At 36.3% G+C, this 72,089-nt stretch overlaps 1 protein-coding gene and 1 long non-coding RNA gene across 2 annotated transcripts; both read left to right on the top strand.

Moving 5' to 3' along the window:
• Positions 1 to 30,452: 30,452 nt before the first annotated feature.
• LOC145000218 (replication protein A 32 kDa subunit A-like) lies at positions 30,453 to 33,660 on the top strand. The gene is made up of 10 exons (XM_078959416.1): positions 30,453 to 30,588; positions 30,675 to 30,785; positions 31,015 to 31,112; positions 31,209 to 31,250; positions 31,337 to 31,414; positions 31,539 to 31,617; positions 31,690 to 31,794; positions 31,887 to 31,972; positions 32,409 to 32,477; positions 33,386 to 33,660. Exons 1-10 carry the CDS (start codon positions 30,517 to 30,519, stop codon positions 33,468 to 33,470), a joined length of 825 nt encoding a protein of 274 aa, XP_078815542.1. The 5' UTR covers positions 30,453 to 30,516; the 3' UTR covers positions 33,471 to 33,660.
• A 6,920-nt stretch (positions 33,661 to 40,580) lies between these two features.
• Positions 40,581 to 41,578, top strand: LOC145000212 (uncharacterized). Its single transcript, XR_013661158.1, has 4 exons — positions 40,581 to 40,665; positions 40,740 to 40,810; positions 40,893 to 41,005; positions 41,188 to 41,578. It is a non-coding gene; the product is annotated as an uncharacterized LOC145000212 (long non-coding RNA).
• The last annotated feature ends 30,511 nt before the right edge of the window (positions 41,579 to 72,089 follow it).

Below are 72,089 nucleotides of genomic sequence, written 5' to 3'. Positions count from 1 at the left end.
AACATGAGGCAACGAAGATGGGTTGAATTATTAAACGATTACGACTGTGAAATCAACTATCACCCAGGCAAGGCCAACGTGGTAGCTGACGCATTGAGCCGGAAGGAGTACTCTAATCGTCGTGCGAAAACCTTCTCAATAACCATCCAATCCCACTTAACCACTCAGATTGGGGTGGCCCAGTCGGAGGCCATGAGGACGGAAAACATAGCAAGCAAAGCACTACGCGGAATGGAGAAGAATCTAGAGGTAAAAGAAGATGGAGTATACTACTTCATGAACCATATTTGGGTCCCTAAACTCAGAGGATTTAGGGAGATAGTTATGAAGGAAGCCCACAAGACGCGATACTCCATCCATCCTGGTTCGGACAAGATGTATTTGGATGTTAAACAACACTATTGGTGGCCTAACATGAAGGCGGAGGTTGCCACCTATGTTAGTAAGTGCCTTAATTGTGCCAAGGTAAAGGTGGAGTACCAGAAGCCCTCAGGGTTATTGTAGCAACCGGTAATCCCTGAGTGCAAATGGGAAGGGATTTTTATGGATTTCGTGACCAAGCTACCCAAGACGTCGGATGGACTAGACACCATATGAGTAATAGTCGACCGACTGACGAAATCTACCCATTTCCTGCCAATAAAAGAATCCTACAAGATGGAGAGATTGACACGCTTATACATTCGAGAAATCGTGAGACTCCACGGAGTACCAGTGTCTATTATCTCGGATAGAGACAGTAGGTTCACTTCACGTTCTTGGCAATCACTCCAGAAAGCACTAGTAACTCACCTCGACATGAGCACTACTTATCATCCACAAACGGATGGTCAAAGTGAACGAACCATTCAAACGCTCGAAGACATGCTTCGCGCATGTGTGATAGACTTTGGGAAGTCTTGGGATACCCATTTACCTTTAGTCGAATTCTCGTATAACAACAGCTACCATTCGAGCATCAAGGTCACCCCTTTTGAAGCACTATACGGGCGTAAGTTTAGATCACCGTTATGTTGGGCTGAGGTGGGCGATACCCAGCTAGCAAAAACACTCACAACAGACAAGGCTCTAACAGAACCGGAGATCATTCATGAAACCATAGAAAAGATCATTCAAATCGGAGCTCGATTACAAGCATCGCGCGACCAACAAAAGAGCTATGCCGATAAACGACGAAAGCCCTTAGAATTTCAGGTCGGGGATCGAGTACTGTTAAAAGTCTCACCCTGGAAAGGAGTTATTCATTTTGGGAAGCGGGGAAAACTGAACCCACGATACATTGGACCTTTCGAAGTCGTCGCCCGAATAGGTCCAGTGGCATACAAACTGCAGCTACCCGCAGAGCTAAACAGTGTACACCCCGTGTTCCATGTCTCCAATTTAAAGAAGTGTTTGTCGGATGAAACACTCGTCATTCCCCTTAACGAGATCGAAATCAACGAAAATCTCCTGTTTGTTGAAGAACCGGTTGAAATCATGGACAGGGAGGTAAAGCTTACTAAGCAAAGTCGCATCTCGATCGTGAAAGTACGGTGGAACGCAAAGCGTGGGCCAGAATTCGCGTGGGAACGCGAAGACCAAATGAAGCAAAAGTACCGTCACCTATTCTAGCATTCTCAAATCTAGCTTTCAAACATAATTTCGGGACGGAATTCCCTCTAACGGGGGGATGATGTCACAACTAGAAATTTTGTGTCTTGTAATCACAACACTCAAGTAAAATGTTGAATCAAAAACTTAAGAGCATGTAAGATGCTTACTTCATGGCAACAAATTTTCAATCAAACACTTCATAAAAGCACTACAAATAGTCAACAAGCAATTGGAAACCCTAGAAGTTCTTGTTTAGGTCCATTTTGGACTAGGACTTCCTTATTGGGCCTAATGGACCAATAAACTTCCAATTTGACTATCATGGGCTTAGAACCTTTAAATGGGCTCTAATTGGACCCACTTTCATTTATTTCAACGTTTTGGGCCATATTGGGCCTAGAAGGAAATAAATTAAATATTATGAACTATTATGGACCATAATTAACCTAATCTAGCCTAATAAAGCATAAAAAAATCACACTTATATTTTATAGGGCTAAAAATCACCCAACCTAACTCTAATATGGGCTTAGGGGCATTAAAGCCCAATACTCTCCTTTTTCTTTCCAAATCTCGGCCCAAAGCCCAAATCCAAGAGTGAAGAGTTGACTTGAGAAGTGCCACCTCACTTATACCTCACATGCCTCCATGCATGGACCAACATGCATCTAGAATTGTCACCTCAACTCCCTCTCTCTTCTTCTCCTTGTTCTCGGCCGAGATTTCACCCACACACACACACTTCAATCACTTTTGTTTATCAAACTCTCTCAAGGAACACCCTCACCTCTCTTCACTAAATTTTCGAGACTTAAGAGCATTCCAAAGAGATTTTCCACAAGAATCATCATCTAAGGTAAGTTTATAAGTAAATCTATGATCTAAGTTCCTTGATTTATCAAACATCTCTTCTTAACTCATAAGAAATCATGATCTTGCACCTTAGAAGCTCCCAAACTCGTGATCTTCCAAGGAAACGTTGCTTACGCCGAAAATCATCTCATTTTCTTCCATCTCTTCTCCAAAACCGAAACCACTCCCAAAGGTGAGCTTCATACTCCCTACTTTTCGGTTTTACAAGTTTTATGGGGGGGAATACAAGCAAAATGTGTAGATCTATGTGTATATGTATGCTTTGTGTGATTTCTATGTTTATATTTGTGTTTTTATGTGATTGTGATGTTGGATCTAGTCAAAAAGCCCTTAAAACCGAGATTTGCATCAAGTTATATGATATTAGAATAAATTATACTAATACATATAAATCATTTCTAGAAAAATAACCAAGATGGTTAATATGAACTTCTTTGGGCCAAAAACCTATTTTTGGACTCAAAATGTCAAAAATATAAAATATGAGGGCCCAAAATGACAAACTAGCAATTCTGATGGTTGAAATATGCCAAAACAGTTTCAATAAGGTATTTTCTGGAAATATATTCTTTTGAGGGGTTAAAATGAAAAATATTAAGCATAATGGGCCAAAAATGGATTTTCGGCCCAATAAGGCCCAATATGCGAGATTTTCAAATTTGAGGGGCTGAAAATGTATTTTTTGTAAAACAAGGGACTACTAGTGCTCCAAGTCCATTTCAAGGGTTAAAAACACTTTTCATATTTAAAAAGGACCAAAGATGCAAAAAATTTCTATTTTAGGCCAAAAGTGTAAAAGTTGTGAAAAATGAGGATTTAACCGAGAAAACTTCATTTTAAGGGACTAAAACTGTTTTCAAAAAAATATGAGCTGAAAAATACCATTTTTAACAAGTTTTGATATTAAAATATTAAGAAAAATGGTCTAAGGACTAAATTGGAAATTCTTTTATTCAAAGGGTTAAAAGTGTAAACTCATAAAAGAAAGGGGATGCAAACAGAAAAACTCCAAATTTAAACAATAAATCCATTGAGATAAAACACTGATACCGCGACTACCGACAAAACCTAATACACCATCAACACCAAAAATCGTTACCGGACGAATTGATTTGGTCTCGAATCAATAACGAATCCGAAACTACTAACACGATGATATTCAATACATACGCAGAAATTTCGGGAAGTAAATACATGCGTGGGAATACACAGACGTCGGTACACCATCTTTGTGCCCAAAAGTGTCAAATCTTGCTTGTTGGGCCTAACTAGCCCAATGACCTGATCTTTAGGCCCAAAGACAACTTACTTACGTGATTGTTGGGCCTTACATGACCTAACTCTGTGTAAAAGGACTTTCAATGGCTTTTATGCTATTGGGCCCCAAGGGTCCTTTGGTACGGCTAGTAAAGTCGATAATTCACAAAAATGCGGGACGGGCCAAGGGCCCTTTGCATTCACTATAGCCCTGAACGACTTATGGAATTATTGAGGTCTTCGTGCCCTCTTTTCTCCTCGAGTGTGGGGCTACAAGAAGTCAGAGTGGTTGGATTAAGTGAATAGTACGGACGACGCCTAAGGGATCGTTAGTATGGTTGTAAACTAGTCGTTTCTATTAACGTGTGTTTATAACAATTCACAATGCACATTTAATTCAATGTCACCTGGAAACATTGACTTCACATGTCGCAACGAAACAACACCACACAAAAAGCGTAATTCAAAGAATTAGGAAAACATCGGGTTTCCTAGGGTTTTTCAATACATACAACTACGAGATGCATACCAAATACAACCAAAAAAAAATTTTATATATAGAAACAAACAAGCATACTTACGGATCTTCACACTTTTTATACGATACTCTTTTCAGAAAATATCGGATTTTCTGGTGGTTTTCAAAACAATACAAAACGTTTTATTTCAAACATTACTTATGAACTTACCAACATTTCATATGTTGACACTTTTCAAAACGCTTGTATTCTCAGGTAACAGGTAAACCAAGAGAAAAATGTACTCAGTGACGACTTGTTGTTTGTTTAACTATTATCGAACAATTTACTTTTGGGGATGTAATGTTTGAAACAATGTACTAAGTGTAAACTCTATCAGTTGTACTATCTCAATGCATGGTAATGATTGATGTTATGTTTCATGTATATTCAATGTAATGGTATTCAATTGAGTCACAACAGCCCTCGGACGTTTCCGCCGTCTGGTTCGGGGGTGTGACACATTGTGCTCTCATTCTTCTTTAATTTTAAATATCCATCGTTCAAGTTGATTTTGTAATTTAGAATCTGATTTAAATAATGATAGATTGTTCTTAATTTTCCATTTGTTCTTTGATACTTAATTGTTCTAAATTTTTCTTTGATGAAAAAGGTTAAGATGTCATTTTGTCAGAATTTGCATGAAAAGGGTTAAGTTGGAGATTTTTTTCATATTAGAATGCAAACACATGTTCATTCTATGAGAATATAAATATTACATAAACCATGTGTTGCTAATAATTCAAACAAAATACATTTATACATGTTTTAGAATGTTTATGCATATAGAAGAAAAGACTATGATTTAAATGCATTCTGTAATGTATTCTATTAGAATTTATTTATATAAATGCATTCTGTTAGAATTTATCGGAATTTATTGTTTTATTCTATTTAATGAACTAAAATTTTTAATATCTGAAAGTTGATTATGTTTTCTTTGTGGATTTAGGTTTTGAAGAGGTTGCCATTAAAGTGGAAAATGAAGGAAACATGGAGAACAATAGTGCATTCTAGCAGAATGTATTCTGTCAGAATTTATAAATTGTTTCTTGACAATAATATTCTTTCGGAATGGATTAGTGTTTTTGTTAGATTTTGAAGTTTTTTTTTTCTTTTTTAACCATTTTTAGTTTTAATATTTAAGAGTAAATGTAATCCTTAAACCATTGTTTGTCATAATTCTTTTAAAATGAATGTAATAATTGTTTTTAGTCTTATTCTTTATGGATAAATGTAAATAGTGATTCTAAAAAAATAAAATTTGTATTCATTGGAAAATGTTATTCTTGATAATATGTTGTATAATTTTTTAAGCATGTTTAATATAAAAAGTATCTTGAATGAAACCAGATTCTGCAAGAATAAAACCGCAAATATATTTACTAGTTTATTGTTGACTTTTTATCATTCTGACAGAATAAAATCGGTTATTATTAAAAATAATATTAAAATTTAATTAGAATTAATTTAAAAAATTCAGATTTTAAAAAATAAGGGAATTAATGATCCCTTAAAATCCGAAAATTTCCTTTTTTAAAATAGGTTAATTGACCAAATTACCTTTTTGCTAAAATGTTTGTGATTATATGATACATGCTACCGTATTGTAATATCATAGACCCTCAGATCATGATTGTTGATTCTTTTCATCCGGTGGTCTAGATCTGTGCATTCTGGCACACAATAGTTAGTAAAAACAAAATAACCTAAGCATATATATATATATATATATATATATATATATATATATATATATATATATATATATATATATATATATATATATATATATATATATGAGGGTAAAACCATCCCCCCTTATGCTCCAAACCATATCATCAACTACTCTATCCCCCTCCTTTATCCTCTTAGTGTCTTGCTTCTCAAGTAAGATTCGAAATCCTAGTTACTAGGGTTTGTGTTCAAGTGTGTTCATATGCAAGGATGATTTTGACAGCTGCAAGGATCTTCTTCTTAGGTGCGATCACAATAAAGGAGCTTTGATTTGGATTCTTTACATCCACATAACACATCAAATAAGGAAGAAACCAAAGGCTTCAAGGGTATGATTTCTTGTTTCCCTTTCTTATGTGATGTAACATCCCAAAAATTTCAACAAATTTTAACTTTTCAAAACAACTCATTCACTAAAGAGGTATTTACAAAAACCATTTTTTCTAAAACATTATTTAAAAATCGAAATCGTTTACAACATAGCTTTCAAAACATTTTCAGTATCAGAGTTTCCCATAAATAATAAGTTCCATAAACACGAGGATGTGTACAGTCACGCCTTCACCTTGCCACGGTCCACTGAAGTACCTGAAACCATAAACCAAAACTGTAAGCACGAAGCTTAATGAGTTTCCTCCAAAATACCAACAAAACAATAACACATACACAAACAACATACCATGGGTCCAATCATCCTCGAGATGGAATACCCCATACCCCTCAACCATCGGGTTAGAATACCAACATACTATGGATCTAATCAACCATCGGGTTGGAATACCCCATACCCCTCAACCATAGGGTTGGAATGCCAACATACTATGGGTCCAATCAACCATCGAGTTAGAATACCTTCAGGCCCAATCAACCATCAAGTTGGAATGCCCTGGCCTATTGGCTTACGCACATAGTAGATAAGCCTTAGCCACCAATCACGCATGTGCACATATAATAGATAATTATATAACAATCTACAGCCAGTCAAACATATCTTATAGATCATTGAGCATAGTAACATCATATCTACCAGGATACCGATCTAACATATCATAGCAGCATAGAAACATCCTATCTACCAGGATACCGATCTAACATATCATTACATCGTGACAACATCCTATCTACCATGATACCAATCTAACAGATCATAATAGCGTAATAGCATGCATAATGGGATATCAATCCAATAGGCCGAGATTGGTGCCTTCGACCAGCAAGTACGATGAGGAAAACTCACATCTCGATCTAATCCATAGTTGATGAGGTCCCGACTCTGAATCTCAGCTCCAACCAATACCTACATATCCAAATGACCAATAACCATCAAAATACCAAAATACCCCTCTAGGTCAAACTTGGTCAAAGTCAAATTCAATAGTCCATGTTGACTCTAACACGTCGTGTTGTCTTGTAAACATGTCGTGTTCCTCCCGCATCCAAACAGTCGTGAAAACCTTAGCCAACACATCGTGTTGACTTGCAAACACACCGTGTTTGCCACAGTTCCAGCAACTTAGTCCATTAAGCTGCTTCCTTCGATTCCCAAAGCTCCAAAGCTCAGATCTGGACCAAAATGATATGAAGGAGGATAAAGTTTCCAACTTTATCCTATTGGACTACTCCAAAGGGTCCAAAACCGATCTATTAGGCTAGAAGATGGAAGGACTTAACCAATAAGCACTCAATCCTTAAATTTGATGCCCATTACTTTCTATAAGAGGTTCTAGCACTAAAACGATCCCAAAGGTCGGTGCTGACATGGATGTCTTGAACTCATATTAGGTCAATAATTAGGATTACGAACTAATCTTAATGCATGACATCAAAACTCAACTATAAGCTGGATCCAATACTCTATAAGGTCACCTTGACCTGGGGATTCATGAAGTTGCAAACATTATGAGATCTAACCCTTCCAACTCTCAAGAAATAAGAAGCTAAAGGGACAAAACCCAAGATCTAGCAACATGGATAAAAAATTGGATCTTGGACACTTACAAAGGTCCAAAAGAGTGCCAGGCTGAAAGATGAGGGACTTGCTTGCTAGATGTTTCCTTCCTTCTTCCAATTTCTTCCTTCTTTTGCTCCAAAAACATCACACTAGCTCACAAATGGGAGGGAAAGATGATTAGGGTTTCCTTCAGGGCTTGAGGGCTGAGGGTGAACAAACCCTAGCCATCGCATTCCTTTAAATAGGGAGCAAAACCTGGAAGATTAGGGTTTCATTTCTAGAGACCAACACACCGTGTTTCAGGAGGCAACACGTCGTGTTGCTCTTAATGAGACACACGTATTTTCTTATCTCGACACGCCACGTTAGTGCCTCCAACACGCCGTGTCCAATCCTAAAAGGTGATTTATACCCAAAGTTGCTCCTCAAATTCCGGGTGTTACATGTGATTTAGTTTCAAACTAATTATAAATTTGTGATCCTCTTGTATGGATTATGTTTTTGGGCTTCAGCTGCCTTTCTGTTTTTTGTTTTTTTATACTGCACATATTCCATTGGTTATATTGTTTATTCAAGTAATAGTCTTAGTTGTAGCTTTTGGGTCAACTTTTAAGCAAAATACATAATTGAACCAACTATTGGTTGATTTAGCCCAAAATAAGAAATGGGTTGAATTGTTTTTTTTTATTCACACACTCATGCATGCACACATTTGGCAATTAACATCACTCGATTACAAATACCTAATTAATTACAGTCCCCTTCATTCATTCCTTCCAAGTTCAACTTCCCACTTCCAACGATTCTTTTTTATTTCCTCGATTATGGTTCGACTATGATTTTGTGACAAAAAAGAACTTAGTGAGGGATTTTGGTTCTTTAGTAGAGGTGCACAAACCGTTTTTTTATTGTAGATAGGATCAATTTTTAGAACTTGTTCGGTTTGAGTCAACATAGTCAAAATCAGTTCATGCTAAAATCAGATTGGATCAGACCTAAATCAGTTGAAACCAAAAATTAATCGAACCCTATAAAAACTGGATCATGCATAATTCAGAAAAATCGGTTTGAGAAAAAAACGGAATAAACAAAAAAAAAATAATGTTTATAGATTTTTTTTGTCTTCTTTGGTGTTGGAAAATACATAAAAACTAGAAAGAAGTGCATCTTGAAACGTAACATTTTTATTGAAGATATGCATCTTTGTAGTCTTCGTCGTTGTTGTAGGCTCTTATTTGTCAATTGGATTGGTGCGGAAAAATAATATCAAGAAGATAATCATGTATGAACATGATGAATATAACATGTGAGTAAACTGATAATGGATAGATATAGAGATATCAAATGTTACATGAATAACTCACATAGATAGCGAGAATTCCCCAACCACACACTCTCTCTGACTAAAGTGTACATGGTTACTAGTGGAGGTAATATTCTCTCATACAAAGGAATATTCTAACCTAATAAATCACTAATCATCATAGAGAATTTTCATGCTCCAAAAATCTTCCCCTGAATAATTGGAAATGATGAGGGTAATAAGCAGTGATAAAAGGCAAAACATCTGACGCGCATGTTTTGGTGTTGAAGTATCCCGGGAAATTTGAAGCTATCGTGATCTCAAAATTTAGCAATGGAATCTCTATTGTTAAAGAACATACATAGGAACCCAGCTCTAAATAAAAATATGAAATATCAATCTTCGAAACTTATCAGTCCCCAACAACCGATCATGTTCATAGTCTCCCCCTCACTTGTTGAACTAAAGAGCTCAATGTCGGATCACACAACGTCTTCAACATTCTGAACTCGAATCATAATGCACTAAATAATATAGGAAGAATAAGTTGCTGGAATATGAAGCATCCCAAAGTAAAACCTGAATGATAAATACTGTGAATCCGAATAAGGGTCTAGCAATGCCAAAAATTTGACCGGAGGATCAAAAATCAGTGCCATGACGCACCGCTAATATAATCTTCGTCTTTAAAATATCGCAAATCCAAATTAGAATAATAGAATAGTATATGGATGCTAACACAAATGAGATAGCCAAAAGATTCCTATAAAAAACCAGAGCAAAGAATACCAAATAAATCTAAACCTGGAATTGAATTCTTACCCAAGATTTCCACCAAGGATTTGTCAACTCATAAAGTGAAAATCAAATTTCAATCAACGCGACTACTACCGTATAGATAATAGGCTAAGACCAGTTAGATACCTCCAATACAACCGATCTCCTTTCCCATATGTCTTCAAGAATCTAAACTCTAAAAGTTACAACGAATGCTTAGATGCTCGTGATTCTCCCCCTATTTTTGATCGACCATGCAGTAAAGATCAAAAATAATCATGAAATTGGGCAAGGGAATACGTAAGATATGATGGAGCATCACGCTCTCCCCCTTGATGTCAGCATCTACTTAAGAAAATGATGATATTATTTTCTAGGTCATGGGTAGACTTGGTGATGTATTGCTGAACTTAAGTGATGTTGATAACCGAAATGCAAACTCGAACTCCTAAAGCATGACCAATGACTACACAATCAAAGTCGAAGTGAACTGGTCTGGACCCCTAATCCGAATATCTTTGGTCTGAATGATGATTCGAGACTTATGTAACGAGTCTGAAGGACGTAAAAATGCGAACCTAGGAAAGATCAAAATGTCGGAAAATATTGTTGACCAGACAAGTTTCAAAATGAAAATATGTGGATCCGAATCTCTGAAGCATATTGTCACACACCCAAACCGGAACGGCGGAAACGTTCGGGGGTGGTTGACGTCATGCTTAGTATCACAACAATTGTATCATAGCAAGCATAGTAAACACAACCAAACATTGAATACATATATGAAAAAGGTTTACATTGTTTAATACATAGTTTTGTTCATATCAAAAGTAAAATACTAAAGACGCGACATTAATGCTCTGACTTCTCCGAACTCCTGGAAGTACCTGTCTGCTAATTCCCTGAGAATACAAGCAGTTTTGAAGAATATCAGCATAAAGTTGGTGAGTTCAAAAGCGTTTAGTTTTTGGTGGAAAAATGTTCTTTGATCCTTTTGGAAAATGTTCCTCAAGAAAATCCTATATTTTCTTATGAAAAGCGTTTTTGAAAGCCCATTCCTTCCATGACTTCCAAATTCGTACAAGATATGTACAATCCAAGGAGTTGTGGAATGAATATGAATATCCATTGTTGTAAAACAATCCATTTTGAGTATTCGGTTTATCCCGGGAAAATCGTATATTTTCCCTAAAGGTTGATGGTTGATTATCCGTTTTAAACTGAGGTTTGCAAGTATCTACCATACTCGTGTTGATAAAAGCAGTTTTCTTTTAAAAACCCTGATTACACCCAGAGAGGTATATTAGCTTTAAAAAAACTAAGTAAAAGAAAACCGTGATGAACTAAGTCCTAAAGATATTATTATTAATACCCTCCAATAATTAAACCGATTATTACTTTGAGGTTAGTTCACTTGATTCATTATTACAAAAGTAAATCTATGCTACCTAGGTTTTGAGTTTCATGACCATAACTGACTGGATATAGCCCGAAACAGCCTGTATCCTTAATGACTTTGTCACCCGCAGACTTGCCGGTCCGACTGTAGCTAGCAGTGAGGTGCGGGATTGTCAGTCCCGTATAGATCTATACACAACAGTCACGCTCTCCCTACAAGAGAATCTGGTCACGGGTGCTATTCCTCCACTCTGTTTCTTGTGGTGAGTGTTACCAAGGACGTGTCTCAAACATAGCCTAAGAAATTTGCAAGTAATAATACCGAAAATCCTGTTTATGATTTGCATGAATTCTTTATAAAATACTACATTTTACTATATGATTCACAAGTTCATTGTTCTAGTTTTGAAAATTGTTTCTACGTGTTGATTTCTTAATCGGTTGGTAAAACTGTTTTCCGCGTTTAAAAGCATACTGAAAATTATAATTATCTTAAACAAAATAATATATTTGAGCACAAGTTTCCTTGTACTTTTGCTTGTATCCCCCCCCCCCCCCCCCGGAAAACATGAAAAACTTGGAAAAACGTAGGGGTATGAACTCACCTCGGGTGATTTGAATGAAGGATCGACACGAAACACTGGATGTTCAAGTGAAGCCTTGAACACGCTTTAATCCTAAATTACATGCAATGACACATAAAGGAGTCAAATGGAGGTATTTCACCACTAAATGTGATGGAGAACCACTCTAGGAACTTGGAACTACTTGTACTAAGTGTTAGAGCCCTAAAGGATTGCATGAGGTGGATGTATGGCCACCTTTAAGGTGTATGTGGCCATGGGTGTGCGGCCAGGATGTGTATGCGGTTGCACACAGGAGTGTGCGGCCGTACAGAGGGTGTGTGCGGCCGTACACCCCACACAAAGATGTCCAAAATGTCAAATCAAGGGTGTAGCAAGGCTAGGTTCATGTCCAACTCGAATATGGAAGTCCAACGCTCACTTTGGAGGGTCTTTTAGGAGTGTGCGGCCAACCTTATGAAGGTGTGCAGCCGCACTCCTTCAAGAGATGAAGAACATGATGAAATTTGATGAATCAAGGCTTAGATGAAGTGGGTCCTTCATGCATGATAAACTAGGTGATGGAAAACTCACGTTTTTGAGGCCTTGAGAGCATTCTTGTATGAAGTTTTTAGAGAGAGAAAGTAAAGAGGGAAAGTAGAGTGCAACCAAATGAAAGGAATGAGTGAATGGGTCACCCTATATAAATAGGGATGAGTGTGCGGTCGGAGGATGGGTGTGCGGCCACACACTTGTGTGTGGAGGCATACTCTTGGTTGTGCGGCCATACACTCGGGTGTGCGGCCATACACTCGGGTGTGCGGCCACACACTCATGTGTGTGGCAACACACTCCTTTTGATGGTGTGTTTGGCCTATTTGCAACCCTAAATCTTAAACTAACCCATATCTAATTCAAACTTTGGTTGTACAAGGCTTTAGATCATCAAAACAGGCTCAAAACAATGCTAAAAGATAGTTGAAACGAGTTTAACATTGATAGAATTTGACTAAGGTACAAGACAGAAGTTTCGGGTTGTCACATATATATATATATGAGGCTGCAAATGTAAGTTGCTCGATAGAAGGAAAAACATACAAATAATAATCTCTAAAACAATAGTGTCTTCACTCAAATCAGCAAAAAGAATGAAGTCTTAAACCATAGTTGAGACTAAACATTGGTGTTTAAAAATAATTGGTTTTTTAAAAAAAAGATTCAATTGTTATAATAAAAAAATGTTGAAAAACAAAATTGGTCTAATGATAAGCTCGGAAGGTCATCAAAGGGTAAGAGGTAATGACATGGGGTAAAAAGGGATATGTATCAACCATTTCTTGAATAAGGTTAGACAAGATTAAAGGAACTAAAACAAGGTTTTTTTTTGGAGCAAACCCTCAGCCACAACATGCGACATAGATGCCCATGGCGTGTTGTGAAATTTAATGGAACGTGTGTATTAGGGGGCCGCGACAATGTGACAATGGATGGCCACAACGTGGTAGCGCTAGCAACCTAAGCCCATGTATTTTTAGGGTTTCTCCCATATTTAAGTCCATTAACTCCCATTATAGGTCATTTCCTTCAGCCTCCATCTCCCTGTTCCGAAACCCTAGCCACGTTTCCTTAATTTTGGGCTTAGTGGCTCTATCTTGAGGTTGTTTGCTTCATTTGGTGAAACTTGGAGAAGAAGCTAGTTCATTTTGTTGCAAGGAAGTAAGAAGCAAGCTTAGACCCAAGATTTTCTTCACATTTTTTAGTAATTGGAGGTAAAAAGTTCATACATTGACCTTTGTTCTTCTTGTTTCAAGTATGAGCCCATCTTGGATGTTTTGGTTCCATTCTTGAGTGCTCTTGGACTTAAAATTTTGTTGAAAAGTTTTGTTGAGGAGTATGGACTTAAAATTTTATTTTAAATAAAAATCTTTTAATCAATAAGCTATTTCAAGTAGTTTTATGATCTTTTAACTTTTAGTTTTTATATAGTTTCATATTTTTAAAAGTTGTCAGTTACTTTGTTGAATATTCCTATACAGATAAAATTTATAACTTGATAGGCTATAATTTTTGGGCTAGGCATTCTCATGTATAGGTCTTGGTAGGATGTTAGAGTTTGTTGTGGTGGTCATAGTATGTTAGTGGGTGTATGCGGCCATACACGTGTGTGCGGCTGCACACGCTGTGTGCGGTCGTACACATGTGTGCGGCTGCACACTGGTGTGCTGCTTTATGTAGTATAAATAGGTTGTGTCTGTTTGTCAAAAAAAGTGACGTATGTGTGCATGTTTCTCAAGGTGTACCTGACACTTATACGTTATAGATGTGTGCATGCTTGGTTTTATTCTACTTCTACTCCTTCTACACTCTCCTTGATTGTTTGCAATTCATTGATTACTGATTTGGATCTATAGATCGAGACTTACAATTGGTATCATAGGCAATTTAGTGTCAATTTGAAGAATCATAGAGTGTGCGGTTGAAGATAGTTGTGGCTTTTGAGGTGCATTCGTACTTTTTGATTGAGAAACTGCTACTGATCATCGTTTTTACTAGTTTGGAATCAAAATTCAATCAAAAATCTAGTATTTTTGGGTGTGCGGTTGGAACTTTGAAGGTGTGCGGTTGGAACTTTAAAGGTGTGCGGTTGAAACTTTGAAGGTGTGAGGTTGAGACTTTGAAGGTGTGTGGTTAGATCTTTGAACGTGTGTGGTTAAATGTGCGGTTGACATGTGCGGTTGGAGTGTGCGGTTAAGTGTGCGGTTGATGTGTGCGGTTGGAGTGTGCGGTTGACGTGTGCGGTTAGAGTGTGTTGTTGACGTGTGCAGTTGGAGTGTGCGGCCGCACTCATATTAATTAACGAAATTTTTGTTGTTCAAAAATGGAATCTCAAAGCATGTCTGCTCATCATGAATTGGATGCTATTATGGGTACCATTTCTCGCATTCCCCATTTGTTGTCAGCATAAGGAGTTCCTGAATGGAAATATCGGATTGAGAAATACATCAAAATGAAGGATTTTAAAATTTGGAGAAGTATTCTGAGAGGTCCAATCCGTATCACAACAACATTGGAAGATGGCACTATAATTGATAAGCAAGTTGAGAACTACACCGATGATGATTTCGAGAGAGTCGAGGAACAAGAAAAAGCTCTTGCCACACTCACTATGGCATTATCCCCAGAAATTGCTCAAGGTTTCCGTGAGTACACTTTAGCAAAGACATTATGGGAAGCATTGATCGAAGTTTACGAAGGAAATGAAGACATGAAACAAAGTCGCCAAGACATGTTGCGACAGAACTTCAACATGTTTAACTATGTCTTGGGGGAGACTCTTAAGATTCAATTGCAAAGGTTTATCACACTCACAACTGAGATGAGTTCTGTTGGTGTTATGGTTACAAAATCTGAGATCAACAAGAAGCTTTTGAATTCTTTACCGAAATCTTGGGATATGAATGTCTCAGCAATAAAGAAGACCAAAGATTTGAACCATTTGAGTTTGGCTAAAACTGTGGCGATCATTAAGGCTTGCGATCTCGATGATAAGCAAAGAGAGCTTAATCATGTTAATTCATACTCTTCTGCAAATCTGGGAATCCAAACCACTAACAACACTGCTTTCCCAAACTTCTCTACTCCTCAAGTTTCACAAGTATCTCATGTTCCTCAAGTTCAACCCTATGTGACTCATCAGCCCACTTCATACGTTTTCCTATCAATGCAAAGCATTCAAGTTTCTCAACCTCAATCCTTGCTTCAACAAGTTGTTTCTATTGTTGGTTCATCCTCAAATGCACCCATTCAGGCTCATGGAAATAATCCTCAATCTTCATCTCTGAAAGAAAAAGAAGAAAATTTGGCCCTCACCACTGGTCTAGTGAACTGTTACAATACTTTTGTGGTCGGAGAACTTTCCCCACAATTATCATTTGTTGACCTAGATCAAATCCATCCAAAGGAGATGGACATCACATGACAAATGGCTATGGTTGTTTTTAGGCAAAACAATTCTCCAAGAAAACTTGGAAGAACAAATGGAGTGTGAACTCTGACAAGAAAGTAGGGTTCAACAAAGGAAAGTCGAGGTGTTATAATTGCCATGAACCTGGACCCTTTGCCCGACAATGTCCAAAACTAGACCAAAGAGAGAATTCTGCGAACTTGGCTATGGTGGCTTAATCCTTTGATTGGGAAAGCCAGATTCAGGCTCTGAGTATTTCAGGACCTGAAAATGCGCATCTTGACAAGCTCAAGGATGGTGTGGAAGAAGAAGCAGAGAAGGATCCTGAAGAGGAAATGATGAATCTTCACTTTGCATTCATGGGGCACACCACTCCAGAGCCTGCCAAACCCGAGGTCAGTGAAATTGGTTGATCTCAATCTTGTATGAAAACTGTTAAATTCTTATGTAACCAAATTGAACTAATCAAGAGAGAGAATGAGGACCTTAAGTATGAAGGCCATACTCTTAGGAAAAATCAAAAGCATTTGAAAACTCGATTAGAAAACAAAACAAAAGATTTTTACAAATTGCAAGAGGATTACAGCAACAAGTGTGAGAATTATGATCATCTCAAAAAGAAAACTTGTTGCTGTAACCGCTGAACTTGACGCATTGAAAAACTGATTTGAAAATGTTGAATTTAATTTTAAAAATTCGATGGGTCAAGTGAAGTAGTTGCAAAAATGATCGTGGAACAAATGCAGTGGAAGGACATTACTTGTGGTAGCCAGATAAAAGTAGGATCAGGATTTGAGAGTGTCCCTCATCCCTTCAATCATAATTACATTGCTATTCCTCTATCTCAAGAAGAAATTGACAGAGAACCTTTCATGGTTTATGGGAAATCAGCTTCTGAACAAGCAACACGGTCTAATGATAAAACTTTGAATACTAACATTTCTACCTCAAGTTCAGATATGCCAATAGTTCAGGGGGAGCAAGAAGCTGAAAAGTCTGAGTCGAATAATTATGTGTCTAAATTTGGAGTTGAATTTTGTGATGAATCTGTGTTAAATTCAAATACTAATGTTTTTGTTTCTGGTGGTGTGTTGTTTCAGACTGATAATTTTGAAAATAATGGTGTTGTTTCTGATAAAGTTGCTAAATCTGATTTGATTGTTTCTGTATCTTTTACGTTTGCTACACAATCTAGTACTTGTTCTAGCAAATTTGAAAGTGATAGAAATGATAATAAACGACAGAAATCTGACAAAAGTAGTACCAAGTCCAATGATAATAAACAATTTTGCTTCAATTATGGTACTGCTGGTCATATTGCTAAAAACTGTTTCAATCGAATGTTTGTGCATTACTTGTCACAAAGAGGGGAGAATGAGTCTCGAGGACGGTCATTAATTAGAAAGTCCTCAAGAACTCACTCTCGAGATGATGACTGGAAAGCAAATCAAAACAAGAAAATGGAAATTCTTCATAAGAACAAACAAGTTTTTAATAAAAATCCAAACAGTTTGCCAAAATCAATCAAAGCTAAGCCAAAGTCGATTTCGTCAAAATGCAGGTATGGGTTTTCAACTTCTTCTAGTAGAAAATCCACCTGCTCAAAGCAAACTGAAAAGAAATTTGTTTTAAGACCAAAATTTCAATGGATTCCAAACTTAAAGTCTAATCAGTCATCATCATGCTCTATATTTGCTGTAAATGAGAATTCAAATTTTGGAAAACCAAAAGATAAAGCTGTGAATGTTAAGGGTCAACCCAGGATTGTAATGACCTGGGTCCCCAAATCTAAATGATTACGCTCATCGTGTAGGGAAAGTTGCGGAGGAATGTCGTTAGACCCTGATATGTCGACAGCGGCTGCTCCCGGCACATGACATGAGACATCTCCCAATTGAGCAACATTCAATCTTTTAATAGGGGTTATGTTTCCTTTGCGGGCGGAGAAGGAGGAGAGATCACTAAGAAATGAACCATTTCCAATGGAGTGCTAAGTTTTGAGAACGTTAACTACGCTCCCGAGTTAAAGCATAGCTTATTGAGTGTTTCTCAAATCTGCGATAAGGGTTATTCGACACACTTCACCGATAAAGAATGTCTAATTTTAAAGCATGGCATTGTCATCCCAGAGGAGTGGCTTCTCGTCAAATCAAAGCGGGATGGGAATGCCTACATTATTGACATGAACAACAACATACCCGATAAAGTCACTTGTCTCTTTTCAAAGGTTTCAGAACAAAACGCTATGTTGTGGCATCGTCGACTTGGCCATGCAAATACAAAGAATCTGAACCGTCTTGCCAAAAACGAAATGGTCCGTGGTCTACCCGTCAGAGACTTCATCACTTTTGAAAAATGTGTGTCATGCGCTCAAGGTAAACATCATCGAAAGCCACATCTGCCAAAGCAGGTCAACTCCATCAGCCAGGTGCTCCATATATTGCACATGGATTTGTTTGGTCCGGTCAACGTCCCCAGCATCAACCGAAATTCATACTGTCTCGTTGTGATAGACGACTTCTCTCACTTCACGTGGGTTTTCTTTCTATCCAACAAAGTTGGGATCATTGACCTTATCAAGAAATTCATTGTAATGATCGAGAACCAAACCAACCACTGAGTGAAAGCGCTACGCACAGATAATGGAACATAATTCAAGAATGTTGTTCTTGATCATTTTTGTGCTGAGAAGGGTATTATGCGTCAGTATAGTTCTGTTCGGACACCACAACAAAACGGTGTTGTTGAGCGGAGGAATCAAACGTTACAAGACGCAGCAAGGATGATGCTATGTGATTCTAAACTTCCAGTTTTCTTTTGGGTAGAGGTGATCAACACTGCTTGCTACGTTCAAGATTGTGTCCTGATCAACAAAGCCCAGATGAAAACTCCATATGAGATTCTATATGGACACAAGCCATCTGTCAGCCATTTCATAGTATTTCACCCTACTTCACTTGGAGTCCAACCCAAAATTCAATGCAAAAGCTTATGACTGCTATTTCTTCGGGTACGCTGCTCGTACTGCTTACAGGGTATACAATAAGAAGACAAAGAAAATCTTGGAATCTTTTGATGTTCGATGGCTAGAAGAGAATGAAACGGATGATAGGGTGGGTCCTGGTTGGCTGTTTGACTACACATCACTATTCAAATCTTTTAGTGTGTCGTTTGATAACCAAGTGTGACAACCCAAAATTTTCATTCGGACAAACTCTAAATTCAATCACTTCAATTAAAAGTCAATTACATTTCTAATAATTATTAGCCAATTTAAAAGTCCGTTTGAGTGTTTTTAGTGTTTATTCTTTAAACGAAGGAAGGAAAGGAAGTACCGTCTCGGGTCTTGGAGTTACAAAACCACACATACCACCCTAATAAGGAGTTCACGGCCAAACTTTTACAGTTTGGGCCGTAAACTCCCTTGTAGCCATGAACTCATGCCTTAGGCATGAGTTTATTCCCCAAACTCTTCATTTCTAACTTCCATTCCCAAGAACACCCTCCATTCTCTCTCAACTATCATCCCGTTCTTCACCCGATCTTCTGAAAACATAAGTGTTTCTCAACTTGATTTGTTGTTATAACCTAACATCTAGTAGTTATACATCATTTCATCCCTTCATTATTGACTTATAGCTAAATCTTCAAGTGTTCTTCAAAACACCAAGAACACACACTAGTGTTCTTGGACCTTAAACACCAAATCAAGCTTCTATCTTGTAAGTACACTTGCCCTAGCTTCTTGTGTGCTTAATGTGAACTTGATAACACTTGAAAATCATCAAATAACATAAGAACAAAGGAGTTTACGGCCAAGGATGTTCTTGGGCCGTAAACCCCTCATAAGGTGGTAAAATGGACCTTAGTCCCTTCCTAAGCCTTGGATGCCAACCTTGATCCTTCCTAGAAGTGTTTAAGACCTTAAACAATAATCAAAACATGTCCCTAAGAGAGTTTACGGCCATGAACACAAAATGATATGGTCCTTTGGCTGTAAACTCCACAAAGGAGCCTTAATGTGCCCCTAATGCTTTCCTAAGGCTTGGACTTGATCATTGGATGTGCAATCATGACTTGTAAGACCTCAAAACACAATTTGGCACTTAGTACCATGAGTTTACGGCCATAAACTCATGGGGAAATGGTCATGGGTTGTAAACTCCATAAGGGGTTGGTTCATTGGCCATAAACTCCAATGCCATGTCATACAACCCTTAGATGCAACCTTGTGGTACCTATAGCACTTGAATCAAAGTGTTTCCATGACATAGGGTGTCTTAACATGATTAATTAGTTTTTTAATTGACTAATTAGATACATATATGTTTATTATATGATAAATAGGACCATTGTGTGTGTTCAAGTCCTCACTTGACACCTAGCACCTTGTCTGACACTTCCGAACAAACCACTCATTTTAGGTGAGTTCATACCCCTTAATTAACCTTTGAAATTTCTTTAAATTTTTTTAAATGCTTTTATGGGGGGAGGGGGGGAATACAAGTTGAACCATGTTAGTTATTATATCAATCACATGTGATTAATAACTAGCATACTAATGGATTTTCCATACTTTAATCTGTTTTACCAACAAATGACTTCAAACTGCTTATCAAACTATTTTACATGTCAAACTCTTTATCAAATTCACTTTTGTATACTAAACCTTTCTTTTACAGTTTTCATTCTTATATATTTCTAAAACCATGTCTACTACATATATAGTTATATAAATAAGGTTTGAACGACTTAGGAGAGATAACCCACTTTACTTCCTGTCCTTGTTTGGTTGTGGATTTGGAGAACCCGGTTGTTTGTCCGAGTGTCGTTGAATCCTTAGTTATATATTATGTATATATGTATAGATATAAAGAATTTTATCTCCGTTCAGTACATCCAGTCATACAAACAAGTCTACTAATGAACTATAATAGGTATAGTTTAGGGTTATACTACTTACTACTTCTAGTCCAATGAAGCATTCAAGATTCAGTTCATTCATGAGTCATTACTTACTACTATGAGAACATATACAACTATAATATGATGAGAACATATACAAATATACTATGATGAGAACATATACAACTATACTATGATGAGAACATATACAACTATACTATGATGAGAACATATACAACTATACTATGATGAGAACATATACAACTATACTATGATGAGAACATATACAACTATACTATGATGAGAACATATACAACGATACTATGATGAGAAACAATACATTCATTACACAAGTACATACATTACATATACAAGTATACTATAACATAAATGTGATCCATTGTATCGGAGTGTGCCTTCATTGTCATGGCCCGAGTTGTAACCAGAATCTCCTGGAGGGAGAGCGTGAGTTTGCGTATAGATCTATACTAGATTGACTATCCTACACCTTGTTGCTAGCTACAGCGGGACCTGCTGGTCTTCGGGTGCCAAATTTCATACCTTTTGACGACTTACATTGTCGTGTTCACAGTCGATAGCATGGTACAATTAATCACATAATAGCTTGATATAAATCCTGTTTAAGGTAGTTAGTACAGCAGTAGTTCCTATAATACAACACTATTGTACTACATTAATTTACCCTCTACATTTATTCGGTGATTATTTCACTTAAACATTAATGTACAAACTATATTTTGATAATGATAGTTACACTTGGGAAAATTTCGCACTTTTACAAGAAACAAACATACAAAACAATTATGCCTTGGAAGAAGGCTCCTTTTAGTAGAAAAAATAGGATTTTCTAGGAGTTACAAACTTTTGCAAACACTTACAATCATTCACATACTTTTACTATAAATGTTTACAAACTCGTACTTCAAACACTGTTTCAAACATTTTGATACAAACATAGACACTAAATACTTATGAACTCACCAGCTTTAGTGCTGATAAACTCTTTCAAAATAACTTGTATTCTCAGGTCATCAGTAGACAGGTACCGATGACAGCTTTTGAGAAGATGAAGTGCATACAAGACTCGTCTTATATTTTGATTCATGTTTTGGTGTCTTATATACTACATAACACACTTGTATTAAAATTATATATTTAATGCAATGGATGATGTTTTTTACTTGTTTACTATTATATCGTGTTGTGATACTTTACATGACGTCCTCTGCCCCAGAACGTTTCCGCCGTTCTTGGTTTTGGGGTGTGACACCAAGTTGGGTCTATCTTTGGCTCGAAGAATATCATTGAAAACGATGATGAAGTGGTTGTTTATGGACCGCCATTGGTTTCTACTATTGATCCCCCGATGGTGTCATTTGTTCCAATCGCTTCTCCAGAGTCCTCAACACATCAATCTACTCCAGATGCTGATGCTACTCCTCTAACTCCAGTTGAAAGAGAGTTCATGAACCAAGATGCTTCCGTTGTCACTCAAAATATGATGGAACTTCTCTTTCCATATCAAATCGCTGATAAGTTTGTAGCAAATCCAACAAACGAAATTGTTTCATCTACCGTGGACTCTTCAGTAAATGAAGGAGCTATTAATATTCATAATCTTCCTGTTTCACTAAATGACATCAGTCTAGATATATCCTCTCGCATACAGCGTGATCATCCGATCGAGAATGTCATTAGCTAGCTGGGCGACGGCGTTAGAACTAGAAGCCAGAGTGGAGACGTCAACACATGTCTCTATTCTTGCTTTATCTCTCAAATAGAGCCCACGAATGTATAAATGGCTTTGAATGAGCCCAGTTGGGTGGATGTAATGCATGAGGAGCTAAATTAGTTCAAAAAGATTGGGGTTTGGACGTTGGTGGAATTGCCTAAAGGCAATAAGTCTCTCGACACAACATGGGTATTTTGGAATAAGCAGGATGATTCGGGTGTAATTGTAAGAAATAAGGCGAGATTGGTTGTCTGTGGGTTCAGACAGGTAGAGGGTCTTGATTATACAGAAGTATATACTCCGGTGGCTCGCTTGGAGGCTATTCGTATCTTCCTAGCTTATGCCTCCTACATGAACTTCACTGTCTATCAAATGGACGTCAAGATGGCTTTCTTGTATGGCAAGGTGAAGGAAGAGATCTATGTTGATCAACCTCCTGGGTTTGTCAACTCGAAATTTCCCAACCATGTCTACAAGTTAGACAAGGCTCTGTATGGGTTGCATCAAGCTCCTAGAGCCTAGTATGCCACTCTCACAGAGCACTTGCTCAATCATGGCTACTCACGCGACACTATCGATAAGACCCTACTCATAAAGCATGTTGGTGCAAATCAGATTCTTATACAAATCTATGTAGACGACATCATTATCGGGTCAATGAGTCCACAATTATGCATGGAATTAGAGGCCGTTATGAAAAAGAGATTCGAGATGAGTTCGTTGGGCGAAATGACCATGTTTTTGGGGCTTCAGGTCCAACAACGTTCAACCGGAATCCTGCTCCATCAAGCCAAATATATGGAGGATATGCTTGAGAAGTTTGGGTTCAGAGACGCCAAACCTGCCTTAAAACCCATGGCGGAGAGACCCCTGCTGACCCCTGATATTGAAGGCGAATCCGTAGATCAAACATACTACAGATTGATGATCGGTTCACTGATGTATCTAACTGCAAGTCGCCCAAATATTATGTTTGCAGTCTGTCAATGCACGCATTATCAGGCTAATCCTAAACTTTCTCATCTTACTGCTGTCAAACAAAATTTCGGTACCTCAATGGCAGCTCAAAATTGGGTCTTTGGTATCCAAAAAATTCTGAATTTGATTTGTATGCTTTTGCTGACAACAATTATGGTGGTTGCAAGCTTGATAGGAAATCGACTTCAGGCGGATGTCAATTTCTAGGTGATTGGCTGGTGTCCTGGCAGTGCAAGAAACAAAACATCGTCTCAAACTCAATAGTAGAAGCGGAATACATGTCTGCATCTGCTTATTGTTCTCAAGTCATATGGATCCAACATCAGCTGTTGGATTACGGTTTGAATTTTCAAGAAACCCCTATATTCTGTGATAATGAGGCTGCGATCCAAATTGCGAAAAATCCGGTCCAGCACTCAAAACCAAGCATATTTTATCAGAGATTGTTATTAGCGCTTGCTCATTCGGCTAGAACAGGTTCCCACTACTAATAATGTGGCGGATTTGTTCACAAAGCCGTTTAACAAAGCTCGATTCGATGTGATGGTAAACTTTTTGAAAATGATTCGTTTTGAGGATTAATTTTTGTTTAGGTTAGTTTAAATTTGCACATTTTTATTTCATTCTCACCCATGCACAAATTTAGGGGGAGAAATAAACAAAAACCAAACAAAAATTAGAGAATCAGAAAACCAAACAAAAAAATTAGAAAAATCAGAAAAGACAAAAATATTTATGAGATATTTCTTTTGTATAAGAAATATATGGGAAGTGATATTAGCAAGTGATAACAGGCAATCTGAATCTGTGTAAGGTACCAAAGCTGAATTGTCTAGGCTCTGTGTTCGGTGCGCTGGTAGGCACGAAAAGTTTAATGGACTAGACTAGGTACAGATGAACTTAAGGAATCTAGAGACTTGATCAATCTTGACCTAGATAGTTCCGTTTAGCCTGACAATATGACGCTTTGGTAGGTTGAGTAGGGAGATATACATTAGAATCCTCCAGTCACATTAAAGAAACAAGTATCTAGAACTGTGGATTAACTTTTCCTCGGTGTACGGATTCTGTCCTTAATTCCGGTATTGATGGAGCGACTGAGGAATTCTGATAAAGTAGGTCTATAGAAAATTATTTTCTTTCTTTCTTACTCTTAGTCATATGTTGCTTCCTCTGTGTGATCGAAAGATCCGACCTGGACTGCAACATATGCAACTCTGTCTCTCTGCATCTTCTATCTATGCTATTCTTTTTGTATGTTAGCCATATGATGTCTCCTTTGCATGATTAATAATTCGACTTGGTACACATCATATGCAACCTTCAACTTCTCAATCACTCTAAAACTCTAGTTAGTCATATGTTTCACCCTCTACGTGATTAGAAGAGATTCGACCTGAGTGTACAGCATATGCATTCTAAATCAATTCTCTCTCCTAATAATTATCTGTTCACCTAAAGTAAGGAGTATCTCAGAAGTTCTTGATTATTAGGGTATATTAGGAAGCGGGAAACACATTCTAGTACAATTAAAATTGAACAATTATAGATTGTCTGTAGATCTCACTGCTTAACTTAGGTGGAGAACAATATCCTTGATCGCCGTCAGATGAATGGTCCTTAGGAAGTTTTATCTAGGAACAACGAATCAACTTGTCTTATCACTTATAACATGTTTAAAATTTGTTACAATTTTTTGTGCTTAAGTGGACCACAATACCGACGATCGACCAGATCTATTCATGAAAGGAGAGGTACTGAAAAATGGAGAATGATTGTCCAACAACTTTGATCCCACATCTCAAAAGGTTATTAATTTCATATAAAGGTGAAATTTAGGTGAAATTCAAATTTTAGTAACATTTTATTTTATTTTATTTTTAGTTTTAATTTTTAATTTTTAATTTTCATTTTAGGATTGGTAAATCTTAGAAAATATTTTATTTTAATTTTAGTTTTAATTTTAATTTTAATTTTATTTTGTATTTAATCCTCAAAAAGTTTTATTTTTAAAATATTTTTGGGTATTGGGCTTTTTTTAAGAGTGGTAAATGGCAGCCCTTTATTGGAAGGTATAAAAAGGGGTGTACGGTCAAAACCCTTCACTTTTTCCTCCTCTTAAGATCGATCGCACACTGCTCCCTCCTATCTCTCTCTCTAAAAACTTCAAGAAAACCCTCATTTTTCGTGAAATTGAATCCTCATAATCGTAAGATCCATGAAATCGACTCCCATAATGCAGTTTTTAAGCAAAAACGATCTTGAATTGATGGTCAGTTGAAGGTTCTGGTATCGACTGTGCGTGTGCGGCTGGACCCGTGTGAGGCTAGACCCGTGTACGGCCGCACACCCCCCGTGTGCGGCTAGCACTGTGCAGTTGGAACCTGTGTACAACTGTACACCGTGTGCGGTTGCACACATTGTGTGGGCTTGATCATGGTGTATGGTTGTACACCTAAAATTGACATAAATTTTTGTTTAATGGGAAATCTCTTAATTTTTCTAATGCTTTAATTTATGCTTGTGTTTTTCAGAACATCATGGGAGATCTTGAGTTTGCAAAAGTGCACAATTCAACCAGTTTTCTAGAAGATCCTCCGGTGGCCCACAACAATCTCAAATTCATTGTCGATGGTCTAAGGAAATGTTGCTTGGTCTCTGATTTCACCACTAGTCCAGTGATTTATCAAGGATTGATTAAATAATTTTGGAGAAGCGCATCTGTGGAAAGAAATGAAAAAGAAGAGAAATATCTTGAGGCCACTGTGCAAGGAAAGAAAGTACTGATTACCAAGCAAATCATTCGAGAATCGTTGCAGGTTAATGATAGGCCTAAATTTTCAATGGAGTTTGATCTGGAGCAAACCCAAGAAATACTGGATCATATGGGTTATGAAGGAACATTTCCTCATACTATCAAGAAGTTGTTACCTCCTTGCTGGAAGTATCTAGCTCATGTGTTTGTGAGCTGTATTTCCGGAAGGAGATAAGGACCTACTGAGATTTCCCTCTTCAACACTGGAGCCATTGCAACTTTAGCATCAAGAATTGAGTTCAACTTTTCGAAGTTCATTATGCATGAATTGATTCTAAACATTGAGGTAAACAAGCGGGACAAGTTCTTAACGTACCCTAGGTTCCTGCAAATCATCTTTAATGTCATGCACCCCGAGATTGAGAGAGGAAATGAAAATTTGGATCTCAAGTCTATCGATCCCAACGCATTCGATTTAATGAAACAAAATCGAACTGGAAAATTTGTCTTTGAAGGAAAATTTTCGTTGATAAAATTTGGGATCTTTGCTGATGCTAGTGACCAATCAGGATCTGAAAATCTCTCTAATCCCATAGAAACCGAGGATGTCGTAATCTCGGTTTCAGAGCCTGAGAATGAAGAAGGTCATGTTTCTCCAGTGGCAATTGTGGCTGAGGAACATGACTAGCTACATAATGTAGAGGTTGAGGGACATTTTGATCAAGAGGGAGGTGATGAGGATTCAATGGAAATGATGATTTCTTAAAAGATTTGGATTTTACTGGTATCAACAACGACGACATTCCTTCGAGTCTTGACCTTAATCTAGATGATGATGATTTTGGTCCATTACTGGGGTTCGATAAGAGGCACTTTAGAAAGGTCAATGAAGTTGCTTAACCATCAACTAAGACTGGGGATGACGTTAACACTTTCAAGATTTTGCTTTCTTCTTCAAAACCAATGGAAGATTCTTCAAGAATAAGAGATGTGGTTTCAGGGATTCCTCCCCTTGATGCTAATATCTCTACTTCTGTTCCATCTCTGAGTGAATCGACACAACCACAAACCTCCCTGTCTTCTCCAAAAGAAAGGCGATTGAATCAAAGGCAAGGAGTGTTCATTCAAAGCCAAGCACCATCAGTTTCATCTATTGTTACCACCACAACTGTCTCTACACCACCACTTCAAACTAAAAAAGGTCTAAGCACAGTGTATGAAGCAGACGAATTGCCTTCTATTCCGAAATATTCCCCCTCAAGGCCTTCGCTAGATGAAGCTTCTACCAGGCTAGCTAAGCACTTGTATCAGAACAATCTAGATTCTTCCTCCTGAGGAAAAGGCATATCTTTTGAGGAAGAACGTTCAGGGATGATAAGACCTTAGTGTCTAAACTTTGAGGAGAAATTGGAATTATGAGACAAGAAGTCATTGAAAAGAACATCTTGCTTGAGCAGCATGATTCCTATATCATTGAGATTCGAGCAAGAGATAAACTAAGGACGAAGCAAATTTCTGATTTGCAAACCGATCTTGGTTCTTTAACTGCATTTTATTTTGGGTTAAAGAACAAGTTGTTTGAAGCGTTTGATGATAAGTTCCAGTCTCTTTTTCAACAACCTCAATGGATTGAAGATCTTCCCACGGCTCCCACCCAGTCCTCAGAAAGCGACCTTCCTGTTAATCAACCTCCTCCAAGGACAACTACCATTGTTGATCGTTTCGACAAAGAGCATGATAATGTCAGATCTCGGATCACGATCAAGCATGGAAAAAGGACCGTCACTGCCAATAAAAGTGAAGGGTTACTTTTCATGAAGAACTCGAACGAAAATAGCAAAGCAAAGGATCCTGTATTGACAGTGACATATCTTAAAAAGAGAAAGTTTGGTGACGAGTATGGTGATCGCTCAGGGATCAAAATGTGGGCCTTTGATCATGAGGTAAACATGTGGGTTGTAAAGAGAAACTTTGGAATTCCTGAATACTACCAGAGCATCCATGACTTCAACTCATGTACGAAAGTTGATCTTGTCGAACTTTCAAGGGCCCCATTTCACAATCCTTCACATGATCCCAATGCGTCCAACTTCAAACGATTTCTAGACAAGCAGGTCAAAGAAAACTTCTCAAAGATGAAAACTGCAAAAGCCCTGTAGAGAAAAGATGCGGATGTTATTGATCCTGAATCTGGTAAACCAATGAAGATCATAATGTGGCTAGAAACAAAGCAACTGAAAGAAATTCCTATCCCTCAACACTTTCATGAAGGATTTCTTGACAACATGGAATTTTGGGCATATGATGATGAAACTGCTACTGCTACCATTAAGTTCAAGAATAGCGAAAAAGTACTAAGGCTTATTATTGCAAAAGAGCTTTTCAGATTCAAAGAAAGAGACATTGGTACCTTGGCTCGTCACCAAATCATTTGCAGAAAAGAGGTCATGGAGGCTGCTACCAAGGAATTCACTAGAATGGTCGCCACAATCATCAATGGAAAGCTATGGATGGGATCCATGGGAAAATCCGACCTGGGGCTGTTCGAAAATCTTGGAGAATGAAGACCAAGTCTATGCTAGCCACAAACCAAGGGAGAGATTGATAGACTATAATTTTGTGGTTTGGGCTAGGCATTCTCATGTATAGGTCTTGGTAGGATGTTAGAGTGTGTTGTGGTGGTCATAGTATGCTAGTGGGTGTATACGACCATACACGTGTGTGCGGTCGCACACGCTGTGTGCGGCTGCAAACTGCTTTGTGCGGCTGCAAACTGCTTTGTGTAGTATAAATAGGTTGTGTCTGTGTGTCAGAAAAAGTGATGTATGTGTGCGTGTTTCTCAAGGTGTACCTGACATTTATACGCTATAGATGTGTGCATGCTTGGTTTTATTCTACTTCTACTCCTTCTACACTCTGCTTGATTGTTTGCAATTCATTGATTACTGATTTGGATCTATAGATCGGGACTTACATAACTTTTAACTACCAACTAGCTTTACTAAACACCCCTAATAAAATTTATGACGTATTGCTTGTAAACTACATTAAAATTCTATAAAAAATGTCAACATTACCTGATTTAATATATATCAACATAACTTCGAGTTTGTTTGAATATAATATTTAATTTGTTGGAAAATTTATGGATGCATGTATATCAAACTCTCTTATTATCTTTGAAATATACCCTACTTAATGTGGAATACTTTTAAGAGATTCAACATAGTTGAATATGGAACACTTTTTTAACGACTCGATGATATATATATATATATATATATATATATATATATATATATATATATATATATATATATATATATATATATATATATATATATATATAACAACCATCAAAGACACTAGAGAAAGAAAAAATAGAAAACAAATTGATTGAATTATATCTAAAACTTAATGATGAAAACAAACACACGCAATCAGAAACAACATCAGATGATGACCGATAAATCTTATACTCCAAACGAAAATATGGGGGCCATAAGTGGGGATCAACACAACAAGTCGACAACCACAATAAGCTTGATGAAGAGAACAACATCTATTAACCGAATCGACAAGACACGAAGAGTTAGACAAGCAGGCCGACAACAAAATTTTACCACTTGGCAATATGCTTTTAAATATACTCCACTCCGAACTATGAACTTGAGATTGATTTGTTTATTTTGTTTAGGCGCCATAGGATATATGGAACATTTTTAGCTAGCATAAACCATTTGGTATTGTGTACATAAGTTTTGTTACTCTTAAATAGTTGAAAGGTCACGATTTGCTAAAAAAACAATTTAAATGAAAAGTTTGATGCTATAATTGATAAAAAGAAATAAACTAAAATATTGCTATTATTGATATAAACATTATATTTGGTTGCTAATTTCTACGATCATCCACTTCCTTAAATAGTGAAAAATACCCATTAATGGAGGGGCATAAAAAAGGTTATTGGACTAAATATGTAATTCCATAGATTATGGGGGACATCTTTTGTAGTTTACTCAAAAAACAACTGGGTCTTTGGCGGGAAATCAGTGGACAACTTGGCGGGAAAATCCGACCTAGATAATGATATTTTCATTCCACCATGGCTTCACAAACATATCAGAGATTCAAAGTTCCCCTGATCGTATTCAATCTCTATAACACATTCTTCACAAAAATCTTAAGATCATGATGTTCTCCGAGAGTCAGATGGATGGTGGATTTACTTCTACTCAGTTCACCAATTCTCCGGCCGCCGCCGTAATCAACCAGCCTCTACTCTTCAAATTTCATCGTTTTTGTTTGATATCGTCTCTATTAACGCTTTTGATCATTGTATATCGTAGAATCGAGACACAGCTGGGGTTGTGCCGCTTACGATAAAGCAGATCAGCGAAGCTTCTCACTCCGGTGACGATAAGTCCAATTTCGTTGTCTCCGGCGCAGATGTTGTTAATGTATGCCTTCGATTCCTTTTCATCTTTTCATGAATATATTTCCTACACGCAATATCAATTTTCTGACAAACGAAGTTCTGAATCTCAACTAGTCGTGATGAATTCATGATTTCCGCTTTAACTTCAAGATCTAATCACGCGCTTGTGAAAAAGAGCTTTTAATCATCAACATTTTTGCTTTCATTGATCAATTTTTTGAGTTTCTACATGATTTTTTTCTTCATTTTAGGTTACGGTGGTGGGGATGGTGTCCGACATAGTGGAAAGAAACACCGATGTTAACTTCACTGTAGATGACGGAACTGGAAAATTGAATTGCAAAAGATGGTAAATACCTCTAATCAAACCCCCAAATCAATTTCTACTTTTGATCTGAAAACATTCATCAATTTAATCGTTCAATCACCTTTTTTATTCTTCAAGGCTCAATGAACCTTTCGATAAATTGCAAATGGAGGATGTTAGGTGAGTTACTTCGTATTATACCTCTTCATTGACATTTCCAATTCCGTTTATGAAACTATTATTCATGTTATGAACATGAATTACAGAGAAGGAGTATATGTTCGTGTTGATGGACACTTGAGAAGTTTTAGAGGTGAAAGGCATGTTTCTGTCTTCTCTGTTAGGTATGTCTTCCATAATCATCTTAATGCAATTCTGATCTCATTAAAACTTCAGTTTGAATTCACATTCATGAGTTTTTTTTTTTTCCATAAAGTTTGATGAAAATGAATCTTGTGAACTTTTTAGGCCTGTGACAAACTTTGATGAGATCACCTTCCACTTCATTGCATGCATACACTACCATATGCGTGCCACCAAAGGCCAGGTATGCAATATTCAGTTAAACAAAATCAACTTTTTGACATTGAGTAAATGACCATTTTACCCTTTTGTTTAGAAAACACAAGGAGATGGAACAACTCTTTCTCAGAACATGAGTATAACTCCAAACACACCTACTCAGAATGGGACAAATGGTTTTAAGACAACTTCCTTAAGTCAGGTATTGTTACATGAATGTAATCTCATTACCAAATTACTAATTTGCCCTTACTTTTTATAACTAACATTATTATTATTTGTTTTATTTTTCAGCTCTCTGTGCCTTTCAGTGTTGATGGAGATGGACTAAAAGGCTTTGATCAAGTGGTTCTTGCTTATCTCCAGCTTCCTGCAAACTAGTAAGTTTTATTACATATTTGCCCTAACTGTTATGTTACATTTTTACAATTATACCCTTATGTTATATTTTTACAGTAACTTCATAACTAATCATATTGTACTACTTTAACCAAATCAAGTTACTAGTTCACATTTAAATTTCTTTTTTGAAATTTTGTAGTAGTAAAAAGTTGTCTACTAGAATTAAAAAAACTCAAAGCTAAGATGAGAAAGGAGAAGGGCATTTATGTCTTTTACACATAAAGTTTTTGTCCAATTGACATGTGTATAGGCTCCATTCATGTCATGTTATGTTATGTTATGTGTTTATCATGTATAATCATTCAAATTAGAATTTTAAATTCAATCTTCTAATTAAGAATAATAATTATCATCCTTTATTTTGTTATATTGACATTTAACATATAATTTGATGATTTTGAAATGGTTTTGTAGTGGAAATGAAAAGGGCATCCATACAAATGAACTTGCACAGAAGCTGAAACTTTCTCATGACAAAATCATGTAAGAATTTGTATTTATTTGTTTTGGATTAAATACAGTAAATAGCAAATTACTTCATTTATTTTATTTTATTTTATTATTATTATTTTTTCTATTACAACATTGTATTTTGAAACATTTACTCAATCGCAACAATGTCATCCAAATAAAAAAGGTATTTTTTTCTTGGGTTAAAATCTTAAAAAAGATCTTATATTTTGTGTTTTTTTCAGATTAAACTTCAAATTTATTTTTTGTCTGAAAAAGATCTTTTATTTTTTTCATTTTTTGGATTTGATCCTTTTAGACAGTTTTTTGCTAAAAAAGGAAATCTGATAAAGTCCTAATATTTTGGTTAGTTTGCGGTTTAGTCTTGATTTTTATTTTTTTAACAAAAATGTCCCGATTCTTTTATATTTTTTCCAAATTAAAGAAATAGTTTTTATTTTTTTCAACATAAAATGACAGATTCTTATATAAACTATAGATAATCAGGACCTTTTTGTTCAGAAAATAAATATTGAGATTAAACTGTAAAATGATCAAAAGTATTGAGATTTTTTGGAAGATTTTCCAAAAAAATTGTGAAATGTGAGTTTTTTTAGAAAAACAAAAAAAGTTGAGGGTTTATTTGGAAGTATTTAGAAGGTTGAGGGTTTTTTTTTTTGAAAAAAAAATACAAAGTTGAGGGATTTTTTAGAAAAAATGAAAAAAATACAAGGTCTTTTTTAGACTAATGTTAGGTTTAATACGAAAAACACAAAATATGAACTTTTTTTTTTTTTTTTTTTGAGATTAATTATTTTTTTATAATATAATGTTGTAATAAAAAAATGAAAGTACAATGGGTAGATTTTTAATGTACAATGTCTTTGATAAGAAAAAGATTAAAATACAAAATAAAGTAATATAAAGTACATTTATTTCAGGGAATCAATAAGAACACTCGAAGATGAAGGCATGATATACTCAACAATCGATGAATTCCACTACAAAGCAACAAGTAGTAGTTAATTGCCTTAATCTATTAATATCATTTTGTGAAGATGATTTAAGCTCTATATATTAAGGGTTTTGTTTGGTATGTAGGATTGTAATTCCATGGAGATTTAACATGTTTTGTTCTAAAACAATTTACCAAACTCTGTTTTTTTAAGCAATTAACCAAAATATAATAGTTTATTTATTTATTTATTTATTTTTATATATTTTGCCTAAAAAAATTTAGTTTCAACAAGGTTGTTAAAGAAACTTACAATAGTCTTTAAAAATAGTAAACTAACTCGATCATCCAAATTCCTTTGATGAAAACTCATAAGGTAGTGTCTGAATCAAATAAGTAATTAAAGAAAAAGCCGAAGTAGTATATGAAGTTATTGTCAGTTGTAAGAATTTGTCTTTTTTTTTTTTTTTTCATATTTTGTTAAAAATCTTTTAAATATGATGGGGAAAAAACAAATCCTTACAAGTGACAATAACTTCAAATAGCTGGAATAAGTATAAGTAGCTGTAATATGTGGAGGTATTTTGGTCATTCTCTTAGTTAGGTCGGTTAAGTGGTTGTCTGGGCTTTAGTTTCAAAATAAAAATCACTTTTTGTTAAAAATGATTATTAGCTTATTTGGTAAAATACTATAAGTTGATAAATACTGTGTAGTGTTTGATAAAAAAAATGTATGTGTAAAATGATCAAAATAATACACGTTTATATTTTATATATTTGTTTTTTGTTTGTTTTTATTTATTTATTTATTTTTTTGCTTATAGCCGTTTATCTTAATCATTTATAATGATTCTTTGAGTAAAATTACATGAATGGTTCTTATGGTTTGAGATAATTTATGTGTTTGGTCTTTAATTTATTTTTTATTTCGGAAGGTTAGTATTGTTTGTTTTTATTGCGTGCTTTGTTTCTGTTTTTGCTAAAAAACCTATTTTGCTGTTGTTTTTTTAATTTATTTAAATAAACACACTATAACTCCATTTTAGACTCACATTATCTTCTATAAAAAAACTATTTTAACTACTTAAATAAGGGCATAATAATCTTTTTAGGTAAGACAGGGACTAAGTGTGTAACAAAAACAAGCAATAGGGATCTTTTGAGTTAAAAGAATATTTAGGGATTAAAAACGCAAATTACTCCAAGGGACCATTCCATGTAAGTTACATTAATTATTTTGACAAAAAGTTACATAAAGAACATCAATTTTATAAATTGTCAAAAAAAGTATTAAATTTTTGAAAAAATTTAACTTTAATCCCCCAAAAAAATTTAAACATAAAACCCCCAATTATTTCATTTTGACTCAAATTTTAAAAAAGGATCTTTTTTTTTTCTTTTAACATCCTTTTTAATAATTTTTTAATTTTTTATTTTATTTTATTTTATTTTTTTTTTCATTTGTCACATTTTTATTTAATTTGTCAAATATCATTTTATGGTTATTTTGAATTAATTTTTTTCCACATGTCATTTTATGAGTTTTTCTATTTTATTAAATTTCACATAATATTTTAATATAACAATTGCAATAAATGTACTAATAAATGAATATTAATTTAATTAATAAACTTACTTTTCAATTTCAAAATTCATAAAATTAAAAACTAATTATTTTCTTTTCTTTATTTAAATTTAAAAGATAAAAAATAATTTCATTATAATAATTCACTATTGTTCTTATTTTTTATATAAAATCAAAGTTCTCAAATATTTTAATTTTTATATTTAACTTCTTTTTTTTTTTTTTTTTTTTTTTTTTTTTTTTTTTTTTTTAAATTAACCCATGTAATACATGGATCTCACAACTAGTGAAATAATATAGTATCGTGTAAAAATCAAATAATCCGTGAATGTTAATTTTTTTTTGGGAGACTAAAGTGAAACTTTTTCGAAAATTATGAGATCTTTCTAACAATTTCCCAATTTTATATTTTGTAATTCGAATAATTAATTATATAATATTTGACTCTAATTTATTCTTTGGTAATCCAGAGGCGATTATAAAATTAACTATAAGTGAAGAACTAATGCCAATCAAGAACACACAACCTAATGTCCAAGACGAACGCATAATATCAAAGACAAATAACTAACGTCAAACAAGAACACATACAACAACTAGTGTCAAACAAGAACAATATAACAATCAACACATAAAACAACAAATGTCAAACAAGAACACAAAAAACAAGTTATCATTCCTTCATAAATAACTTAAAGGAACAATTTAATAACATCAGAAAATCTAATTATCAACATTGTCAAGAAAAACTTGCTATCTTGACTTTTCATTCAATCATACAGCTAGTTATGATCCCAATGATGTCGCGTACTGTGGGTTCAAGAGTCGAGGATTTGGAATCGAGCACAAAATTAATGCAAACGGAAATCGACAACATTCAATCAGAAATCAGATCGATGAAAGAAGATATGAAGAAGATGATGAAGCAATTGGGACTATTCGTCCATAAATCGATCGAATCACCATGGAATTCGACAAATCCAATGATCGCGTTTCACAAAGAGAATCGTTTTAGTGAAATTAAAGGAAGAAAATTAGTGTTACCTTCTTTTGTCGGAAAACATCCGGATGATTGGATCCATACAGCAGAACGCTGTTTTGCTCTCAATCGTTTAACAAATGAAGAACGTCTCGAAGCAGCGGTGATTGCATTTGAAGGTGACGGAATCAGATGGTAATAGTAGGTGTATATATATATATATATATATATATATATATATATATATATATATATATATATATATATATATATATATATAGCAAGAATTTGACCAGTAAACTCTTCAGATTTTTGGCAACATGTGTGCCTTGAGTTATAATTTTGGCTTGGGAAAATGATTTGTAAGGGTAACGAAGTATTAGACTTGTACAAAAAATACCATTGAATTTTTTTTGTACACATATCACCAATCAACTATAGCTTTGTACACATATGACCATTAAATTGCACATTTGTTCAAAAAATACCATTATGTTACTGGTAATAGTAGGTCACCAACCACGTAACATGCCACGTGGCATGCCACATGGTTGCTGACGTGGATTTTATTGTATATTATGTACACATTATACCATTAAACTATTTTTTGTACACATTATACCATTAAACTTTTTTTTTTTGTACATTTTGCCATTAAAGTTTTTGTACATATTTTACCATTAATCTTATATAATTTATTCAAAAAATATCATTTCAAAAATATCATTTTTGTAAGGTTTGGGGGAAAGGGTTTGTTTTTGACAATGATACTAAGCACTTTCTTTTACAACTACAATGTGAATTTATGGTGGTCATATATTGATTGAAACCCACAAGATTTGAACTTGAGACTTCTATCTGGAGTGGTGAAAAAATACTCAATTGTTCATTATTTTAGCTAATGTCTAATAAACATATTATTATAAGTTATTTTCTTAGGAAACTACATTTGAGGCATACTTATAAACTCATGAAACATTTTGTACATGTTACCTTATTATAATCTCCCCTTTTCTTGATTATGGTTGATGATTAAAAAAATGTATTGAAATTATGTCGTTGTTTACCAATAGGAAAATGACTTATAATGATAATTTACTAAAATTTAGAAAATCAGTAAAATCCACATCAGGTGATGGGAAACCTACTTTTATGTAATAATTTGTATTTTTTGAAATGATAATTTTTCAATAAATTATATAACATTAATAGTAAAATGTGTACAAAAAAGTATAATGGTAAAATGTGTAAAAAAAAAAAGTTTAATGGTATAATGTGTACAAAAAGTAGTTTAATGGTATAATGTTTACATAATAAATAGTAAAATCTATATCAGCAGCCACATGGCATGCCACGTGGCTGATGATCTATTTTTACCGGTAATATAATTGTATTTTTTGAACAAATATAAAGTTTAATGGTCATATATATATAAAAGTTATAGTTGATTGGTGATGTATGTATAAAAAAAGTTTAATGGTATTTTTTATATAAATCTAATACTTTATTACTCTTACAAGTCATTTTTCCTTTTGGTTTTGATTTGATCTTTAGATTATAACTCCTTAGGGCATCTCCAACCCACCCCCATACTCCATTTCTTCCCCCATTTTTCTCCAACCCTATCCCATTTTCACCTCCATTTTTGGAGATATGAATAGTATTCCCCCATATATGGGGGAATACTATTCATATCTCCAAAAATGGAGGTGAAGTTTGGTTGTCAATTTTAGTCCCTCTCATTTTTATTTTATACATTTCTAGTTTATTTTATCTAATAATTATAATTTAAATGCAATATTTAATATTTATAATATCATGTTGTATACTAATTTATATTAATTAATCATAAATATAGAGTTTAATTAGTAGAGGGGTGTATTTGATAATATATATAAGTTATAAAAATGAAATATTCAAAAAATATACTTTTTTGGGGTAAAAAATGGAATAGAAAATAAAGTAGGATTGAAGATGAAACACTGTTTACTTCATTTTTTACTCCATTTATAGGAGAAAAAATGGAGATGAGTTGGAGATAGGTCTTGCAATAATTCTTTTGGTTTTGATTTGATCTTTAGATTATACCTTATGCGACGTGTCGTTCTTTTCGTCGTCCTTATCTCAAGTGTGCAATGTTTTAAAAACCGGTTTGAACCGGCCGGTTGAACCGGTTGGACCGAGAACCGGAAGAGGGAGCGGTTCAACTTTCACCGGTTTTATATTGATTTCTGAATCGGATTGAACCGGCCGGTTTTTAGAAAAACCCGGTTGAACCGGTCAAAATAAACCGGTTGAACCGGTTAATCCGAATAAAAACACATGAAAAATAATTATTTACATAATAAACTTTGATATTTTTTTTCAAATATATTTAGTTTTCTCTAAATAAAAACATATATTAAATGTTATAAAGTTTTTTGATGTGGTTGTATTCATCTAAAACTTTATTTCGTTTCGGTATTATATTTTATTTTCTTTTTAGCGTATATGGATTGATGTAAAACACTAAAACTTATGGTTATGCGTTATTTTAATGTATTTTGATTCATTTACAACTTATTTTTATGTGTATTTTTAATGTTTGAACTTGTAAACATTAAATTCATAATTTATATATGTATGTATATGTAGGAAAATAGAAAAAAACATGAAAAATATAGAAACCGGTTCACTCAGCGATCGAACCAGTTGAACCGGAACCGATCACCATACCAGTTCAACTAAAAAACAGATTTTTAAAACATTGCAAGTGTAGATAAGTCTTTGTTGACCGGTCTGTAGATGATATTTCCGTCTGTCCTCGTGTTGGTCATCGTAGCCTGTGTCTGAGTATTTGATGTTTATCTGTTTTGCTTTACGATCCTTCCATCACCTCCTAAATCGAGTTTCCTCTCTTTGCTCCCTCCACCGCCAACCACCACTGCCTCATCCTTTATGTTTGACAGTTGCATCACCGGCATTTGAAATCGGCGTTTGGGTTGTCGGGTAGGGCTTCTCTGTCATTCGTTGCCTGCTCCGTTCAGTCGTCCGCTTCCTTCAGACTCTCCTCTATTCTTCTACTCATCTCCACCGTGTTTCAGAATCGTCGGCCGCACCAACGACTCATCTCCACCGAAGGTATGGTTTTTTTCCGGTTGTTTTTGTTGATAACACAGATGAAGTAACCGATCATAGGGTTACTGTACCTCTATAGCGGCTTCACTGCTTACTTCCTACAAAGCGTTTTCAGAATCGTCACCTTGGTGGCGAGCATTCTCAAAGTTGCAGGCGCCGCCTTTTCACCGCCTTCGTCTTTCACAGCCATGATGGTCGGCGGTCAGTCCCATAATCTTACCTGTCAGTTTAGGGTTTAATGAAATTCAAATCTTATAATAAACAAAGTATTTTTTGCATTTTAAGTTTTTAACTAGAAAAAAGAGAGCTCACTGTGTTATCTTTGTTGCATGTTACAATGAGTGTTCTTCCAGATGTAGTTGTACACGTTTCAAGACATAGCACAATGTCTGTATGTCCTGATAATACATAGGAACATGACATGGAGGAAAGATCATACACTCTTACGTGAAAGTAAACAACATGATTACAACACATATTCATGAATCAAATCCAACATTTGTGATCAATGAAGGTATCTAGGTCAAAGAATAGTAATCTTACCTGCTATGTTGGCACAGGCCCTTGAAAAAAAACACACACAACACACACTACTCACGTATGTATTAGAAAGTAAACTTGCTGGAAGAAAGCTTCTACATTCAATGAAAAATAGAGGTACAAAACAAAAGAAATAAGACACCTATTTATACTAAAAAAAACAAACATGCACATGCTAATCTCGTATCTCCTATAAACTTGGTCAACTTGACCATTTTCTGTTGTGCACCTTCTAAAACATGGGTATAATCCCTTTATTTCAACATGACTCAATCAAACACTCCTGGATCATGAACTAGATCCGACCCATGACCCGTTGAACCAACCGATTAACCCAACATGCTCAACACTTGTAGCAACAAGAATCTGTTCTTCAAAAACCAAAAATTTCATGTCCGCTATCTCCTCATTGTATCCGACAAGTCTTTTGTTAAGATTTAAATGAAAAGTTCCTTCAGGGGTTTCAGTTGGTGAATAGAACATAAATTCTTGATCATTCTAATAATTTTGTAAGAGGGGAATCGAGCTATAGCAGAAAATCAATTTGCAGATTACATTTTTCCCGCTTTTGATTCACATCTAAATCTTTCAACATTTTGACTTTCGTCATTACTTTTCTTTCTTCTAGATTGTCAATGAAGCTGCTAAATCTAGATATCCAAGTGGTAACGAATTTAATTGTGGAGGTAACCAAAATTGTCCAAAAACTTTCATTTTTTCTCTTTCTTTTCGATTATCAAAATGATTATTTATGGCTTATTAGGTTAATTAATTTAATTGTGGAGGTAACCAAAATTCAGATATATCGAAGTGCATTTACAGGTGTTTTTTGATATTGCTCAGGTGATTCAAGGCTTGTCAAATATATAGCATTTCGTTACCTTACACTTTGCATATGAAGGAATGGAATTTGATGAAAATTCAATACCAAGGGTATCTTTGTCTTTTTTACACGACATCTTTTGTTTTCTACAGAATGCATGACAAAATAGTTGAGTTAAAAGAAAAGATAAAAATTGTTAATCGAGAAAGAAAATATCATCAGGTAACTTTATTTTTACTAAATATATAGCAACAAGATGACAAGTTGAAATTTGATATGAGAAGGACTTCATTTAGGACCCTAAAGCCAAGAACCCCGAGGGCTACAATCATATCCTAAAGGTCGTTTCAGATTCTGATTTGAAAAAGTAGGCGCCTTAATTTCGATTTCCGTAATTCATTTTCCATTTTCATTTTTTAGTTTTTAATTATAATGAGCTAAAATTGTAGTGAAAAGTTTGAGATAAGGAGTAAGATGGCGACTGGATGGTTGGTTATTAGTTTCTTCAATTTTGCAAGCTCCTCTTCCACTGGGGCAGAGGGGTAGTCGTGCAGACATTCAGGTAATATATTTGTTATGTATATATATATATATATATATATATATATATATATATATATATATATATATATATATATATATATATATATATATATATATATATATATACACACACACACACAAATATAGAAATACCAAAATCCAATTATATAGTATCCAAATAACAAATTTTGAATCTGAAAGTTATCAGAATACGGAGAATCAGTGTTTAGTCATCAGATGTGATTCTGCATTGGTTGATTATCAAACCCAACTGTAACCTTACTCCTATCAATAAATAATTTCTCTGGATTTTGGTGGCAATTTTGGTGGTGGTTCATAACAGAAGATAGAGTTGAAATTCGTGATATGAGACGAGGATAGTGTAGATGTAATCAAGGGAAGGGTTTTAGATCTGTTTTTTTTTTTTATTTATTTTTTTTTATTATTATTATTATTTTTATTATTATTCAGAAGACAACTGGTGAACTTTCTTGTGACTCGTAACCTTCTGTATGACCATTTTTCATGGCGAGGGTAACTACACTCGCCAAGTTAAGTGATTCTTTAAAAAAATATATATGTTTTATGTTAAGTATGGTTTATTTTGGATTTGTTATCTCCTATGTGTGTTTTTGGATTACATGTTTAGCAGGAACGGGTGTGTGTTTAATCGTCGTGAGCATGACGAATGTGTGTGATCGGTGGGGATGAGAACTCAGAATCATCCTCATTTCCTTGGATATATAAAATACATGAGTACAACGGTGATGATTTGTTATAAGGAGAAGAGAAAGAATCCTTCTTTTTTTGGATAATTAATCGTTCTTTTAAATTATGTCTTCGGGTGAGTTGTTTTGTTATATGATTTATTGAATATATATGATAACTATTTTTTTAAGTGATGGATATGTATGTGCAACACGAATTCATTAGGTCTTAGGTTTATCCATTTAGAAACTTTAAATCTGCGCAACCTAAAAAACCATTTAGCTAGTGGCAAAGGAAAGGACAAGGAGGAGGATTAATCAAGAAGGCAACAAAGGAATTCCGCGAAGTCATAACACCTGAAGCTTTTCGGTTGAAGATTTTATATTATTTTATTTTGCTGCTGCTGTAGTTTAGACTATAAGTAAATTCATAATTGATTTTGGGAGATGTTGGAACGACAATTTGTCATTTAATCGATATTTGAATATTGGGGTGTTACAAGTTGGTATTAGAGCTTGGTTTAAGCAGATTAGGTGTTTGCATAAACACTTAAGCTTAGGCGGAAGGAACGAGAGATAATCAAACGACTAAATAAGACCACATATCGCTTGTTGGTATCATGTCTTCAAGGAGATCTGGAAGGTTTTTTAGGGTCACCCCGGAGGAAGAACGTATCCCAGTTGGAGCATATGTTAGAGCATTGGGAGATGTACCGGAAATTCCGTTAATCCTTAATGCGAGTTGTGGACGTGGCCAAGGAAGAGGAGGCAGGGGTAGAGGAAGAGGGTGAGGAGCAGTAATAGCACCAATAGCTGCACCATCTGATTAGGGTAGCTTCGGCTCTCACCGCGGTCGAGCTCGAGGTCGCGGAAGGGGTCTTGCGACAAACATTATCACTAGAGAAGAGTTGGTTGATGAGATTGCTTGGGCGATACACGCCACCTTGCTAGATGTAGTTGCTCTAGCACGGGATGAAATAATGAGTGAGTACCAAGGCAACTTGGGCGGAGGTGAAGAAGAATACAAGTATAGTATACCAAATATAAATCCTGACCCAAGCATTGCACAACCCTCAAGGCGTATTAACAACCATGAACGGCGGGGTTGTAATTACGAGACGTTCATGAATTGTAAGCCACCCATATTTAACGGAGAACTTGACCCTGTTTTGTCATCAACGTGGATCATAACGTGGATCATGAAGATTGAGGGAACATTTGATACTAGCAAGTGTGAGGATGAGGACAATGTGATCTATGCTGCGCCAATGTTAAAAGGGGAGACAATACATTGCTGGGGCATGGTGAAGGAAGTGAGGGGGCGTGATGCGGTCAAGAAGATGTCATGGGATGATTTTCTAAGCATCTTTAAAGAAAAGTTTTACCCTCGAACGACAGTTAAACAATTAGAGGAAGTATAAAGTTGGTATGCTAGGTGTAATTCAAATAAAAGCATAAATAAATATAAAAAATGGTGTTATGATTCTCACAAACTCACTATCATTTAATGTTTTGTGAAGCAATAATTTTGAAAATGTAAGCAAAAGATACATATGGCAAAATTACTATACTATGTAAACTTTTCGTTATGATAACACCATATCAACAATATAAATTAGGTCCCTTACAAAACTTGTTGACCATCTTGGTCCCTAAAACATTTTTACAACCTTATGTGTTGAATATTTCAAATGAAAATTCACAATCTCTAGCTCATACACACTTTGATTCGTTCAAAATATGACTTTAAACTCAAGCTTGAATGTGTAATCATGTGGATAAAAGGTTTCATGAATATTGACACCTAAAAGTATAAATTTCAATGTTTAAAAAAGGAAAATGGTTAGGTTTTTCTAAATTCCAAAAAGATTAAAAAATCCCAATACATATCTTGACGTTTGATTTTTTTAATAGCATGTTGTCACCATTTCCTCTCTAAAAATTGTTGCAATCAATTATGAATAATCAACTAAAAAGAAAGGTTTCCCCCTTGTTTAAGAGTAACAATGTCTCTACAATCTGTCGGTTGAAATGAATGTCTCCCAATCACATTTGGCCTTTGAGAACCTAAGCCATTTGACTTTTCAAACACATACATATACAACAAAAGGAACTTGTTGGAGTAAAAGACAAAAGACTAAGTATATTCACTTATAGCATTTTACTCCGAAAGTACAATGCTTTAATAGGACAAAATAAAAGTAAAAATAAGAATAAGGTACACACATTCTACCTAATTTAAGTGCAACATATTCATTGGCTATTTTTCAGGGAAAAAAAAATGAAAGTGCAATGCCGTAAAGGGTACCTTGACATAGAAATATAGAAATATGTTAAATAGAGCATATGTATTTTCAGTTAATAGTTAATAGAGAACCATACTTCATTATACTTTGAATTATCTACCAAAGCAAGTGATAAGATGAGAGCATTATTCAATTCCACTTTGTAATTTGCAACCTACATAAGCTATTGCTTCTAGGTGATGGTGCAATAATAGAGTAATGTTATTATCAATGTACATTTATCCCGTTATAACACTAAAAATTATGTCTCTCTTAACACGCCATCTATTTGAAGGTGAAACAGCATGCTAAGGATATACTTAAATTGCTAAAACAAACCATATTCGGGGTAGGCGTGTGTTGAAAATTTAAGCAATCCTAACCTGCAAACCATATCATTATAAGTGTTTGTTATTTGGAAATTATAATAAAACAGAAAATCATGAGAACATCGATGCAGAAAAAACTATAAAGCACACACATAACTGACCTTACTAAAAATTGAATCGAGTTCCTTCACTTTTGACTTCATCTCTTCAACATACTTTCCTAATCCCAACACTTTCACGCCATTCAACTGGACAGGCTCTTCATTCTTTTTATAAAGCTCATTGCTACGTTTTACAACTTCTTTCCTCTTAATAAATTCTTCATTTCTAGTTGCTTCTACATTTTACTCATATGCTTCAACACATCCCATCACATCCCAAGTACCGGTCAAACAAAAATGCAAATCACTCGAATAATTTAAAAAATGAAATAATAGTGAGACAAAATTACAAACCCTATGAGTATTTGAGAAAGAAACCATGTTTTTCAATTAAGCTATAAGACAAATATACATCAGGTAATAATCAAATTTGAAACTAATTTATACCTAAGTTTTGACCATGGTTTGGCATATGACTTTATTTTATTGACGGTAGCCTACTCCAACTTTATTGGTTAAAACTGCAAGATCAATTCATGAACCAAAATACTAAAATTGAAACTATAAAAAGAGGTGGAGTCCATATAAGAAAACGAAGATGTTAGTGATTTCAAAAATAAAAAAATAAAAAATAAAATAAAACATATATATCAAACAAATAAACTTAGATGTCGATAGAGTTAAATAAAACGGAAATTTTAAAACGTGAAGATTAATATAAAACTTTAGACCTTCCAGCTCCACAAAGAACAACTAAAAACCTGTAAAAAGAAAATTCAAGATCTGCAAAAAAAAAAAAAAAAAAAAAACAGAATCGTTTAGTTTCTTGTTGAAAAAAACCTATAATAAAAAATATGAACATGTTCTTGTTGACATATCTGTCCCAATTCCGTTCATGTTGTTGGTGTTAGATTAGGTGTCTAAGCCCATAACTATAATTGGTATGTACTTGACCCGAGAGTAGCATGGTCCATTTCGAGTTGTATAACACAAGGACAATTTGATAGGATCGACTTTTGAGAAGAGATTATTTATGATTTATTAATATTAATAAGTTTTAATATATTAATATGAAATCATATAATCTAATTAGTATTGATCAAGAATTAATTTGGAATTAATTTAGTGATCAAAATGGACTAATTAAATCTATGGGGACTAATTATGGTAATTAGTAAAACATATGGATTGAGCTATTGATCCATGTTGGACTAAGTTTATGTAATGGTACATAAATAGTTGGCCCACATGAACCATAGATCATAAACCCATAGGCATGGATTAGGGTTTACCCATGACCCTTGGAATCCTATAATATATATATATATATATATATATATATATATATATATATATACATATATATATATATATATATATATATATATATTGCTCCATAGCTAAAATCGGTTAACCTAGTGTTCTTGGAGTTCCATAATCGATTTTGAAGCTAGTAGAATCTCTCTCAAAAGTCTTCTTTTGTCCAAGGTGTGTTGTGAACCATTTGAGGTGCAATACTTGAGGCACTAAGCTCTTAAAGGCCAAAACTAGAAGCTACAACAAAGATGTAATTCTATAACTCATTTCTATGATATCTATGTTAATTGTATGCTAGTGGTAGGCTTAATGCTTTGGAACAATATTGCATGTATAATTAGAGAAAACATAGATCCAAAGCATATGTGCACCATAGGATGTTGTAGTATACTAAAATCCAACATTGGTATCAGAGACGAGGGTTGTTTTCTATTATATAGTTGCATTTGTGAATTGTTCAAAGCTAGAAAACTGAAAATCTGGACTCTTACAGACTGGAATCGCTGAGTCTATAGATGAACTCTACAAGTTCTTGATGAACTCAACGAGTCCATGAACAGACTCGACGAGTCGGACAGTTTGTTGGCAAATTTTCGGTTTTTTTTTTTTTTTTTTTTTTTTTTTTTTTTTTGGCAAAAATTGGTTTAGGATTATTACCACAAACTGTTTTGAATCATTAAATCCATTTTTTATGATATGGTAGTGATCATCTAATCCAATTAAAAGATAATTGTTAAAGTTTCAAGTTATGTGTTAGTTTATATGATACACTAATTGCTTGCAAATTGTTGATATGAATTATCTAGACTTATGAGTTTAACAAGATCAAAAGGAAATTATATGATAAATTTTATTAGTAAATATATTGATCTTAATTGTTTTTTAAAGTAGTCCATAACTTGTCCTCAAGTTATGGAACATGAAAAGTTTTCATAAAAATCACATTAACTCATAAGTTATGGAAAACCAAGATTTTTGAAGAGTTTCAAAACTTGCCCTCAATTTTTGGAATTTCTCACTAATGAATACTTTAATTCCAAACCCTAGAATTTTTAAGAGTTACAAAATTTACCCTCAAGTTTTGGTATTTGAAAAGTCTCAAAATATGAAATATAGATTTCTTAAACTCTTGTAATTAAAAGGTGTAACCCTAGGGTTCATAACCTAAAAATTAATTAAATAGTCTTTAATTTTGAATTTTATGAGTTGGAACCTTCAAGTATTTGAATAGTTCAAATTGCACCTTATGGACTTTATTAAATTATTTAAAGTGGTTAATTAAAAGAGATTAATGAATCCATAATGACATGGTTTAATTTTAATTAAATTATAAGTATAATTTATAAATAGATCAAACCATCTAGTATTTTAAAAGTTTAAAATACACCCTTATACTATTATAATATTAAAAGTTTAACTAATATATATATATATATATATATATATATATATATATATATATATATATATATATATGTATGTATGTATGTATAAGACAAGTCAATCTTACGTTTAGTAGGCCTCATTCACGAAGCCAGTCTATAGGGGGGGGGGGTGGTATAAGGTTATTGCCTATAAAATGGCAGTTTAATGGGTGTCCACTCTCACCGCCGTTTCCTTGATTGGTGGAGGGTCGTTAGCTGAATGGGTAGGATGGGACACTAATTCTCATTATAAGTATAATGATGATTATAAAGTAACTAACCTTTATTAAATTCCCAATCCTAGTTACTTAAGGAAAATGTGAATTTGGTTCTAACCCATTAAATTGCATTTTGCACCTTGTTAAGTTGTGAGTGGAGCGTGTGTGGTTAACCGACACACTAATTTGGACTGACAGTGCGTGGCAAAGGGTAACTTGATGTTAATCATGGATCACTAGAGCGTGTGTGGTTAACCGACACATTGATTGGATGATCTATAACATTAAGTGTACCAAACTAATTTGCATGGTTATTCACACTTTGTTTGTGATCCTCGGCATCCCAGTCACAAACTTGAAGGGCACAATCGAGATTAAATATGCCATTGAAAAGTTCAATGAATCACAAAAGATGTAAGAATTTCAATTCATTTAAAACCTAAAGTTCATTTTCGTTTTTCATGGTGGAAATTGGTAAATCATCATTTACATACCTTTAAATATTTTACAATTGGATTGTGACATCCCTATTCCGAATTGTAAAATATTGTGTTGGGTCCTAGCCTTAATATATTCATTTTGGGTGTTATATTAAGGACTTAAATCACCTAAATTTGAATTTTGTGACACTAATGAAATTTAGGCCAAAAATAAATTGATCAATAATCATGATTAGGATGAACCAAGTGGTAGAGATTGTAACAAGGTTTTCAAAAATATAAAGAACACTGAAATCCGAGTTATAACGAAGAAGTTATGACCACTCGAAAATCCGCGATAAAACCGGCAAAACTGTCACAACTGGAAATTTTGTGTCATGTAATCCATACATTCAAGCTAATGTGAATCAAAAACTTCAATCAAATACATTATACAAGTACTACGAATAGTCATCAAACAATTTGAAAACCCTAGAAGTTCTTGTTAAGTCCATTTTGGACTAGAACTTCCTTATTGGATCCAAATGGACCCATAAGCTTCCAATTGGACTATCATGGGCTTAGAACCCTAATTGGGCTCTAATTGGACCCACATTCATTTATTTCAATATTTTGGGCTAGGTTGAACCTAGAATGAAATAAATTAATGACTATGAACCACAATTAACCTAATTTGACCCTAACAAGTCATAAAAATCACATTTAAATTGATTTGGACCAAAAATCACCCAACTTAACCAAGAAAAATTGGGCTTAAGTAATTAAGGCCCAAACACCCTCATTTCCTCCATTATTTTCGGCCCAAAAGCTCAAGCCCAAGAGGAGGGTTGACCTTAGTGTGCCACCTCATTATTGCCCATAGGTTTTCCATGCAAATCCACTCCATATATCCATGCACATCACCTCATGTCTATATTCCCCCCTCTCTTCTTGTTTCGGCCGAGAGCAACACCACACACACACAAAACACTCACAAACACTCTCTAAAATTCACTCAAGGCTTCTTCTTCTTCTCCATCCAAAGTCTCGAAGTTTAGGTAGCATTCAAGGAAGTTCTTCCACAAAATCATCATCTAAGGTAAGGTTTTGCTTGGATCTATGACTTGTATTCCTTATTTATCAAAAATCTCTTCCTAATCCATGCAAAAATCATGATTTTGCACTCTAGAAACCCCATAAACTCGAAAATTTCATCAAGGAGTGCAAGGGCCGAAAATACCAAACTTTCTTCTATACTTTCTTCAAAAACCGAACCAACACCCAAGGTGAGTTTCATGTCCCCTTATTTTCGGTTTTTATGAGTTTTTGTGGGGGAGAATACAAGAAAAAGTGTAGATCCATCATTATGTGTATGTTGTGGTTGATTTCTATGCTTACATGTATGTTTTGTATGATTTTTATGATAGATCTAGTGTGATATGCTAAAAACCGAGACATATATTTTATCATAGCATGAAATAGACTATCACATGCAAAGTATACTAAGAAAATGGCTAAATAGCTTGACAACACTTAGCTTGGGTTAAAAACTCATTTTTTTTGACATAAAATGTTGAAAATACAAAGTTAAAGGGCCTAAAGTGAAATTTTTCGAAATCTGATGGGTGAGATAAGTCAAAACAGTTTACACAATGTATTTTCTGAAAAATATATGGTTTAGAGGGTTAAAAACATAAATTCCAAGCTTATTGGGCTAAGTATGACATTTTCGGCCCAATAAGGCCCAATATGCGAAAGTTTCTAAATTGGGGGACCAAAACTGCATTTTTCTGTAAAACAGTGGACTATAAGTGTTCCATGTGCTTTTCAAAGGTTTAAAATGCTTTTCAAATTTAAAAGGGACCAAAGTTGTAAAAGTTTTCCAAATTGGGTCAAAAATGTAAAAGTTGCGAAAAAGAGGGGCTATAACCGAGAAAACTGAAATTTCAAGGGCTTAAACTGTTTTCTATGATAAAAATGCTAGAAAATACTTATTTCAATAATTTTTGGTATAAAAATGTCAAGAAAATTTGATTATGGACCAAACCGGAAAGTTTTTAAATAAAGGGGTGAAAAGAGTAAATTCTACAATTAAGGAAGGGCTGAAAACAGAAAATCTTCAAGGCTAGTTAATACATTCAATTTGACCAATTAATGGTACCACGCTTGCCGACGAAATACAATATACTACAATACCAAAAGTCGTTGTTAAACGAATTGGTTCGGTCTCGAACCAATAAAAATCCAAAACCACTAACACGACGAAGTTACTACATTTCGATTCATAACTAATAACGATGGAGAACTCACTATACCTACGAGTGTGCGCAGACGTCTATGCACCATCTTTGGGCCCAAAAGTGTAAAATCTTGTTCGTCGAGCCTAGCTAGCCCAATGACCTGATCTTAAGGCCCGAAGGTCTCTCTCTCACTTACGGAGTGTTGGGTTTTACCGATCCGACATGACGTAACAGGACTTTCAATGGCAAACATGCTGCTGGACCCCAAGGGTTCTTCAGTGCTGCTAGTAAAGTCGGTAACTCACGATTGCGGTTTGGGCTTCGAGCCCTTCGCAATTGCATTTATCCCGAACGACGCGGGGAAATACCGAGGGTTTCGCACCTTCTCTCCTTCCCTCCGGTCGTGGGACTACACAAGTCCGGGAGGATCAAGTTGTGTGAAGAATTACGAGTGGTGCTTAAGGGATCGCTTGTAAGGTTGTCGATTGGACGTTTTCGTTAATGTACGTCACAACACTTCACCACCCATTGTATTCTCAATGCCTCCAGAGCTCAATGATTCACTCTAACGAAACGAAACAACGGTATACGAACTAAGTAATACCAAGTGATAGGAAAACGTCGGGTTTTCCTAGGGTTTTCAACAATTACAAATTATGAATTACCGGTCAAACTTTTTTTTTTTTTTCAACTATTACGCTTACATCAATAAGAATTCAAACATGCATACTCATGGATCAACACATATTTTACACTATTTTATTATTAGAAAATATCGGATTTTCTGATGGGTTTCAAACATTACATTGATTTTCAAACTTTACCTATGAACTCACCAACATTTCGTATGTTGACGTTTTTTTTCAAAATACTTGTATTCTTAGGTAACAGATAAGGTGACGGATGATTTATATTCTATGATGTTTGCTGTGATTTAAGTGACGTTGAACAGTTATTTTGAGAATGTAAAGTTTGAACAATGTAACGAATGTAAACACTAATGGTTGTACTATTACAAATGTTGGTGATGTTTTATGTTATGTTTCATGTATATGCATTGTAATGGTATTCAATGAGTCACGATAGCCCTCGGACGTTTCCGCCGTCTGGTTCCGGGGTGTGACAAAAACATTGTTCAGTGTAAAAAGCGAATTTTCGCTAAAAGACTTTTTAGCCTTAACAATCTAAATGAAAGCTATAGAATATGTTAAATCGAGAACGTTCATAAAAAGAACATCAAAATCTAACTTCGTATGAGGAAGTTATGATTTGTCGAAGTTTCGGTTTAGCAGTAGACAACTAAAAAATTCGAAATATAAATCGATCGATAGTTAGCCGACGCAACTTAAACGAGAATCGAAGGTATCGTGATTAGTAGTACAACGGTAAATAGATAGACAAAAACGGACATCGGATGAAGAAGTTATAAATTTTTAACGGATTTTCCTGTCCCGATCTGTTAAAAATAATAATATTAAAAATAAATTTAGAATTAGCCGACAAAGTCTAAATGAAAGTCATAGAGTATAATTTTATCTACGCTTGCATATAAATAACGTCAAAAACGGAGTTCGTATGCAAAAATTATGAATTTTACAAGTTTTGGCACAAAAATAAAGAAGCTTGGATCTGTGATTTGGAGCCGCTGCATGGCTCAAAATGGATCTGTATGGAAAGAAGACTAAATGGAATCGACGAGTCTCAGGGTCGACTCGACGAGTCCCATGAATATGACCATTGAACTCGAAGAGTCGGATGAACAACTCGATGAGTCCGATGAATATTGTCATGAGACTCGACGAGTCGGAGGAGTTTTAGCCAAGACTATGTTCACGAGTATATCTGTCGAGTCATAGGGAGGGAACTCGACGGGTGGCCTTGAGGTCTGATCGGGATTTGAAGGAGCTCGACGAGTCACCTCGATGACTCGGCGAGTTGGATTATGCTTTAATGGACTCGGAGAGTAGATGGGTGTACTCGGCGAGTTGAGGTCAACATGGACTGTTGACCTTGATTGAGGACTTTGACCTATGATCAGGGGTTGACTATTGGGTTATGGAGTACCTTATAAGGATAAGAAATTATGCGTATATTGAACTATGGTTATAGGTGGTGGGGTAGGCGTCGAGTGATATGAGAGTTAGAGTTTACCTTCTGAGTCGACATCTGTGAGGTGAGTTATCCTCACTATATCGATAGGGTCTACGGCACCAAGGCCGACCCTTTCAGTTGTTATTGTTATGGTGTGCTACATGTGGTTATGATCTGTTAGATCGGAATCGTGGTAGGCATCTTATGATCCATAGGGATTGGTATGTTTGTGACCTCCTAGGTCGGTACTCTAGTTACAGGAGAATTCTATGATTATGATCAGTGTGACAGATATGTTTGATGTTTATATATGCATGTATATGATAGTATGCATACATGGTTATTTGCTTGTGGTTGGGTTGAGGCGGTCCTACTTTGTGCTGAAGGCCAATACACCCTATGAGCGGTCCGGGGAGATTGTAGGCCCACGTGGCGGACTAGTTATGTCGAAGGCTCAGGATAGATTCAGACAGACTGTAGGCCTAGTAGGGCGGTCCAGTCAGGCCGATGGCCCAATATGCATGTTGATTGATTGATTATTACTGTTGTCGTATTGTCAGTATGGTATTGGTATTTTGGGGGTAGCTCACTAAGCCCTCGGGCTTACAGTTTTCAGTTTACTGTTTCAGGTACTTCAGGAGATCATGGAAAGGCGAAGGCGTGACCGTACCGCTCCTCATCCTTATGTTATGATTTTTGGGACACTCTGATGGAAAAATGATTTGAAAATATTTTGTAAACAATGCTATGTGGTTTTTATTATGATTGAAAAAGTTTAAAATTTGTGTGAATTTTATGGATGTTACAAGTTGGTATCAGAGCCTTGGTTTGAGTGAATTAGAGGAACACTTGTGCGAATCCAGTCTCAAATCAAGGAGATTTTCAGAAAATAAGTTTTAAAATGGTTTTCAAAATAAAGGATGGAGGATGCAGAGGGTACGATCAGCCGGAGCCTGTAAGTAAACCCCAAAATACCATGCAGTTATTTGATATTATGATATGTTAGAAAAGTATGCTAGTGCTAGGTTAGGGATCTTCAGGAATCACATGATAGATTTTCCTGATTGCATCATGCCTATTAGCCTAGGGTTTCTTGTATGTGGAATTGACATCATAATTGTGGATGTTTAGTGTGTGCATCACGGATGTGCATAATAAAGACCTTATAGCTTGAGAATGTTGATTCGACCTTTGGGTAGGATTGGATATTCGAAAGTCTATTGGGTCCAACGTTATGTGCAACTAGCGTGCACTAGCGCTGCATGGGATGATGGAAGTTTCACGAATGTATGGGTTATGAGAAGTGGGGAGATTAGATGCGAGATAGTTGACATTCCTCTAGAAGTGAGGGACGGGAGCATTTCTATATTAATGAAATTGTTAGGGCGTTGTGGTGATACTTGAGACAAATATGGGTAGGTGTGGAAGGTAGTATGGGCCCGTACTATTGAAAGCACAGGACCCATATGCGTAGCGAAGAAATCACAACCCCTAGGGTTTTGGGTTTTGGTCCCCCGACATTATGTTATTTATCCGATGGCTTATATGTATATTTTCAGTATGGTGGTGACGAGACGTGTTGCTTCGGGATCCAGATCGGGATCAGGATCGGGAGACGGAGGGTTGGAGGTGCCGGTAGCACCTGAGCTCGTGGTTCAGATAGGGACAAAGGAGTTCGATGCAAGTGTTTGGGAGATCATGCATGACGAGATTGCTACTGTGTTCCGAGTGCAGCTGCTAGAGATGTTTGGGTTGATTAAGACTGCAATGGTTGAGTATTTTGATGAGCGAGCTCTAGCAGAGACAACTGCCACTGCAACCACTTCGGTTGTAACTGCGGCAGGGGTGGGAGGAGGAGCCGATAGGGCTTTCCAGTACCGGGACTTTGATAATACGAAGCCCCCGACGTTTGATGGTACACAGGATGCGATTAGGGCTATGAGATGGTTGTCTGATGTGGATGGTTGTTTCTTCACATGCTCATGTCCTGCTGACCAAAAGGTCAGGTGTGCCCTAAACCTGCTAAGGCTTGGGGCAAAGGATTGGTGGAGGATGACGACTGGGTCGTATACTGATGATCAGCGGGCTGTTGTTACTTGGGAGCAGTTCAGAGATATGTACCGCACCCACTATGTTCCACACGTTGAGCGGGAGTGGCTTGCACAGAAGTTTCTGACCTTGAGACAGGATGGGGAGTCTGTGATGGAGATTACCCGTATGTTCACGGAGAGGGCTATGTTTTGCCCGGAGTTCACTTCAAAGAGTCTCAGATGAATCGTTATCTGAGTATGATCAAGACTGACATTCGACAGTTCGTGTCTACTCAGGGATGTGATACCCTCCTGGACCTTCAGGAAGCCGCGAGGCGGCGTGAGTTGGAGATACAGCTGCAGCTGAAGAATCAGCGTCAGGCACCGACACATTCTCAGCAGGCGCCTAAGCGGTCTAAGACCACTGATACACGGTTTGGGGGTCAGCAGTGCCGCACTTGTGGAAAGTGTGGCAGGGTTCATTCAGGAGTTTGTAGAGCAGGGGTTGGGTGCCACAAATATGGTAAGGAGGGGCACTATGCCAGGTACTTCCGTCAGTCCGCGCCTCCTGTAGATATGGGGATTTGCTACCATTGTCATCAGGTTGGTCATGTGAAGACCTACTGTCTGCAGCTCGCCGCCAAGTCGGCGCAAGGTTCCGCGCTAGCTGCTGCGAGGATTGGAGATGGGAGGCCAGTCAAGGTGGAGCCTCCGAAGGCTCAGGGTCGCGCTTTCCAGCTCACGGCCGAGGAGGCCAAGTCAGCACCAGATGTGGTTGCTGGTACGTTTCTATTCTCTGTCTCAGTCATTGTATTGTGCTATGCTTATTGATTGTACCTGTGATTAGGTACGTTTTTAGTAAATTCTTTGCCCGCTTTGGTATTATTTGACTTGGGGGCGAGTCGGTCGTTTGTATCTCAGTCCTTCTCTAGAGGGTTTAGTATGCCGGAAGATGATCTAGAGTATCCGTTGCGAGTTTCGATCGCCAACGAGCATGGGGTTTCTGCTTCTTCGGTCTATTGGGGATGCGAGTTAGAGTTTTTCGGGGTGTCCTTCTCGATAGATTTGGTTCCCATCCCCATGGGGGATGTATGCATGATTATAGGGATGGATTGGCTTAGTCGTTTTGGCGCCATGATCGACTATGAGGGGCAGCGGGTGGTGGTTCGAACCCCAAGTGGGGGAGAACTTGTAGTGTATGGTGGGGGCACCAGGATGGGATCAAGGTTTTGTTAAGCAGCCAGGGATCGACAGTATATTCAACACGGGTGTGCTGGTTATTTGGCATATGTGGTAGATACGTGGGTTAGAGAGCATCTCTAAGTTTCTGCGGTCACGGTGGTGAGAGAATTTGCTGATGTGTTCCTAGAGGAGTTACCCGGAGTGCCTCCTGAGAGGTAGGTTGAGTTCAGGATCGACTTAGTGCCAGGTGCGGCCTATATTGCCAAGGCACCGTATCGACTGGAACTGCCTGAGATGCAGGAGCTGTCATGTCAGTTGCAGGAGGTTCTGGGCAAGCAGTTTCTTCGTCCGAGTAGTTCACCCTGGGGAGCATCGATCCGTTTCGTCAGGAAGAAGGACGGTTCACATAGGATGTGCATTGACTATAGGGAGCTAAACAAGTTAACGGTGAAGAACCGTGATCCACTCCCAAGGATAGATGATCTTTTTGATCAGCTGCAGGGTGCGTCTTGGTTTTCCAAGATTGATTGAGATCACGATATCACCAGGTCAGGGTGAGGGAGGAGGATGTGGAAAAGACCGCGTTTCGGACTCGTAATGGTCATTACGAGTTTATGGTGATGCCTTTTGGGCTCACCAATGCGCCAACAATGTTCATGGATCTGATGAACCGAGTCTGCATACCGATGCTCGATCGCTCGGTCATTGTGTTCATAGATGATATCTTGGTGTATTCCAAGAATCAAGAGCAGCATGAGGAACATCATAGGGAGCTGCTAGGGTTCTGAGGCGAGAACGCCTGCATGCCAAGTTCTCGAAATGCGAGCTTTGGTTATGAGAGGTTCAGTTCCTCGGATATCTCGTTAACCAGGAGGGGATTTCGGTCGATCTAGCCAAGGTGGAAGCGGTAATACAGTAGGAGGCTCCGAAATCTCCCTCAGATATCAGGAGTTTCTTGGGTTTAGTAGGGTATTATCGGATATTCATTCACGATTTCTCTAAAATTGTCGTACCCCTCACTCGTCTAACGAGGAAGGGGGTGGATTTTAGGTGGGGCCCTAAGCAGCAGAGGGCGTTTGAGACCCTCCGGTAGTGTTTATGCGAGGCGCCGGTGTTGACACTCCCCGAGGGAGTGGAGGATTTTGTAGTATTTTGTGATGCATCCATCACAGGCTTGGGGGCAGTCCTCATGCAGAGGGGACGAGTGGTAGCCTACGCGTCGCGACAGCTGAAGCCGGATGAGACGAGATACCTTACTCACGATCTTGAGTTGGGAGCGGTGGTTTTTGCTCTTAAGATTTAGAGGCACTATCTGTACGGGGTCCGTTGTACTATATACACGGATCACAAGAGTTTGAGGCACATCATGGATCAGCCGAACCTGAACATGAGGCAGCGCAGATGGCTGGATGTGGTTAAGGACTATGATTGCGAGATCCTCTACCATCTGGGTAAAGCGAATGTGGTTGCGGATGCTCTGAGCCGCAACTCAGCTGGGTCCTCGACTCCATCCAGTTATATGAGGATAGCAGTGGATTCCCCACTGATGGGTTTGATCAGAGAGGCCTATATTGAGGGCATGAGGCCAGAGAACTGGAAGTTGGAGAGGATTAAGGGTGAAAGTGCCCGGTTTGTTCAGGATAGTCGCGGATTGTTGACCCGTTACGGTCGGGTTTGGGTTCCGATGTCCGAAGGGGTCCGGCAGACAGTGATTGAGGACGCTCATAAGTTTCATTTTTCGGTTCACCCAGATGCCACCAAGATGTACCGTGATTTGAGTTTGAATTATTGGTGGCCTGGTATGAAGCGAGATATCACTTGGTTTGTTGAGAGGTGCTTGACCTGTAGGATGGTCAAGGCTGAGCATCAGAGGTCGCATGGTAAGTTATAGCCTTTGGAGATCCCCATGTGGAAATGGGAAAGGATCGCAGAGGATTTCATCACAATGTTGCCGAAGACGACAAGGGGGTTCGATGCTATATGGGTCGTCGTGGATAGATTGACCATGAGTGCCCATTTCCTAGACATACAGGAGAGTTCGTCGGCAGAGAAGTTGGCCGACCTGTATGTCAGAGAGATTGTCTCTCGCTATGGGGTTCTAGTTTCTATCATTTCCGATCGAGATGTCAGGTTTACTTCTCGATTTTGGCAGAAGCTCCATGAGGAACTGGGTACACGACTGCATTTTAGTACAACGTTCCATCCGTAGACTGATGGGCAGAGTGAGCGGACCATTCAGACCCTCGAGGATATGTTGAGGCCGTGCGTTATTGACTTTGGTGGGAGTTGGGATTCCCACCTACCGGTTGCAGAATTCGCCTACAACAACAGCTACCGTTCCAGTATTGGCGCCCCGCCTTTCAAGCTGTTGTATGGGCGGAAGTGTAGGACCCCAGTCTGTTGGGGTGAGGTTGGGCACAGAGTGATGGGTCAGACAAAGGTAGTTCTGCAAACTACCGAAATGATACAGCAGATTAGACAGCGAATGCAGACCGCTCAGAGCTGGCAGAAAAGTTATGCCGACCGATGCCGATCTGAGCTGGAATTTCAGGTAGGTGACATGGTTTTTCTGAAAGTTTCACTCTGGAAGGGTGTGATCCGTTTCGGGAAGAAGGGAAAATTGGGTCCTTGTTACATTGGGCCGTTCGGGATTATCGCTAGGGTTGGAAAGGTTGCTTATAGGCTAGAGCTAACGGAGGAGCTTAGCCGGATCCACAACACATTTCATGTTTCACAATTGCGAAAATGCATCATGGACCAGGAGGTAGTAGTATCGTTGGATGACATTCAGGCCGATGATCACCTGAACTATGTGGAGAGGCCTGTGGCTATTTTGGAAAGGAAGAATAAGATTCTACAGAACAAGGAAATACCCTTAGTAAAGGTACAGTGGGAACATCGGAAGGGATCCGAGTGGACATGGGAGCCGGAGGACGAGATGCACGAGCATTACCCGATATTGTTTATTCCAGCAGACTGGGTGAAGTCTAGTTCAAGTGGGGGAGAGTTGTAATGCCCCGATTCTCAGGTATTGTTAATTTGAGTTTTTGGACTAGGCCCTACTCAAGGAGTTGGTTAACCTACTCGTCAAGTAGCAGTGAGAAGGATCGCGGGTTAAGTGACCTACTGGACGAGTCCATATTTGGGACTCGTCAAGTAGGAGCTGGCAAGTGAAACCCTAGTTCCTGGGGTTTGCACCCCTATTTATAGGGATCTTAGCCTCCCTTGGACCTCCTTAAAGTTCCAAAGAACCCTTGAGAGCCTTATTCGTGTGTGTGTGCCTTGTGTGTGTGTTTGAAGCTTGAAAGAGAGTCCTTGGAGGGAGAAGACTTGGAGGAGAAGAAGATTGAAGCAATTGGAGTGTGGGAATCAACACTCATCTCAGATATCAACTTCAAAAGGTACCCAAACCATTATTCTCTCTATAGATCTCCCTGATTGGGTGAGTTTTAGGGTTTTCATGGAATATCAAGTTGGTATGATGAGCTATGGACTAGATCTGAAGTTGTAACTTCAGATCTGGACTCTCTTTGGATACTAGAAGCATGAAGTTGTAGCTTTAGTCCCGATTGAGGTCCCCTTTGTGCATAAAGACCCATCAATAGCATAAATTTTCCATTTTGAGCCTTTAAAGCCATGCATGCACGTAAAGTTTGCAACTTTACGTGATAAGCATGCCCAAGAAGCTTGGATCTGTGATTTGGAGTCGCTGCATGGCTCAAAACGGATCTGTATGGAAAGAGGACTGAATGGACTCGACGTGTCTCAGGGTCGACTCAGCGAGTCCCATGAAGATGACCATTGAACTCGACGAGTCAGATGAACAACTCGACGAGTCCGATGAATATTGTCATGAGGCTCGACGAGTTGAAGAACAACTCAGCGAGTCAGATGAGTTTTAGCCAAGAATATGTTCACGAGTATATCCATCGAGTCGTAGGGAGGGAACTCGACGGGTGGCCTTGAGGTATGATCGGGATTTGAAGGAGCTCGACGAGTCACCTCAATGACTCGGCGAGTTGGATTGTGCTTTAATGGACTCGGAGAGTAGATGGGTGTACTCGGCGAGTTGAGGTCAACATGGACTGTTGACCTTGATTGAGGACTTTGACCTTGATCAGGGGTTGACTATTGGGTTATGGAGTACCTTATAAGGATAAGAACTTATGCGTATATTGAACTATGGTTATAAGTGGTGGGGTCGGTGTCGAGTGATCTGAGAGTTAGAGTTTACCTTTCGAGTCGACATTTGCGAGGTGAGTTATCCTCACTATATCGATAGGGTCTACGACACCAAGGCCGACCCTTTCAGTTGTTATTGTTATGGTATGCTACATGTGGTTATGATCTGTTACATTGGAATCGGGGTAGGCATCTTATGATCCATAGGGATTGGTATGTTTGTGACCTGCTAGGTCGGTACTCTAGTTACAGGAGAATTCTATGATTATGATCAGTGTGACAGATATGTTTGATGTTTATATATGCATGTATATGATAGTATGCGCACATGGTTATTTGCTTGTGGCTGGGTTGAGGCGGTCCTGCTTTGTGCTGAAGGCCAATACACCCTATGAGCGGTCCGGGGAGATTGTAGGCCCACGTGGCGGACTAGTTATGTCGAAGGCTCAGGATAGATTCAGACAGACTGTAGGCCTAGTAGGGCGGTCCAGTCAGGCCGATGGCCCAATATGCATGTTGATTGATTGATTATTACTGTTGTGGTATTGTCAGTATGGTATTGGTATTTTGGGGGTAGCTCACTAAGCCCTCGGGCTTACAGTTTTCAGTTTACTATTTCAGGTACTTCAGGAGATCATGGAAAGGCGAAGGCGTGACCGTACCGCTCCTCATCCTTATGTTATGATTTTTGGGACACTCTGATGGAAAAATGATTTGAAAATATTTTGTAAACAATGCTATGTGGTTTTTATTATGATTGAAAAAGTTTAAAATTTGTGTGAATTTTATGGATGTTACATAAATTGTGTTAATAACTGTATGTTATAATAATCACACAAAGAGTTTCCGTATGCTTTTAAGAATTACCAAATACATCCAAAATGACTTACAACCTTGTTAAAACTTTAAAGGCATGTAAACTCAGTTAAATTCTTTAAAAAATGTTGTATAAACTATTTCAAATTATAAATACCAAAAATCATGTTTATATATGTATAAATATATAAATAAGATTTGTAGGGCTTAGGACTAATGAATTATCTTATTTCCTTTTCCTTGTTTGGATGTGGACTTAAGGTTGTGTTATTTGTCCGAAGATCGTTTCCTTCTTAATTATATATATATATATATATATATATATATATATATATATATATATATATATATATATATAATACATATATGAGTATAAAAAAATGTTACTCCTTTTGGTATCATTACCTATGTATCAGGCCGAGCAAAGGTGTTCATCCGTGAGAAATCATGTTAACCAGGTAGAAAATATAAATTATATTAGGTATAAGTTATGATTCACAACTAAATATATAAGTATGATTCACATTCCAAGGAAAGTACCAAAACTTATTTAACTATACCAGGATATGTATAATGCCTTTAATATACGAATAACATACTAAAGAAGTAAAGATACATCATATCGGGTTCGCATTAACAAAGGTACGATAGAGAGTACCAGGGTTAGCAAACACGGGGTGATAATACATCATACCGGGTTTGCATTAACAAACGTACGATATAGAGTACCAGGGTTAGCAATCATGGGATAATAATACATCGTAAATCTTGTTGAAACAATAAATTTGTGAGACCCTTCATGGTGTACTTATCTAAGTACGACCTTAAGTCCTGACTTATTAACCAGAATCTCTTGTAGGGAGGGAGTGAATTTTTGTATAGATCTATATGGGACTGACAATCCCGCACCTTCACTGTTCGCAACAGTTTGGCCGGCAGGCCTAGGGTGTCAAATGTCATATCGTTTCCGATGCCTGAAGAACGTCGCGTCAGGCACATCAGTCATATTAGTATGGTTAAAAGAACTCACATGGATAAAACAACGAGTGAATTATTATGTAATATACTTCTCTTAAAATAGTAAGAAAAGATAATTACATCCCGACCAAATATACCTTATATATTTTTTACTTACAGTAAAAGCTACGTATTATGAAATAAAGTATGGTAAATATACTTGTACTTCTGGTTTTGAACATTTAAAACCACAAGGCAGTATTATGGATAATATGATATTTTCCAGGATTAATACTAAGGTTTTTACTATAGAACATATATAACTAAGAATACTTTTACAAATGGAACGGTTTATGGGATTAAACCACTTATACAAAGGAAACGGTTTATGGGATTAAACCACTTTTACAAATGGAACGTATTATGGGATTAAACCACTTTTACAAATGAAACAGTTTATGGAATTAAACTACTTATCAAATGGAACTTAGTCATTCAATCTCTATAAACTAGTATTACATAAAAGACCTTTAGTGGTTAATTCTATATTTCCTTAGTTTTTACATCAAAGTTATATATAAGTAATATCCAATTGACAGTGAAATGTGTGACTTCCGCCTTACTTTCTGTTCCTTGTTTGGTTGTGGGTTAGGGCAGATACACCCATTTAACTGTTATTTCGATATTAGGTTGTACATAATTAGTATAAACTAAGTAATTACAGCGGGAAGCTATTGAGGTTATCAGTTTATCTCCTCAGGAAATATAGGATTTTTTGGAGGAACCAGTGAACTTTTCCAAAGAACCTAGAGTATACTTAATAGAACAAAAATACTTATGAACTCACCAGCTTAAATGCTGATCTACTCTTTCCAAATAACTTGTATTCTCAGGAATCCAGTGGGCAGGTACACTCCTGAGGCTCTTGAGAAGACTACCTAGTACCGTACCGCGACTCTTGTCTTCTACTGTACTTACTTTGGTGTTTGAATATGTACTGTTTAAACACTGATGTAAAACTTATACTTATTGATATGCGTATTTTTATGTATATTTTTATACATTATATCTTAATATTTTAGCTTTTATTATTCTCTTTTAGAACTAAAAAGTACTTACAATGCTTTGAATTATGATTTGCAGCTATTAGTTGTCAATAGAGCGCAAAAGAAAAGACTGGAGCGGAATTAGGGCTTAGAAGCTAAAAGAAAGAAAAATGTTGGAAGAGGCAATTACGCCCAACATAATTGCTAAGTACGCTTAGCGTAATGGCTAAAGACGACTTACGCCCAACGTAGTATATGGTTACGCCCAGCGTAACGGCTTGCATCTGGATAACCTCTTCGTGACAAGTTTCTAAGTACACCCAGCGTACGTAAGTCGGTCCCAAGGGCTATAAAAAGCGATTATCAGCTAACCAGAGGGGGGGATTTGACTTCTAACCTATTTTAGTCGATAATTAACTTCTATTAAGCCGTTTTGAGGGTCTAGAAGGCGACCGGAAGGTCGTTAAGCTAACGGAAGCGAAGATCGGAAGGATTGGAGAGTGGATAAATGTCGGTAATCATATGGGTTGTTAACGTGACCATGTTTAGCATTCCATTGTGATATTATTATGTGTTTAGTTTCTGATTTAGGTGTAAAAACCTTTTACTTTTTGTTTATGATTGAATGAAACCTTGATTATTGGACTAATTGCTATATTGAATTGTTTGTTTATGTTTAATTTATCTTGCCAAGCTTGTTAAAAGATCCTTATGTGTTAATGATAATTATTTGCTGTTAATTGTCAAGTAAATTAAGTTGTATGAACATCTTCTTGATTACTTGTATCTTATGACTTTGATGATCATCAAGATTATAAGTCTAGAAATAACGAATGCGAAACTAGGATTAACTTGGAAATAAATAAGTTAACGTGTGAGCGTTGTTTGATGACCATCAACAAGAGGTTAATTGAACGACCAATTTGATTAACTATTATTACAAGTCTTGCTTGATACGAACTGAACACTAGGAAACATGTTAGTTTAATCAACTGATCACTATTTGAATTGACCTGTTTGCTAAAGGATTAGTTATAGTGAAGGCGAATCTATTCATTTTAGGAATTGGTGAACATGAATAAATGAATTTGTGTATGCAATTGTCTATGCTTTTAAGGTGTAATTTATTTAAACCGAAGTACCTGAAGAGATTTGCTTTCCCGTTAGTTTATCAAGATTTGCTATTTAAGTAATTCGTTTGAGATTCAATAACCATTTCTTTATTCCTTTCGTGTGTCCTGTAACCTATAATCAAATATTTTAAATTAATTCACCACCGTTCCCTGTGATCGACACCCTTGCTTATCAAAGCTATACTATACTCGATCGGGTTCACTGCCTCTAAGGTGTGGTTTAGATACGATAAATTAGGAATTATAAATAAAAAACCCAGTGCATGAAAAATACACATAACTTATTAATGCAATGGTTGCTTGTACTTGGATTATTATATTGCATGTATTGTGATACTTACATGAAGTCCTGCACCCTCGAACGTTTTCGTCGTTCTGGTTTGGGGGTGTGACAGATTGGTATCAGAGCATTGTTTATAGTGAACTTAGTATACCAGTCATAAAAGATATACAACTATAAAACCATTGGGATAAAAACACTCTGACCAAGAGTTATACTTTAAAAATATAACAATATTTTATAAAATTATAAGTACATGCAGAATATATGTACTAGAATGAGTATCACAAGAGGAACAAAACAAAAGTATTTGGATGTTGGACATTGTAGTTAATAACCTAGACAATGACGTAATCATATATGTGATCAATATAGCCTGATCAACTATATTCATCCGAGATATGACCAACATGTGCTTAGGGGAGTGATTGTAGTGATGCAACTGGTCTAAAACTTACCTAAGCACCAGAAGAATTCTAGAACCAAAGACTAAAATACTATGGGAGTATTTTAGGATACTTAACAAGGATACTGAAGACTTGTCAAGTTCTTATATCTAGAAGTCCAAGAATCAAACTCATAACTAAAATAACATGGAGGTATGTTACATAGCTTTAAGAAAATGTCAAAAAGATCTTTTCTAGTAAGTCTATAAGTACTAAGTGGATACATTAAGGTTATATATAACCGATATTTTATAGACTTAAAATAGGTGATTTTCACTCTACTTCCTTTTCCTTGTTTGGATGTGGTTTTAGAGTAGGATTACTTATTCCAAGGTCTTTTTGAGCTGGATTATATATAATCGGTACATACCATGTGATTATAGGAGGACCAGGAAGGATCACCTTCATAAAAATTCAAAATTTCTCACAGATTCTTTAGACATTCCCATTCTCGTATAAACCCGTTAAATAAACATAGTTACTCCAACAATCAATAGAAGAGTCAAGGAGGATCCAACATAATTTCATTAGGAGAATCCCAAGAAAGAAACATATGAGAAGTACATAAACTATAGAAATCATTTAGTGTCCTTACCCTATTAAGGACACCAATGAGAGATTCGCATGAACTTCCGAGATTCAAAATCTTCATTACGAAGTAATGAGGACCAGGGTCAAAATCGGAAGTAAGACAACCCGGGAATTCAATATACCTACAGAGGAGAAGGACACCGTATAGAAACTAGGAGAGAATAAATCATTACCACCCAGAATAAAACGGAGAACAAAGGAACACCACACATGATTCATGTGAAGAGTTTGAGCACCATTTCATCTAAGTAATAACTAGTAAATCGGTTCAACCTAGTGAGTTAGTGATTTCATTACTCACATTAGGTTTTGAGTTTATCCTCTTTTTCCAGTCATGACTAATAACAATAAATTAGATCACAAAATCTTAATTGATAGTGATTACTTCTCAAATTCATAAGTCTATTTTATGTAGACACTGTTATGAATTGTTTTCAAATACTTTCGAAAGTTGGAAAACGATATTCACCAATAGAAGGTAACTTAGTTCGGATGACACTCGGTTCATTCTAGAAACTTATTTCTTCTCCTTACCAGGACTGCATCATAGGGATGCAAGTCGAATCATTGAGAACAATATAACAAAACGAAAGATTTATATGTATATACAAATGATTAGAATACATCTAGAGCCAATGATAGTCGCTCACAAGCTCATTTTATTTCCATGTAACATAATCATGCCTCCAAAGAAATGTAACCAACCCACCAGCGAAACACCAATCCTTCAAATAGATGAGGCTACATTTCAAGTTGCGGTCACAACAGCTGTAGCAGCTGTCATGTCACACATTAATGATAACAATGCAAATGTTAGTAGTAATGCTATCGGTAACCCTGATCGCGGTGATGGCCAAGTAGAACAACGAGGACCTACTTGTAAGAACACCTTGAACCTGAAGCCTAATATCCTGAAATGAAAGTTAGAGAACAAGAAAGGGGGTTGTTCAACTCAAGAACCTAACAGAAGGCAACGAACTGGGGCTGTCAATACCCACATTAGCCCTGTTATTCCAGCACCAACCACGCTGTACTTAGGAAACCTCCCACACTGCAGCAAGTGCAACTACCATCATCATGGAGGTTGCTGAGAGCTGCATTGCAATACATGCAACATAAAGGGGCATACCGCCCGCATCTGTAGAACTCCGGTTGAGTTCGTCACTTCAACTGCCAATGTTGGGACCATTCCCATATGTTACCTTTGTGGTGAAATAGGACATTACAAGAGGGACTGTCCAACAAAGAAGAACAATGGGGGAGTAGGAGGATTTTGATCCCAATACATGGGAAAGCATCAAAGAACCATGCTATATTTTGGTACACTTCAAAACCTCGATAAGTATCTAAAATTATGATTACTCTCTCGTTCAAATTAAATCACAACATTCGTATAAAATTTAAAACCCTAACAGGTAAGTTATGATGACTTAGTGTATACATAAGGGTCATTTATAATTAAGATTTGTAGACTTAGAGTGAGTAATCCTGCCTCATTTCATGTTCCTTGTTTGGTTGTGGATTTAAAGCAGGGTTGCTCAGTCAAAGGTCTTACCAATCTTAATTATACATGACTTGCATACACCAAGCAATTATAGAGAGACCTAGTAAGGATCATTCATGAAAGTTCATAATTTCAAATTATCAGAATCCTCGTATTGGTAGTACCCACCAATTTCGAATCAAAAAGGGGATTCGTAACAATAATAACAAAATAAAATTTGAAGCGTTTACAACTTAGGTGCATATGATGGTTCATCATCCTAGTAATCATTCCTCCCAGAACGATTTCATATCTATTTTGTCGAGAAAATTTCGACATCTTTATTCGACATGGTTTGGCCTAGCCCTTACCATGGGAAAAATTCTTATGTTGTATAAGAGAAATTTTACTTAATCAGTCGTAAGATGAAATTCTTTCAATCCATAACACAAAACCCTTAGGTTGTCTCTCGTTTCAAAACTTCAGAAGTACCCATGCGAAGAGAACCACACCATTCTAGCCTACTCAGTAGAAAGGAAACTTCAAACAAAAAGCACGGAAGTAGTCTTAGAAGTCAGTAACTACCGAAATACCCCAATAGATATCATAGGAAAAATCATTCTACCGCAGGTCAAGTTCAAGAATAGAGACCAAGAACTTATTAGGTTAATCTATCACTGCTAAGTGTATACACGAGAGTGGTATATAATTTAGACTTAACAAGATTTAGGATGTGTAATTCCGCCCTATCTCCTGTTCCTTGTTTAGTTGTGGACCTAGGGCAGAGTTACCCATCCGAACGTTTTATGAAATCTAAATTATATACGAATTGTATACACAAGGTGATGGTGGACGAGCCAAGTATGAGTCTGATCATGAACTTCGGAGTAAAAGCCAGCATCATGTGTTCTACCATGTAGAATTCAACATGAGACCACGCTAGTGGATCGAGCTACTAAATGACTAGGAATTTGAAATTCGTTATCATCTCGACAAAGCCAATATAGTAGCTAACACCCTAAGTCGGAAAGAGTACCCAGGTCATAGTGCCACTCACGGACTATGATAACCCTTTCAAATCTCTCCACACAAAGTAAGGAGGCTCAACAGGAAGCCTTGAAACCTGAAGATGTGGCAAGTAGAGAAAAAAAAAACTAGAATGTGTGAGTGCACGGTATGCCAATATCTATTATCTCCACTGAGATAATAGAATCAACTCCCAGTTCAGGCCATCACTCAAAAATCTCTAGGAACCAGAGTAGTCATGATTCTATGGGATCGATTATGGTGAAGAATGGGATACCCATTTACTAATTAGTCGAGACCATTATCACACTAGCATTCAAGTTGCTCCATTCAAAACCTTCTGTGGTCACAAGTGCAGATCCTATCTGCATCAGACTAAATTAGGTAATATGCAACTAGCTAGAGATCCAATTTCCACACAGCGCCCTTGCTGATCTGGAATTCATCCGAGAAACTACCAAAAACAAAATACGAATCGGGAAGCGCCATAAATCTTCCAGAGTTAACCAGAGAAGCTACGACTTCGATAAATGAAAACCCTTGGAATTCCAGGATTGATGACCTTGTTATATGAAGGTCTCACTCAGGAAAGATAATATGCGCTTGATAAAGCGTGAAATACAAAACTCAAAGTACATAAGACCATTTGAGGTTATTGCCAGAATCGATCTTGTACTTTTAAACTTAGACTACCACAAAAACTTAATACATTCATCCCATCTTTCACATATCTAATCTAAAGAGGTGTCTATCCGATAAAACACTTGTTATTTCACTTGATGAAATCAAGTTAAATAAAAGTCTACACTCTGTAGAAGAACCAATAAAAACCATGGATAGGGAAATCTAAAGAACCATGGTAAGTCTCATCCCTTTAGTGAAGGTTTGCTGGATTAAAAAACAGGGACCTGAATTCACTTGGGAAAGGGAACATTAGACCTAGTCCATGAGTATCACTTTAGACTTAATTTCGGGATGAAATTCCCTCTAACAGGGGGATAATGTGACACCAATGAAATTTAGGCCAAAAATAAATTGATCAATAATCATGATTAGGATGAACCAAGTGGTAGAGATTGTAACAAGGTTTCCAAAAATATAAAGAACACTAAAATCCGAGTTATAACGAAGAAGTTATGACCAATCGAAAATCCGCAATAAAACCGTCAAAACATTGTTCAGTGTAAGAAACAAATTTTCGCTAAAAGGATTTTTAGCCTTAACAATCTAAATTAAAGTTTTATAATATGTTAAACCGAGAACGTTCAGAAAAAGAACATCAAAATCTGACTTCGTATGAGGAAGTTATGATTTTTCGAAGTTTCGGTTTAGCAGTGGACAACTAAAAAATTCGAAATATAAATCGATCGATAGTTAGCTGATGCAACTTAAACGAGAATCAAATGTCTTGTCATTAGTAGTAAAACGGTAAAAAGACAGACAAAAACGGACATCGGATGAAGAAGTTATGAAATTTTAACGGATTTTCCTGTCCCGGTCTATTAAAAATAATAATATTAAAAATAAATTCAGAATTAGCCAACGAATTCTAAACAAAAGTCATAGAGTATAATTTTACCTACACATGCATATAAAGAACGTCAAAAACGGAGTTTGTATGCAAAAGTTATGAATTTTACAAGTTTTGGCTCAAAAATAAAGAAAAATAAGAAAAACCGGGCAATTTCGCATGCCACGTCACCCTCGCATGCGAGCCTCCACGTGTCACTTTATGATAGGACCGAAGTTCGTGCATCGTCTTCTGATTGGACCAACTCCACGGTCCACTAAGCTTCGGACAACACTCGCAAGAGACACCCCGGAGATGCCTCTCGGACACCCCCTTCGCATGCATGGCCTTCTCCTATTGGACTGAAGTCTGGTCCACTCAAAAGCTGCCCTGTCCGAACCCTCGCACGTGGCTTCGCTGCTGACTGACGCGTGGCTGTTGACTCACCCCTCGCCTCGCCACCTGTCCTCTTTGACCGAACCCTCGCACCCCTATATAAAGGGTGCGAGCCTTCTCGGATGGAAGGGTTTTTCACCCCATTTTCACCCATTTTGCACCATTTCACCCCCTCGACTTTCTCATGACCCCCGAAGTCCCCAGTATCACATCTAAAGCCCAAAGCAAGCCCCAAAGCCCAAGAATCCTCAATAATTCATCCTCTCTCCTGTCGAAACTCTGCCTGATTTAAGCCGTTTTTCGTCAAACAAACTATTTTCCGGGAAACGAAACGTTGCCCGAATTACCACCTATCAAGGTGAGTTCATACCCCTATAATTTACCTTTTTTAATGGTTTTTAAATGCTTTTTAGGGGGGAATACAAGTTTAACACAATATTAAATTGTGTTAATAACTGTATGTTATAATAATCACACAAAGAGTTTCCGTATGCTTTTAAGAATTACCAAATACATCCAAAATGACTTACAGCCTTGTTAAATCTTTAAAGTCATGTAAACTCCATTAAATTCTTTGAAAAATGTTTTATAAACTATTTCAAATTATAAATGCCAAAAATCTTGTTTATATATGTATAAATATATAAATAAGATTTGAAGGGCTTAGGACTAATGAATTATCTTATTTCCCTTTCCTTGTTTGGATGTGGAGTTAAGGTTGTGTTATTTGTCCGAAGGTCGTTCCTTCTTAATTCTATATATATATATATATATATATATATATATATATATATATATATATATATATAATACATATATGAGTATAAAAAAGGTTACTCCTTTTGGTATCATTACCTATGTATCAGGCTGAGCAAAGGTGTTCATCCATGAGAAAGCATGTTAACCAGATAGAACATATAAATTATATTAGGTATAATTTATGATTCAAAACTAAATATATAAGTATGATTCACATTCCAAGGAAAGTACCAAAACTTATTTAACTATACCAGGAGATGTATAATGCCTTTAATATACGAATAACATATTAAAGAAGTAAAGATACATCATATCGAGTTTGCATTAACAAAGGTATGAAACATAGTACCAGGGTTAGCAAACACGGGGTAATAATACATCATACCGGGTTTGCATTAACAAAGGTACAATACAGAGTAACAGGGTTAGCAATCACAGGGAAATAATACATTGTAAATCTCGTTGAAACAATAAATTTGGGAGACCCTTCATGGTGTACTTATCTAAGTACGACCTTAAGTCCTAACTTATTAATCAGAATCTCCTGTAGGGAGGGTGTGAATTTTTGTATAGATCTATATGGGACTGACAATCCCGCACCTTCACTGTTCGCTAGAGTTTGGCCGACAGGCCAAGGGTGTCAAATGTCGTATCGTTTCCGACGCCTGAAGAACGTCGCATCAGGCACATCAGTCATATTAGTATGGTTAATAGAACTCACATGGATAAAACAACGAGTGAATTACTAACTAATAAACTTCTATTAAAACAGTAAGAAAAGATAATTACATCCCGACCAAATATACCTTGTATATTTTTTACTTATAGTAAAAGCTACATATCATGAAGTCAAGTATGGTAAATATACTTTTACTTCTAGTTTTGAACATTTAAAACCACAAGGCAGTATTATGGATAATATAATATTTTCCAGGATTAATACTAAGCTTTTTACTATAGACCAGATATAACTAAGAATACTTTTACAAATGGAACGGTTTATGGGATTAAACCATTTATACAAAGGAAACAGTTTATGGGATTAAACCACTTTTACAAATGGAGCAGTTTATGGGATTAAACCACTTTTACAAATGAAAGAGTTTATGAAATTAAACTACTTATCAAATGGAACTTAGTCATTCAATATCTGTAAACTAGTGTTACATAAAAGACCTTTAGTGGTTAATTCTATATTTCCTTAGTTTTTACATCAAAGTTATATATAAGTAATATCCGATTGACAGTGAAATGTGTGACTTCCACCTTACTTCCTGTTCCTTGTTTGGTTGTGGGCTTAGGGCAGATACACCATTTAACTGTCATTTCGATATTAGGTTGTACATAATTAGTATAAACTAAGTAATTACAGCGGGAAGCTATTGAGGTTATCAGTTTATCTCCTCAGGAAATATAGGATTTTTTGGAGGAACCAGTGAACTTTTCCAAAGAACCTAGAGTATACTTAATAGAACAAAAATACTTATGAACTCACCAGCTTAAATGCTGATCTACTCTTTCCAAATAACTTGTATTCTCAGGAATCCAGTGGACAGGTACACTCCTGAGGCTCTTGAGAAGACTACCTAGTACCGTACCGCGACTCTTGTCTTCTACTGTACCTACTTTGGTGTTTGAATATGTAATGTTTAAACACTTATGTAAAAATTATACTTATTAATGCAATGGTTTCTTGTACTTGGATTACTATATTGCATGTGTTGTGATACTTACATGAAGTCCTCCTCCCTCGAACGTTTCCACTGTTTTGTTTTGGGGGTGTGACAAATTTCTCCCTCATAGATGTCTAGTTCAGACAACTATGGTACTCCTTATACTTTTGGAAAAAGCTTTCCTAATGAAGATGGTATTCTACATGGCGATCGAGGTGAAAGATTAATCCCTTTTTCGTGCATTAATGGGACTGGAAATCATAATTCACTTCCTCTACCTCCTCCAATTATCCTCCCTAACCCACAAGTTCAAAGACTTGAAAAGTTCAAGGTCACCCAAAGCCCTATTGACAAGCAAACACAAAGATGGATAGTTTGTATATGCTCACGTCTTGTAGATGAAGTTACATATTGACAGGCTGGGAGAGTTGCGTTACGAAATCTAGAGGAAGCTGGCTATTG

Source organism: Lactuca saligna, chromosome 1 (assembly GCF_052625555.1).
Source record: "Lactuca saligna cultivar CGN05327 chromosome 1, ASM5262555v1, whole genome shotgun sequence".
In the NCBI taxonomy this organism is placed as follows: domain Eukaryota; kingdom Viridiplantae; phylum Streptophyta; class Magnoliopsida; order Asterales; family Asteraceae; genus Lactuca; species Lactuca saligna.
Note: the sequence above shows the minus strand (reverse complement) of the source record. Positions and strands in the feature narration are given on the sequence as shown.

Bases quoted from the DNA above. Each gene is read 5' to 3' on its own strand.
- LOC145000218 (XM_078959416.1), top strand. From the start codon at position 30,517: ATGATGTTCTCCGAGAGTCAGATGGATGGTGGATTTACTTCTACTCAG. The intron at 30,786-31,014 runs GTATGCCTTCGA...TCTTCATTTTAG, and splicing joins CCGGCGCAGATGTTGTTAAT to GTTACGGTGGTGGGGATGGT. The intron at 31,415-31,538 runs GTATGTCTTCCA...TGAACTTTTTAG, and splicing joins GTTTCTGTCTTCTCTGTTAG to GCCTGTGACAAACTTTGATG.